Genomic DNA, 67,486 nt, shown 5'->3' with positions numbered 1-67,486 from the left:
GAAAGATTCAATTGTAATAAAAATATACAATTTGAGTGGTTTCAAATTGTATGGCTATTTCTTGCTTATTCGAAATTAAATTTTCTTCATATTAACCCTATGTGTTTTGATGGCAACAAATCAATTGACAATACTAACAATTTGAACACAAGTGTATAGTTATACCAAATGATTTCATTAGATAAACTAAAATGATAATAAGCTCATTTGAAGAATACTAATGATTTAAAATGAGTACTTATATCAAATGGTAGAACAAATACTCATTAAGAAAGAAAAGTGTTCTCATGAAAAGAAAAAGAATAAGACATCACGTTCTTACAACATTTTTTATTTCTCTGGGACTTGATGTAATTATTTGTAAGATGCATAACAATGGGTTTGACCTATTTTGGTATAACCAAAACCTTAGAGGCTAATGGTTAAATGCATAGGCCTTTCATAGACTTTAACTAAGTTTATCATAAAGTTCCTAAAGTTAGATATGGTCTAGTTTATTGCCCACAAGGTACTAAGTCAACTAGTTGTAATAGTCAAGACTGATATCACATAACTTTGTTTAATAGTTGACTAATGGAGTAAGGGTATTTGATTATGTTTATCAATCGAGAATATAACTTGTTAATTATTAGAGAATAAATATTCTCTCATACATGTACTAGTCACCTACTTGAAATTGACAGTAAACTACCTACCTTAACAGAGTTCAAATAATTGACTATCTACTCATGTTAGTTAATTACTTCATGAAGTATAAAAAAAATTTTTTACTATTTGAAAAATCAATGGGTTTTTCTTTTCATGTAAACATCTAACAATGTTGGAAACAAGTTTTAAACATTTATAATAATGGTTTAGTCCATTCCTAATGGATTTATAACAATCACAAGCTCTCTAAACATGATTTATGCTATATATGCATGAATTTGATATGAAAATCTTAAGAAAGTGAATTAAGCTTTATTGTGAAAAGTAAAAATAAAGCATTGGCAAGAATGCAACTTTGCTTAAAGAGATTATGAATTGAAAAATATTTTATCCTTGGAGAAAAAAAAAACTTGAAAAAGGCTAATTTGTACTTCATTAATCATCTTCAAGAATTACCAATATCTTCAAATGCGTTAGTCCATACTAATTACCCATTATTACATTCGAATAATTTTTTGTATCACATATTAACCTAGTGAGAGGCATTGATTATTATGTTTTTATTGTATATTTTATTGTAATTGATCACCTAGTGGTTTTCTAATCGATGGTTGTTGAAGTGTTCAAAGTTTGAATATTGTAGAGGATGGGATATCATTTGTAAGTTTATCGAATTAAAAGTCTTGTTGAACCTTGGAAATTCAAATGTTGTAAGAGTCTTATTAGCACCTATGAAGTCTAAGTGTTGTAAAGGTCTTGTTGGTAACTATAAAGTCCAACTATTGTAAAGGTCTTACTAGCATTCTAAGAGTTCAACTAATTTAATGGGAATTATTAGGTAGTATGCTTAGAGAGATGATGTATGTTTAGTTTGGTTGAACCTTTATAAATCTTATATGTACTTTTGGTTCTTTGTAGTGTTTGGACTTATGGCCTTAGTCAATAGAAGATGAATTGGGTATAGCTTAAAAACTTGGTCTGTTTCAAGCTTAAAACCATCTATAAATCTAAATTTAAACCTTCGTGAAAATTCAATACAAAATGCAGTAAAATAGAGGCTGAATCAAATAATAGCAGTTGTATAAAAGGCTAATCAATAGAATCAACTAACTACTATATGATAAGTTGTAGATAAAAACAAATGAACAGCGTATAACTACAATAGTTGCAAGTATTAGCAATTAAATAAAGATAAATATTAATCACAAGTAACTTTTTAGTTTGAAAATAATACAAATACAAATATATACAATGCAAATACATACAAAATACATGGTTTTGCACTCTATGTATTTGTATTTGTACTCATTCCAAACTGAGCCTAAATAGCAGTTGAAAGTAAATAAAATAATAAAGTAAATAAGTTTATATAACTGTAGATTAAAGAATAATGAAATAAATAATTTTAATTAACATAAAGATTAAACAATAAACTTAAATACCTATAGAAATGTAAAGACAACTAAAAATAAATGACAGTTGCATAAAATGTATATGCCAAGTTTTGTAACTGGAGATTAAGGACCAACTACAGGATAGTAGTTGAGAGAAAAACCAACTACTAGAAAGCAAACTTGAGATTCAAGTTGTTTGAATGATAAGCAAAATAAAAAAACTACTACCCGAATCTCAAGAACAATTTTACTATTAAAATTAAATAATGTAGTTGAATAATAAATAAAACAATAAATGTAAGCAATTATCATGTATATACTAAAAGCAAAATGGGTATGTATGGAGTGCACACTTTGCTTGAAATGGAATCCTAGCACAGGAATGTTATATGGGCTTGTGTGAAATATTTTGCTATTTTGGCACAAATGATTCGTGTGATGTTCATGAACATTTTCTAATTACAAGAATGCTATTATTTGTCTTATTGAATTTTCTACTAATTACAAGAATGTCATTATTTATAGTAATGAGTTTTTTTATTAATTACAAGAGTGCCATTGAAAGCAATTTGTCTATTTTTTAGTTGTGCATATGATATTAAATTTTCATATAATTATAAGAGTACCATCAACATGTAATTACAATATAGCCACAAAATTGTAGTTATTTTTCATTTATTACCCCTTTTTTCTCTAGGGTTGTCAATGGGTCGAGTTGGACTTAATGGACCCAAGCCGGTTAGGTCAATTCAATTCCAGTTCTTGATATATTGTCTCGATTGTCATCAGGTTGAAGCTGGTTCCACCAATCATGAACTGATTTGGTCCATAAACCCTATTAGGTTCGATTTGGTTTTGGGTCCTTAATAATTTTTATCGGGTTGGTTTTAGTTCTACTTGCATCTGACTCATTGACAACCCTCTCTCTCTCTCTCTCTTCACTCCTACTATAATACTATTTTTAATTTTTCATTTATCTTTATTTTCAAATTTTCATTTATCTTCAACTACTATCTCCATACACTTTTTATAGGATAACAAATGTTTTAATATATTTTTTTAATTTATCAAATTAATTAATTAAGTCTTCTAATTATGAACAAAAAACCTAGGCCCAAGCCTTGAATTTTGAGTTATGTGGGCTTAGGTTGGTTGGGCCCAAGCTTGACTTGGAAATTTGTAAGCCTAATGTGAGCTTAGGTTGGGATAAAGTATTAGGGCAAAGCTCGGGCAAAAAATTGTAGTGCTAAGTCCAAACTAAGTCTAAACACAAAACTTAGGACCAAGCCTAGAATTTTTGGGCCAAGTGGGGCCTTTTCATCTACATCTCTTTAATGTCTTAATCAAATTCCATGGAACAAAAACAAATTGATATTTTAAAACATTCTCTCTCCAATAATTCAACTACTCCTTCGCATTCCTCTCCCCAACCCCTTCCAACAATATACACTTATTGAAATGTCTCAATGCATATCATATGTTAATTTACTCAAATTTGCATAAATTTATTTTTAATATTTTATTAATTATTTTAAAGTTATTATTTATAATTATACAATTATTTTTTTTAATTTGAGTAATTAATTTACTATATATAATCAATTAAGTTAATTAATTTATCATATTAATTAAGTTAATTAATTTGCTTCATTTACCCAAGTAGCTAACTTTAAATCTCATTAGATGAATAAAATTGTCTATTTAATGTGTTTTTATATTCTGATTTGCCCATGCAACACAGGGGCGCTTCGCTAATAAGAATGTAAAAGAAAAACAGTTAAATGTTAGTATTTAGTAGTTAGTAAAAGTTAGTAAGCAATAAAATATACAAACCATTGAATATAAATGTTAATGCAGTTAGTAGGGTTAGTAGATAAGTAACCACACCAAGATATTTGTATATTGCAATTTGAAATAAAGATAAACAAAATAAAATGTAATAACATACAAGATCAATAGATATTCAAGTTTAAGTAATTAGATGATGGATTAATAAATAGTAATAGCACTACAACAACTTAAAAATAAAGAAAAGATAAAGTGATAAAAGCACAATGTAAACACACAAGATTTTTATAGAGGTTCATTAAAAACCCTTTCTTGTATCCTCTACCTTAGATACTTTTTAAGGATTTTTACTAACCTAACTAGTTGAACTTCCTAACCATAGGTTTTTCAACACTTTTAAAACCTTAAATATATTTTTGAGTGCTACCAAAACTTGATAGAACTTCACAATTGCATGCTAAACCTAACATAATAGAAATTTAAGATATCTATCAAACCCCAATTAACCTTTAAGTCCTAATCAAACTTTCAATAATGTTTAAACCTAGAACACCTCCTACACATAGAGATGTTACAAGTATACCACATTACAACAGGATACAAGGCCTCTCATTAAGCAAATACAATAATTTACAAGTCAAACTACTTAGTTGTAAGAGTATACACTCAAAATGCTCAATTCAATGAAGAAACACACAATAGATGGGTGAGACTGTACAAACTTTAGAGCTTCTCAATTTTTTTTTTACATCTAAAACTATTAAAGCTCATAAATCACTTCAAAGAAAATAAGGACTCTTACTAACTTGTTCTCTAAAAAACAATTAAAGACTATGTACAATAATAATACAAGTTTTTCTTGAATGCTTTGAGTCAAGCTAAATACCTTTATCTATAGAGATTTGGAGAGCAAGTGATGCTTTATAGCCGTTGGAAATATTTTACTAAATATAGTAATGATTTAAAGTATCTCTAATAAGGTAGAAGGCTTTCTAAAGATAATAATAACCGTTTAAGCCTCCAAATTGTCGAATTTCATCGAAATAGTCATCTACTAGATTAAGGTGCTGATATGTAAATTTTGGGCCCAATATGAAATAGAATTGAATAATAAAATTTGGGCCCAAAAAAGATTTGGATGGGACCCAATGTGAAGTAGAATTATAAAATGGCCCCCTAATGTATTCCCACAAAAAGAATTGAGTGGAGAGGTACCATTAAATTCAAACCCAAGAGTGTGTTGGATAGTACCCACTACAAGTCAATTTGAATAAGAGCAATGAATACCTTCCACGTAGAAGCTTGAATTTTGAGACAAAGCCCATCATTAATGGCAATTAGAAAGATTTTTTTAAACATATCTCAAGTCAACTAGAGAGATTTTCTCTAATCAATTTTAGTGGGGCCCAATTGATTGATAACCATTAACAATTTGGTTAAAAGGAAAATTTTATTGGCTTATCCAAGGAGGATTAGCTTAATTCAATTAATGGATTTCCTTCCTTATATGGGCCCTAATTTCTTGACAAGTGGCAAACATCTTCTAATCAACCTTATTTATACAAAGATCACCAATTTGATAATTGGAGATCTCAAACCAGCAAATTTTCCAAAATAATACAAATTATAATTAAGAGAATCCCAATTAAACGACAATCAAACTTAAATGAAAATCTATAGAAAAGTAAGATGGCTGACCATAAATATGATGAGGCTACACGTGGTGCATAATCACCCAATTACCATTCCAAATCTTAACCTTTAGGTGATAACAAAATGACAAATCAACCAAAAATATTTTCAAACTAATGTGGTGAGTTTGGATTAAATTAAAGGATTTTAAGTGACAAAATAAAAAAAGAAATGACAGTTGGTTAATTGATAACAGGTTGAGGTATTTCCTTTTATGTGGGCCTTCCACCGAATCATGAATATTGATCCTATGGCCTAACTCATGGGCATCAACTAGATCTTAGTAAGATGCCCCCATTAATAGATTGCCAATAATTGATTTGGAGTGAAAGAGGATCACATTAATAGTTGGGAGATCTAGTGGGGCCCATTTAATGGAGATTAATATGCAATAATGTCTAATTGACGATTGGGTAAGAGAAAATTAAGGTTGGCCAAGAACTCTATTAAAGATCATTCCCTTTTAGAACATGAATTTCAAAATTGAAATGGAGGTAGACTCTTCAAATGAATCCAATTCATTATAAAAGGGGGGATGGGATGAGAAGAACATACCCCTTGAAAAGAAGGCTCGTCTACAAAAAAGAGAAGATAAAAAAAAAAAGAGAAGGGAGAAGACAGAAGAATTTGGAAGAAGTCTATCTCATGAGCCGATGCTTAACTGTTGAAGTTTCAAATTAAATGTTGTTAGCCACGTCCATGTTGAGAGATTTTCAATTGAAATCATTCTCTCCCTACGCCTCCCGCCAGCAATCCCCAACCAGAAATTCGGCTTCTCAATTGTTGAAGCTTCAAAACTACTGCAGTCCCGTGTCACGCGAATCAAAGAATTTGGTCCATTAAGTTGTTGTACTCAATGAAAGCTCCCATCAAATTACTACAAACAATAAATCTTCTATTAAATTGTTGTAGTCAAGAAGATCTTCGTCGAATCATTACAAGGGACCTCCTAGGGTATTCTTCAAAGAAAAAGAGAGTTTGTATCCCATTTAAGTTTCTACACAAAAAAAAAAAATTTGTCCGCATTAATTTTTTGTGCTCCAAATTTAGCACGAAATTTGTGTTGACGGAAGGAAAAAATCTTTTTTTCTCCTTTGGTCGATTGAATCCTCCTATTTAGTTGATTGATGCATGTTTTAACTCAACACATTAGAATTAATTGATTATGTAGTTTTGAGTTGTTAACTACTCTATATGATCTAGGTATTTTCATGCCTTGGCTGTAATAAATAATCAATTATGCATTTTTGGGTAGTCAATTATATCATACAGTATGAATTTTTATGCCTTGGTTGTTATACGTAGTCGATTAACTATGACATTTTATGCTTCAACCCAACAAACCTTGGAAATATTTATCCAAGGGTTTGGGGGTTCTTCTTTTGGATTTCAACATTGATTTTCAAGATTCTAATATTTGTTTAGGTCAAAGAAAGCTTAGGAACCAAACCTATTATATCCGTTAGTGTCTAAGGTTAATTAAATTGAGTTAGATCTTGTTGAGTATCATAAAAAAGTACATCTTAAGAAACTGCTTACATCAAGAACTTAGATATATGACTCTTAAACCATGGCTTAATGTAGATTTCCTCATTGTTGAGTCGTTATATAGATCCTCTTGAATAAATCCAACGCATTTGAATTTTTTTGTATTTTTTACATGCTTGAATTTCCTTGAAGCATCCTCATTGAAAAGATTGGAAATGGTGTTGGAATGAACATCAAACAGTTGAATCAAGTAGTGCTTCCAATTCTTTTTCATTAGCATGTTTGCTTAGTACAATTATAGCTCAGAGAAGTTGAGTTATATTGGTTATAATCTTACCATACCCTTAATACTCTCAATGAATTTGTTATCATCAAAACAAGGTCAACATACAATTGTTTTTTAAATCTATTTGTATTCATTATACCCACTACTAATCTTTGTCACACAAGCACTTCACTTGTTAATTTCTATTATTTTTACATAGTTCCTTAGCTTGAAAAGGCTTTAGTTGGGAAAGAAATTTTTAGAACCCAATTCAGCCCTCCTCTATGTTTGGCTACCTGGGGTAGCACTTCAAACCAAGCAATTTAATGAAAATGATATGACATCAAAATCTTGTCCGATCACTTGGGTGTTTGCAAAATGAAAACGAAAGCATCAAACTTGTATTGGGTTCACTTTCTAGATGTTTTTTCTTTTTTTTTTGAAGCCTAAAAATGCACATTAAATTGATAAAATGCTCAAATTACAAACAAAATCAAAACAATAAACAACAACACATGACAATTGGTTATGAACATGACCTAAGAAACAAACCTAACATTAAGTAATGGACCAAACTTGTTGAAGAACAATGGAGTAATAATGAGCACAAGGAATGAGCAACACGTTACCTTTACAAGTGGTGCCAAAAGTTTGTAAATACCAAACACGAAGGAACAACATCCTCCAATAGAGATAAACTTATGAAACTAAAACTCTTGTAGCAAAGAATGTAACTCCAGAGCTTTGTCTATGCAAATTTTAAGAGTAGAAAATAATGTCAAGGAAAAACCAATCCATGGTATTAAGAACACAATTCAATTATGATGGGGGGGGGTATAGAGGAAGCCAAAGAAAGACCTCCTATCAACTAAACGTGATAAAATTATTTCCATAAAAAGTAGTAAACCAATCCAACACATTACAAGTAGATTTGAATAGAAACTTTAACGCATGATCCATGGAATCAACCCATTTTTCTGAAAATGCATCCATCAATAAACCATTAGAGAAGGAAATATGACAATATCCACTCCTCTTTCACTTGTCATAGTAACCCCATGGTGCAATTGAACTTCAAAAGACATAATGGTACCTAGGGCACCAAAAAACTTATAATCAGGCAGACGACCATTGGAAATACTATCATCAACATCAGTGGAAGCAATAGTTGCTACATTGTTGACTCCTTTTTTCAAAGTACAAAGAAAATATGTTCAATGCACTATATCCCATTTGGATTAAATAGATGCACAACACCATGAAACACGCCTCATAGCCAAGTTTTAAGAAGATAAGTAAAACATGAACCTATAAAACATGTTCATCAAAAAGTCATCTTCCTTTTTCCTAAATGTGTTTAAGACATGATCACATACCTCTTTTCCATTTGCAATGAATAAATGTTCCATGTCATGAAAACTTGTTACATAACCTTCAACATGGTTGTTTCTGATTAGATTACCAATTTAATGGCAAAGCCAACAATTGCATAAGTAAAGAAGTATCGTCGAAGTAGAACCATGGTTTCCTTCATTGAATACCATAAAACACTAGCACGACTTAGAAAAACCAGGAAGAATATATCCAAGCCAAACCATTAACTTTTGATCCTTTGTGACAAGCCCACACAAAAATAATGGGAAGGTCTTCCACCGCTTGTATTGGAAAAGAGTCATATAAAAACATTATCTTCCCTAAACAATAATGAGAAACCTATAATCCAATCTTTCCCTTGCACATCCCTAGCAAACCCCCAAAACAATAGAAAAAAAAGAAGATACGAACAAACTGTGATGTGAGAGAGATACTTGCATAAACAAGAGAGAAACTCTTAGAAGCAAGAGGGAACTATTTTGGATGTTATTTTTGTTTAATCGGAGACATAAAATCACTTTATAGATATTTCATTGTTCACATTCCAGGGTTGAAATTATCGCTATTAATGTTTTAACTTGAAGATTCATAATAGTTGCTAGTGGGAAAATGCAAGCAGATTCCAACTTCCATAAGACATTTTACAAATCAAAATCCCTCATAAAACTTTGTTGAAAATCTACATACATATGTAAATACATAAACACATAATAGCATATAAAACATAATATCTAAAGTTAGTATGCAAGGAGGAAGAAGTTAGACAATTTTAATTTAAAAATTGTTAATAAATTGTTGGGCACAAAATTCAAGCAAGGTTTGGCTGAACATGATGGTTGTTCAATAGGCTGTGGAACCAATGATAAGGTTCCATGCCAGTATTTAAATACATGGGCCCACACCTTTTACAATGGAGCCCATGAATTTATTATTGGCATGAAACCTCATCATTGATTCCACAGCTTGCTGAACGGCCATTGCGTTCAGCTAATCTGAATTCCCAAAATTCATTGTAAGTATGTGGATTAGATAAAGTGACCCCTCTTCCATGAGATCACTTTGTAGAAGTGTTCATAGGTTGGGTTAGGTCAGTTTTAGTCATTTTCTTCAACCGACCCAACCTAGTCGGTTTACTTATTGACTAAACCGAAACCGATCGACCTTGAAGCAAAACCAACACAAACATGAAGGTCAGTTTGGGTTGGTTTAATCGATTTTTATATATATTTTAAACTAAAATATCTATTTATATTTAAGTTTATTTCTTTTTAGTTTTTATGCAAAATCAAAATATATATTTAAATCAATTAATTTTTTTATGCAAAAATGATTTTTTTGTCAATATATATTTAAATTTATACAAAACTGAATTAAATATTATACCATTGTATTATATTTGTATTGGTTTTATGTTTTCAGTTTTTGTCATAAATAACCATTTTTTTCAAAGTTCAAACAAAGCACAAATAAAATAATTCAACATTTAACATATATGGTAGGGACTAATTAATAATTACTTAAACATGTAGAATCAGTTCAGTTCGATTTGGTACCAAACCGAGTTGTTGGTTTATTTTCTCATGCAAATTGAAACCGACCAATGGTTTTGAAAAATCGACCAACTCGGGTTGAGTCGGGCCGGTTTGGTCAGTTTGACATTTAATGTAAACACCCCTATCACTTTGCCTGTTTGGAAAAAAGGCCTAGGCTGTTTTGGGAGCCTTTACACATGACACCTTAGTTAATCGATGCCATTTAGTGTAGGCTTCTAAAACAACCTAGACTATTTTTTGCAAATAGCAAAAGTTTTTCCCTCTTTCATATGAAACTCATATAACTCTCTCTCTCTCTCTCTCTCTCTTGTTTTTGTAACTTTTTTTCTCAGCAATCAAACATTTAATTTGTAGGAAAATAGAAAAGGAAAAGGAAAATATTGAAAGCGAAAACAAAGGGGACCGTGATTGTAGAAAATGCATCTATTTGGCATCGATGCCGTCGCTCCGAAAAATGGCGACACATCAGCACCACATCAGAAAAAACAGTGCTCCAAGCCATGCATTGAAAATTAAGAAGGCGTGGCTTGGAGCAACACCGAATTTGGCATTTCCTAGAGCTGCAACTAATTGCTACCAATAGGGACATGAGGTGGCAGTGGATAATGGGTACCAATGCTGAAAAAGTTTCCTAGAGCATTAGTACCAAACAGAAAACGTTGTTGCTCCAGGAAACGTCATACCTGGCAGCAACGTTTCCAAACAAAAAAAAAAGACACCACTTTCTAAAAAAAGTGGTACTTCCAACCCACACATCAGTAGCACCATTTTCTAGAGGTGTAAATCAGGCCGTGCTACGGGCACAATGGCATGCGAGCTGTGCCAGGCCCAACACAATCATGTGGGTCGTGCTGGGCTTGGGGTTTTAGGTCCGTGGGCTGGGCCGATATGACATGACCATGTGGGCCATGCCGCCTGTGGCCCGTGTGCCGGCCCAACCCGACACATATGTATTATTTATATTATATATATAATATTTATATATTTTATATATTTATATATAATATAAATTATAATTATATAATAATATAGTATATAATATTTTAATAAAATAAATAATTGTTTTCAATTTTATTATACTAATTTATTTAATTATGGGTAAATTTCTTACTACCCTTATGATTTAGCTAATTGACTAACTGTATCCTTATTGTTTGAAAATTGATTGATGCTACCCCTACTATTTTTGACAATTAACTAACTTTACTCTTACCATTAATATCCGTTAATATTCTGTCAAAACCCATATACATGCGATATCACGTGAAGTTTAAAATTCTTTTAAAACCCAATATTACCCTTCCCTCGTCCCCTTCTTCCTTCCCGTAGCGGCAAACTGAACTGGGATAACCCCATCTACCTTCGGCCCCTTGTCGCGCTTGCAACTTTTGCTCGTTCTTTCACCTCTCCAACCTGGCCCAAAGCTTGGCCCACGGACCAGCCCGACCCGCGGCATGGCACTGCCCGTTTTTATTCGCAGCATCGATCAAACATATACAATATATCCCGTTGTCTTTCCTCTCGCTCTCGGGCAATAACAATGGCACTGCTGCCGTTAGCCCCACTGTCTCAGCCACTCTTACTCTCCCATTTCCTAAATCCTAATCCTCAGTCTCCTTTCCTCCACAATTCGACAACTCTGAGCCTATATAGGAGGAAATTAAGAATCTATCCGCTGGTTTTTGCCTTCTCCGGAGGCCGAAACCTAACGCCACCGTCGTCGCAGGGACCTTTTTCAGGGGTTTCTCTGTCATCCAAGGAAACCACAAAACTTTATCCTGGATTGTTTCACCTCGCTGCCTCTGCCATACTATTTATTGGCTTTGCTGCCCGGGCCTGCACGGCCGTCGCCGCCCCGGTTCCCGTCGTTCCCACTCCCATATCTCAGAAAATACTGGAGCAGAGGATCGAAGAAAGAGATGGGGGAGGTTACCCCTCGGTCGATCCGAATGCAGGTTCTGTTTCTTGTCATCCTTCTTTTATGTTCGCTAACCATTTTCCATTTTTAATTTCTGGGTTTAGGAGGGAAAGACAAACAGTTATAGCAATCTCTCTCTCTGGATTTATTGAAAAAGTTCTGATCTTCCGATCGGGCTTGTTTGGTAAACAGTAAACACAGGCAAATCTGATATTCTGGAAACCGTAGAAGATGAAGAGTTGAAAGCTGCACTAGAAAGCTGGAAGTCTAAAACATACGCTTTGACTGTACCTCTAAGAATTGTTTCTCTCCGTGGCTCATTACCGCCTTCTTGGATTAAGGTCCAGTACACATTTTGTTTGACACGCTTTCTTTCTCTTCTTAATTTTTGTAAACTCTTTCCCCTTATTTGCATATTCTTGCAATGGAATTTCCAAGTTATAAAACAGTGAGGTTCTTATGAAAGTGATTCATCTATCTTGTGGAAATTGTGTGGATTTACTATTCGTAAAGCTGAAACTATGGGATTTAAGTCTCAGATCCAGCATGTACCGGAAGATGCAATGGCCACTAGACCGTGTGTATTTGTTGCTAGTTTTTTTTTTTTTTTTTTTGATTATGGTATTAGTTTGCCCCATGCTCTTAGTCTTGGTCCCAACATGATGAAGGGTGAACTTTTCTCCTCTACAATGATGAACCTCTCTTGTTTTCTACCATCTAACCTTCTGGTGTCCAATTTGCATTTGGATTTTCAGTATTCTATTATTTTAAGAAAAAGAATGCCCACTTTGTGGGTTGAAAGTTATTTTATTTTCATTCTATAACAGAGCGAAGATTTTGAGAAAATGTACAAATATGAAAAGCTTTACATGGATAAGCATATTTCACTAGTAAGAATTCTTTATGAATGTAGGATTTCTCGAAGTTAACTGCTATAAGGTTAACATTTAACCCAAGGCAATAAGTTAATATTTGATACTGATCCCAGATTTTCCAATAACATTTGTTAATCTCCAAACTACCTGTAAGACAATAGATATTGCCATGGCATGGCACTAGAGCATTACGATTCCAGAGCACTCAGCTTCTAGGACTCACAATACTTGTCGAACTCCTGGAACAGCGAATCCTGCAGAGGGGTTTGTTGAAATCTAGCCTTGCGACACTCATGCCTAGGCAAAATAGCACTTTGCACGTGAAAGGCATAGAAGCTAAGATCATGCTACGTAATGCAGTGATTTAAAAGGCACGCCTAGGCACACAGACAAGGCGCATTTTAGGGTAGGCACCTCGCCCAGGTCCTAGGCGCAGCCCTTTCAAATGGCACACGCTTGGTGTGCCTGGTGTGCCTCAGCTCAGGCGTGCGCCTTTTGAAACTTTGATGCTTTTTTGCTTTTTTTTTGTGTCTAGCTGCTGGTAGACCTAACGTGGACTTGTTTGGGCTTGCCTCGAGGGGCGTGGTACAAAGGTGGCTTGTAGAATCAGGAATGTAATATGTTTTACATCACATTAGCTACTTGAAGTAATGCAATTGAGAAATAAGATATTGTGGGTTTTATATGCTTGAAAATGTTTTACATATTTGATTTTATTTTTAAATTTTCATTTGAATATGCTTTACATGTTATATTTATGTATTTTAATATTAGATAATAGGTTTTTTAAAATATTTATTTTAAAATCATAGTTTATATTTTTATTAATATTATGTTTAATAAATTTTTGATTTTTGCATTTTTTTGAATTTTTTGGCATTTTTTATTTTTTATTTTTGCACCTTGCTTAAAAAGGCGTGTGCCTCAGGCGCAAATTGAGCCATTGTGCCTTTTTTGCGCCTTGCACTTTCAAAACATTGACGTGATGGAATCATGGAGGGGGAAAACTACATAGGTTACTACCCGGTCCCCTCTGGACATGTGTCTTCACCTGAGGAGGCATAGGATCTGCAGTTGTAACTAATAGTCTCCTTAGAATATTCTGGAATGTCGAGAGGCCATGCATGTCTGCATGGCCAGCCTTCCCTATAAATAGGGAATTTGGTCCTCTTGGGAGGAACCTTTTCTAAAGACATTATTACTTGATATTCTGTAATTCTTTCCACCGACATATCTTCTTCGGCCTCTGTACCCAATTTTGAGAACCCACAGATCAACCTTACCCAATTGGCTTACGCTACTACAATGGCAGGAAATGTAGTTAGACCTACAACAATGTACGAGTCCCTTAACAACACATTAGGACTGACACATTTGGAATCAGATAAGGCTACAACCCATAGTTCATTGACTACTCATTATTTCTGGGTTAAAATCCCTCTATTTCTTTCTTCAGTAAAACCCTTTTTTATGCATTGTTTCCTCATCGTTTTCGTGAATATAGGATTTTATGCAAGTACAAGGAAGGAGATTGAAGTTACGTTCAGAGTTCCGTGGAAGTCTTGGGGACATATTCTCCGACCTAAATAAAGATTTTAGTAAAACCAGTCTGGATCCTAGATCTTCTATGGCAGCTGATATTGTTACTGTTGGTGACTCCTGGCTCAGTTTGGCCATTAAGAAGGGTATAATTGAACCAATGGAAGATGTAGAAAGCCAAGATTGGTTTAAAGGCTTAAGTGATAAATGGAAGGTCAGAATTCCTGTTCATGTCAAATACATTATACATTGCTTACTGAACATTCTCTCTCTCTCTCTCTCTCTCACACACACACACACACAAGAAAAGAAATAAAAAGGGAAAAAAGAATTCAGGATGTCGTTATTTGTAAAAAGTAATTAGATAAGGAACAAAGAGAAGAAAACAAGCAGAAGTAGAAAGAAGTGGAATATTACAATTTTACGTTCATTAAAACTGGTTCAGGCTTATTTATGCAGGAACAGTAATGGAGAGTTGGACTCTAATGGGAAAATTTGGGGTGCTCCTTATCGGTGGGGAAGCATTGTGATAGCATACAAGAAAAGCAAATTTCAAAAACATAACCTGTCTCCAATAGAGGTAATTGCCTCTAAATCTATCTTTTTTTCTTTTTCTTTTTGACTTAAAATTCAAGATAGGGAATGCCTTCCAATCTATTTAAGGTATGGACCATGTGGTAGCAAGTAGCAACTAATTATTTACTTACCAAAAGTGGACAAATTTCTGGTTTTTGATTTTTCTTCTTTGCCTTCTCTTTTACTTCCTTCCTATTTTTTTATAAATTATATTTTTCTTTGTTAGACATGTATATTTTCATTGAGAAGCTGTTACCTTACTACCCAATGAAGTGGACAAATAATATTAATCCCAGTTGCCTTGTTTAGAGAAAAAGAGATCAAGAGGTACTTATCATAGGGTCCACTAGAATACTTAGGTTTTCTTTTCTTTTTCTCATAAAAGTTTCTTGTAGAGAGGTTGCTTAGTTAGCAAGCTGGTGTTCCTCTCTAAAGAGATTGTATCTGTCTTTCTAAAGTAGTGAACAGAGAATATTTTTATTCGTTTTTACAATTTGGGTTCTTCTTGAGGAGCTATTCTTTTTACAGTTGAGGACTTTACTGTCCTTTTATCTTTAACTAGTTAAGTTTTAACCCCTGCCCTCTCTTTCTCTCCACTTTTTTTTTTCTTTCCATTTTAGTAAGGCTTCCAGTAAAGTTGTAACAATCACAACCAAATAGCTTGCCCAACACTATGCAGATTCAAGTTATAACTCTATTGTCCAAAAGGATTCCTAGAAGTGTCTCTTTGGATATCAGTAAATTCTGGGCACCCAAGAATCCAATCCAAGACCAGGTTTCAATGACAGAGCACGTACATTAATGGATCATTTGCACATTATCAAATATTCTGCTCTTCCTTTCCTTCGAAATGCACCAAAGTACTGTGAATGGGACACATCTCCACATTGTCCTGTCTTTCTTGCTCACCTGGATGCTTGGCTGCAAAGCAAATATCTCTTTTGGTTTTGAAGGATGCCACCTACTTATTCTAAATAGAGCAAAACAGAGGCACTGTCATTGAACCCCTTTCTTAGCTAAGTCATCTGCCATGCTGTTTGCAGATCTTATAACCCAATGTACTTGGATGTTTATTTCTTTGACAGCCACATAAATCTTCTAAAATCATTCCTCACTCACCTCCTCTCCTTTTTTCATCCCACAACTACTTTCGAATCCCCTTCAATAATCAATCTGTCAATTCCCAATTCTTTGGCCTTCTCTAGCCCATAAACTGCTACAAAAGATTCTGCTTTCACTGACTCACCATGCTTGATTAGGCCTGAAAATAAAGCACAAATAATGCCTCCCTCATCCCTAAGAATCCTTCTTTTTAATTGATCTGAAGTAAGCATGCTTCCCGTTTCAAGGTTTTCACCTTCTGTCAATACCATGGTTTAGCAATACATGACTTGGTTCACATTCTGAATTTTCTATCCCCATTTCACAATTTAGAAATGGATAATTGCAAATATAGGTTCTGTATAACCAAGATTAAGTTGTAAACTTGTCATGTTGTTTGTAGTATTCTGGGAATATATAAATCACAATTGCAGGACTGGGGGGATTTGTGGAGACCAGATCTTGCTGGGAAGATTTCAATGGTAGATTCTCCTAGAGAGGTTGTTGGTGCAGTTCTAAAGTACATGGGGGCTTCCTATAATACAAAGGATTTTGACTCAGAAGTTCCTGGTGGGAGGAATGCTGTCATGCAGAATCTGGCATTGCTTCAAAAACAGGTACGATAAACATGATTTTTAGATTGTTGCTTGTTATGGTCTTGGTGCAATGGTTGGGTTGGTCCATTGCGACCTGGGTGACCAGGGTTCAAATCTTGGAAACAGCCTTTCTGTATGTACAGGGGTAAGGCTGCATACATCTGTCCCTCCCCATACCCCGCATTGGTGGGATGCACTGGGGCTGCCCATTTTTGCTTGTTATGGTCAGATTATTAAGTGTGGAAATCGCATTAACAGGACAATATGGACCCAACATTTGACTATTATGCACAAAGTGGCTGCTCTCACACACCAAGCAATGACCCCTAAGGAGTAAGAATAGCAAAAGAAAACGAGAAAGGAATATAATTTCATATATAGAACAAGAGTAGGAAAAGTCTGCTTATGTCAGGATTTTCTGATTGGTTCTATATTGGACATGGCTTATCCAAGGAATGGCTTTATAATTGCATAAATATGCATGTAAACCCATTCTGTAGTATATTATCAACAGTTACCTTTATGTCTGCCAAATGCATCAGATTTGCATTTGTTAATATAAGGATAGCATGTTTACCGAGTTGTCCTTCTGCAGGTTCGTCTATTTGACAGTGTGCACTACTTAAAAGCATTTGGAGTGGGAGATGTCTGGGTTGCTGTTGGTTGGAGCAGTGATGTCCTCCCTGCTGCCAAGAGAATGTCAAATATTGCAATTGTTGTTCCCAAGTCAGGCGCTAGTTTGTGGGCAGATTTATGGGTATGTCCTGAACTCTTATTAATCATCTCTTAAGTTATTGATAAAAAATTTACTGATCCAAAAAAAGTTATTGATAAAAATTAATTATGTTTTAAGTTTTGACCCTTTTGGGTAGTTATATGTCCTTGAATCTTCCACCATATTCCCAATCCCCAGAAAGAGTGGGGGAAGAAAAGAAGTTCCTTAAGAAAGTCTGAATTATCTGTTAAATAGAAACGTTGGATATTCAAGCAAAAATCTATTGTATATCTTTACGTGCAGATGGGTGAGAGTCGTGAGACAAATTTCACTCAATCGGTTCATCTTGATAATCAACCCATTGCTGATTATGTAAAATGGTTAGGAAAATGTTGCACTGGAAACAGACCAAGGAGTTACAATCTGCTGATTTGGTAATCATCAAAAAAAAAAAAAACTGCTGATTTGGTCAGTTCTGGCACTGTAAGCAGTTGGGGGAATCCTGGAAAATCGGGGATTGGAGGTGTCTTTAGGGATGAGAATGGGCTTGTCTCTGCCTTGTTCTCCGGCCCATTTGGAGTGGGTGACTCTCTCAGGGCTGAAATACTTGCAGTTTTGGAAGGAGGTTCAAAGAGCCAAGGATGAATATAAGAAAACTCTTCATTGAAGGGGATTCAGAGGTGGTGGTAGGGTGGCTGAATAAAGAAAATAGCAGTTTATGGATGTACAGTAATGAGAGGAGGAAGTTTAGGTGGCTGGTTCAGGAGATGGAAGTTAAGGTCAGCTAACTCCTTTGTGGATGGATTAGCTAAGCAAGGAGTTGTGAGGGAATCAATGTTTTGGGCACAAGTGCAATTTTTCTTTTCGTTCTTGGGAGTGTTTTCTCCCTTCGGAAGATAAGAAAGTTTATCTTCCTCTGTAATTCTTTTGTGATTAAGTAATGAAATGTTGTTATTGATCAAAAAAAAAAAAAAAAAAAACTACTGCATGTGGGCAAATTTGTAGCCCAAATATGGTTCTGTTCCACTTAGCAATTACCAAAAAAATGAGCTTCTGTTCCATCATGTATTTATCATTAACAAAAGTGATGGTTCTGTTCCATTGTTATTGTGCCACTAACTAGTGATACACTAGGTTTTTTCCAATTGTTGAATTTGTTGCTGTGAGATTCTTTCATGCCCCACATGTAACAAGTTTCAGGTTTTCCTAGTGAGCTTTGTCTGATTCAAAATACAAAGTGCAGTTTGGGAGTGACCTATTAAAGCCAGAATCAAAATGTGTCTAGATGTTGGTACTTGGAACATCATTTCTCCCTTGACAGCGTCGTGCTCCATTGTCTAGTGAGTGAGGTTCTTACTAAAATAACCCAAACACCATAATTTTATACTCTTTGCAGGCAATTCCTTCCGCCTCTAGATTTTCTACAAGTCAAATTGGTGGGCGAATCAGAGGTCCATCTCCGCTAATTCACCAATGGATAGAGTTCTGTTTGCAAGTGGCAAGAGCATTGCCTTTCAAGCAGGAAGTCATCCCAGGGGCATCGCCATCTGCCCTTGAGGACCCTTTGATTGAAGAGTCTCAAGAGTTCACCAAGGGCAAGCCAAAGCTTGATTCAGACCTCGTTGCTGGAGTACCACCACCTGAAATCTTAGCCAGGTGTGAATTCCTGGAGCCATTATCTGATGCTATTTTGAGGGATTACCAATTGTTAATTGATGCTATGCAGAAACCTGGTTATGGCGTAATTAATTTCATGCAGCATTATATTTCAACAATAGCCAAGACTTTGGGGCTAAAACAACAGTGATGAGTAAAACTAAATTTGAATGCATGTCTGATACATGAGTATGTTGAAGTTCTGCCTGAACATGAACGAGTTTTTAGAGAATCTGGCAAATGTTGTGAAGAGGTTCTTGGCAATTTGAATATGATTCATGTTTAGAAATTGACCGAGATGTTTGGGTGTCCGTCATAAGATGTCATGTATAGAATTTAAAATTAATTCTATTAAACGTTATTTATCTTACTTGTGAAAGTCCTACCTTTTCTGTATTTTTAGAGAAATCTTTCAGGTCATTTTTTTATAGCCTGGCGTTTCTGAATGGTTTGAGAATAATCTTGAGAACTATTAGTTAACATGTTCCAGTAATTTGTAATTTAACAAATGCAGGCCGCCAGGCCCTAACCTCACGGCACAATGTTTGAAAATGTCATGTTGAATTTTCAGATCAAGGTTCAAAATATTGTTATCACAAAGTATATCAGTAGTTGGATATATATGAATATGGTGGTATATATATATATATATATATATATATATATATATATATATATATATATATGTATTTTTTTTTGTCTGGATGCGCTTTGATATATTAATAAAATTTTCATAAACATGGTTTTCAAAACTGGCTTGGATCGGGTGGTCGGACCAGAAAACTTGAAAACTGGTCAGGTAATCGGTTCTGTTTTACCCTAAAACTGCTTTTAGCCAAAAACTGTTTATTTGGTCAGTAACCCACTGATTTGGGCGGCTGGACCATTGAACTATTGCCCTGGACAATGGTTTTTGATTTTTTTTTTAATTTAGAATGAGCTGTCTGTTTGAACCGGATGGTCGGACTCCTGGGACCTGGGAACCGGTCCCCACGGTTTCTTGTCCAGTTCGATTTTAAAAATCTTGGAAATAACGACAACATGGTCCAAATATAATTATATCCTCCCAGTCAAATACGTGGCCTTCTCAAATGCCTTCCCGTTCAAAGGCATGGTCATACAAAATTGCGGCAAGCCATAGTCACTCCCTAGTACGACACTTGCAGCAACTCACGTATTTGAATTTCAGGAATGCAAAACCCCTCACATAATCAGTTACCCGGCCACTGAACGAAAATGTAGGAAGCGGAGATGTTATTGGGTTGGTAGGAAGAGGAGACATAAGGAATGCAAAACCCCATTTGGACTGCATCCACCACCCACTGTTTTCAAACTCTGCACCTCTGTTTTCAAACACCAGTAAAAGAAAAGTTTCAGCAAAACGGGATAAGAGATTGACTGCAAATCTAAAACGGGAGAAGAGTTCAATACAGGAGTTGCTTCAAACTGCATTTCATTCTCTGTTTAGTTTCCGATTAGATGTTTGTTTGTGTTTAGAATAGATCGCCGACCACCGGCGATCATTTTTTTCCTGGCCGCCAGTGTTCGTAGGTTCATATTATACTAGTCGCGAATTGCTACTCAAGAGCATTCATAGGTGGCTGTTATCACCACCTATTCTGTTTTTTTTTTTTCTTATTCCCTAATTTGGCCTCTCGAAGGCCCCTGCATCTATATTTTTCGTTTTTGGGTTTCTGTCGAGCGAAACTTTGTTTATATGCGGGTAAAGATGGTGATGGAATCTGGATCGGGTCGGGTCTGGTACGCCTAGATTAAATTGGTTTATATTGCTCCTGTTTTTTATTCGGTTTATATTGCTTTTGGTTCGGTTTTAATTGATTCATATTCCCAAGACACCCAAATATTATTATACCTAACAATAATTACTTATAATTAATGTTTGCTGATCCAAATATTATTAAAAAATTGTAAGTACCAAAATAGTAATGTTTACTGACCCAAATATTAATGTTTTTACCTACATTAATTAACAACGATAATTAATTACTGACAATAATTAATTACTGGTAATAATTAATTATTGATAACAATAGTAATGTAGCTAAAGGCTATGTCATCAATTACGTTTATTTCATGACAGTGGCTAAATGTACTTATGTATCTATGATTTTGTGGCTAAAAATATACACATACGTAGCTACAGTTTTATACTATCCGTAGCTAAAGTTGAATCTGAAATTTGAACCCATCGCTATGGTTCCTATAAAGCCGTGGCTAAATCCTGAATTTTGTCCCATATTGAATACAAACACACTTATTTCTTTCATAGTTATAAGCTGGAACATGAAATTTATAAGAAATGATTATATTATTAAAACAAAAAATTATATCTCATGTACTTTTGTATAAATCCATGTGTTCAAAATCTATTACAAATTCAAATAGCTTTAATTCATTAAATTCAATATAAAAACTTAATTGACAGGTAAAATTTGATAAAGTTTGTCTCCATTAGCACATGTAAATTATCTCCTTGAATGTTCAACACTTCAATAAAGAAAAGAACAAAATTACTTAATAATTATTACTTCATTAATTAAATAAAGTATTTAATTACAACAAATTAATTACTTAATAATAATATTATTATTATTATTATTACTCTTACTATTATGATTGTAATCTTATAATTATTTCTGATTTTATAATTAGTATAATATTAAAAATATTTTAATAATACTGATTATTATTAAAAAATTGTAAGCAGCAAAATTTAGTTACTTAAAATTAATTGCTGAAAATACTGATATCAGTAATAATAATGATATTATTATTATAGATTAATAATTATAATGATATTTACCTTATAAGTAGAAAAAAATTGATAAAAATAGGTAAATATCATTAATTGCTTTTAATAATATAATTTTGCTACTTATAATATAATGATAATAATTACTTATAATCAATTACCAATAATAGTTAAATATCCTTAATTAATAACGATTTTAATAATGATAATTATTGTTTCAGATATATCCATTTAATATTTATATTAATTCAAAATAATTATTACATAAATATATAAGTAATGTTAATTATTAATATTATTATTATCAATAATTATAATTAATAATATTATTATTTTCCATTAATTATTTGATGTAGTGATAGTTAATTTATTAAACTTTTAATTATTCAACATTGTTAACTTAATTAATTATAAATGAAATTATTATTTCTTTATTTAAAAAAATAATATTTATAATAAATTTATTACTTATAAATATTGACACTAAATTTCTATTATAAATAATTAAAAAATTTGAAATAATTCAGATTAAATCAAATGATTACTTGCTGAAAATTACTAAATTAAGTAAATAATAATAACAATCGGTTATTTATAAAAATAGTTAATAATAATAATAATAATAATAATAATAATAATAATAATAATAATAATAATAATAATAATAATAATAATAATAATAATAATAATAATAATAATAATAATAATAATAATAATAATAATAATAAATGGTTAAATTAAAGTAATAAATGGTTCAAGTTGAATTTAATGACCCGTATAATTTTATGGGTTTGACATATAAGAGTCAATTTATGTGGACCTGAGTGTCTTAAAAATGGCAATTTATAAACAGTAATAAAAATGGTAAAAAAAATCATTAATATTTATTCATATATATTATATTATATTATATTATATATATATATATATATATAGGGGATTATGGCAGTGGGGATGGCTCCCCCTCCCCTCCCCCATTGTCGGTAGAAGACCTGAACTCAGAGAGAGCTGACTGTCATGATGAAATACTTTGCAATCAACATGTTGGAACAATTTGGTATCATACGATAGCTTTACCAATAATGCATCAACAACCAACCAATGGTATAAGGCATATCATATAGGCTATAGCTTTTTACAAGTTACTACATGTACAAAACCATTAATATATTATTTATTTAACTTAAATTATTAATAATTTTAGAAATATATAATTGATCTAAAAATACACTAGATCCATGAGAACGTAGAAGATCCAGAAATCCAATAGTTCAAGACATAAACCATGTGCAATTATTATATTTTAATTATTAAATTAGTTAGTTTATGTATTATTATTTTTACTTCTATATATTACCAAATTAAAAAAAATAAGTCAAATTAATCTTAAATTTTTAATATGATAGCAAATGGCTACATAACTTCTTAAAGCCTTATTAATGTCAATTAAGTTAATATTTGTAAATATTAACTGTATTTTTGTAAATAATAAATATGTTTTTATTTATTTGAAAATAAAACTATTAATCATATTTTACGGAAATATATACTCTAAGTTTAAAAACTATATTAGATCCACACCCACTAGAATTTCTAAAATGCATATCATATCACATGCATGTCATAAATTGAAAAAAAAAAAATATTTGCAATAAATTGCTCATAAATTAATGGAAAAATTCATGGATTTACTAACACAAGAAAAGACATCATAGATCCAATAATAAATCAATATATTCTTGTACGGTTGTATTTCAAACATTTAAACATGTAGATATATTGAAAGATTAAGGATCCATTTCGTTTGCTATCGGAATCAAAATCCCCTAGAATCAAAATTGCCTATTCCCCACCAGTTTGATTTATATGGGAATTAGAATCAAATTTCCAATTGATTGTTTGGTTCATTTGGAAGTCAAAATCAGAATCAACCAAGATTTCCCATGTTGCCCTTGAACTGTAGTGGTTTACCTCACCGCACCGGTAGTAGAAGAGAAGGTCTTTCATTGAAAATGGGCTCAAGGTCACTTATATCAACCAAAAAAGTTAGAAATGAAAAAAGAGAATAACTGACAACAAAAACAGTGGTTTCAAATGTTGTGATGATATACGGTTTTTGGGGGTTTTAATTACTTGTCTTTTTTATTTTTTTATTTTTGCCTGGCTGGAATGAGATTCTCATTACAGGGGAAGGCCAAAATGGGAATTGGAATCCAATTCCACTTAACCAAATGGCTGAATCCGATTCCAATTCTAGATCTGTATATCCTACAAACCAAAACCCTGAATGAAAAAAAAAATGTATTCTTCTTGATTCGGATGAATTTTCTTCCCTTTTAATGTGAAATCTCAAGTATTTTTACAGATAGAAACTGTCCCACAAGCAACAAAGATGAAGATGGCAAGCTTGAAAGTAAGAAAACATTCATTCAGTCAGTATCTCACCACTGCAACACATCATCATGCCTTGTTTACATAGCACGAGTTTAAATTTTTGAAGTTCTCAAGCTACCTTTGTTGATCTTTAAAGTTGAAGAGAAATTTTGAAGGAGTAATAGTAAACGAGGTACTTAAACTCCTTACATTCCCCTAACAAGTTCAGACCCATGAAAAGACATCCAAGGAGTCTGCGTTTATGGTCAACAGCTTCGGCTGTCAATAGGGATCTCCCTGCATGGCACGTTAGCTCACCGAGCTGTGCATCCTACTGTTCGAAGAAGTCTGCGTGAACAAACGTATCCTAAGGCTGTCGACCATAGGGGCAGGGATCTGCTACCAGCACTGGCCTCGGCAGCCAAACATTGGGAAAGGGAATATCACCCATGTCATTCATGGGGAGATGTTCCTAATATGCATGTTTGAAACGTTTTATTGGTGGTAGATCTGAACTCCGACTATAGATAGTTGAACTTTCCCTGTATATGTATTTAAGGTTCAAAAAATCGTTATATATATATTTTTTTGATAAATAACAGTTTTATTAAAAGATAAAAGAAATCATTTTATATTAGTCCGTATCGACCGACACATATCGTATCGGGTCAGGGCCTGGTTCAGAAGATAGCCGGGACTTAAACCAGCCCCTCTGAACCAAATAAAAAAAAAAGTAAAAGTTATAAAAAAAGGACTGATACTGGCTGGGCCAGTATTGATACTTTGAACCTTGTGTGTATTGTTACTTTATGAGTGAACAAAAAGAGGGAGAAACAGATCCCAACAGGCCACTCCAGCCACATTGAGAACATCTCCCTTGTCATTCGTAGGGAGATAGATGTTCCCAGAATTTGGATCTATTCCTCACAGAGCGCGTCTCATACGAACCTTACAGTATGTATCAACCGTTCATCTAGAACATCTCCCCATGAATTAAGAATTTATAAATACAAAATGTTCCAGGTGCAGGTTGATACATGCTGTGAAATCGGTGTGAAGCACACTGTGAGAAGCAGATCCGAATTCATGATCCCAATAGACTGTCATGGCAAGTTGGGACAGTGTTGTGAGCATTTTGATGGTAGAAGATCGTAACTCAGAAAGAGCTGTAATTGCCAGTTGGGACAATGTTGTGAGTGTTTTGACGTTTTGCTGGTAATGCAACATATCTGAACTCAAAAGAGCTGATCCCGAGGGCTGTTTAAATCCTCTGAAAGAACCGGAGGATGCTGGTTTAATCATGATAAAAACCCATTTAGAGAACTGATGTGGTGAAGGTGTGTATCATGATTGGCCCACTAGTACCGAGTAAAATCGTATCGTAGACTCTGCGATTTTACCTTTCCAAAGGAAACTCCAGCTAATGAGGTCGAAGTTTGAAAAAAATCAAATTAACGTTGTAAAGTGTGAGAGTTTGTCTCATGCAGACTTAACCTTGGTTTAGCCATAGAGGTCAATTTTGGCTAAGATATCTTCAAAATTTATAGCAGAAACTATGGGGGACCAGCTCTGCTAGGCCAAAGAAATTTTCAAGGCCGACAAGTTCCGGTAGATAACGCCAACCGAGAGAAGTCCAGTAACTCGTGTATGCATGCAAAAATCATCTAAAAAATCAGGTTGCACATCAGCAGATAGGCTTCAAGTGCTGCCTTCTAACTTATCCTGTTTATCCCAAGGAAGAGTTGCTCAGAGATTTTACAATGGCAAATCAAAAAGGAACATTCACTGGAGTGGTGGTACACGATCACTATTTCTATCATCCATGTACACATTTAAGTGAATAAATAACAAAGAAATAAGAAAGAAAAGAGAAAAGTTAATAAAGAAGAAATTAAAAGGTGCAAATCTCTCACATGGAAGAACCATGCGTTCATACCTATGTGGGAATGAGGATATGGTATGTAGATGCTACACCCTTGATCTTCCTGCAAAGAAGCTTAGATTCACCCGAGGACAAATGATCTAAGATGATGCATACACTTTGCGATTTTTATAAATCTGCCGAAAAGAATGAATGAATGAAGAACAAAAATCAAGCCACTATTTTGACCACATTTGCAGCTCTCATTGCTCTTCTTCATTCTTGTGAGAAAGCGCAGTTAAGTGGAATAGAAAACAAGCTCACTTTGTTGTTTTCCGAGGTTCAATCTGAGTTGGAATCATAGAAGTCACTTGGGCATGGTGTCATGACCTCGGATTCTAGTATCTGAACCACCCTATGCATGGTTGGACGGTCCTCCGCACTGGATGATACACACTGTATTGCAATTGAGAGCAGAGCATCAAGGCTTTCCACTTGCACCCCCTCACATTGCGGATCGACAATCTCCCTTTGCCTATTCTCCACAACCAGGAAATTCAACTGCAAAGCAATAAAAGTACTGGATTAGAACAAGGATTGAATCAAAGAAAACCAATAAACTTGAAGTAACAATGAATCCATGGGCTTAGGAACTGCAACCTCAAAGGTCTGTCTAGCAGATTTCCTAGACTTTTGGCAATAACCCATGGCACTCTTTTGGGATGCTAAGTGGCACATCTACCACTAAGTTTTTAAGAGTCCTATGGTCAAGATCACCTAATAATCACCTAGAACATCTGCCAGATGCAACCCACAAAGTGGTGGGTAATAAATCATGTTCATGTGTACTACGTGTCAACATTTCCCAAGTAGAATTAATTGTATACAAGAATGAAAGACCAATATTTGAAGTTCATCGTCTTTAGCAAGTCATCCAAGGGCCAAGCTTTTGTTTACAAGTTTTTGTGCTTTTGCTACCTAAAGCACTAGTAGCAAAAATGCACTTCGAAAGCATTCTAGAAAAACAACAATAACAGCAATAGCACAGAAGTATCTTTTTTTCCCCGAAAAGCAACATCTTATTCTTTACAGGACTTGGAAAGAAAATCTCTTATGTTTCTAAATATGCTTTCCACATGGTGTCTTAACAAATGGAAGTTTTTTATCATCTATAGAACAAACACAGTGTAATATCTCTAACAATTGTGCTTTAAATAAATGTCATACATATCCTTTTATCTAGTAGGCCTAAACATAATTATGTTAACATATAGACGTAGGGTACAATTGTACAAAGTATGAATATCAAGGCTGGAACCATTATGGGGAAGACTTATATTAAGATTATCATCATTTTATTTTATTTTTGGTAGAGCTCATGTTCTGATTGATCAAGTGGCAGAACAATTAAGACCTGGGAGGCTGAGACTTGGAATGAAACATTTTACCAATTTACCCTGATAACATTTTCATATCTGATGATACCTGGATATTTATATTTGCTTAGCTTACCTTAGTATTTCCACTTTAATGGTCTGATCCATTCAATCTGGACAGTTGAACCAGTGACCATCACCTGGAAAGAAAACTGGGTCGATCTCCAGTTCGGTTTTTAAAACATTGCTTCCCCCAGTTTTCCTACCAAACTAAAACTTTAAACAATATTTATCTGTACGCCTTCCAACTAAAAACAGCCTTACCAACCAACAAACCCTAACCAATTGAAAATGACAACACACATTCCACCTCCCAAATGCAGCACTACCTTCAACCATTGTCCTTAAAAGCAAAATCACACATCCACATGTAATTTTGATTAAAAGCAACTGATAATTTGAATATAAAATGTCCTAGATAACCTGCCTATTTGGGTGCCCTTGGAATTTGTAATGTAGGGTCCTTTTTAATACAAATTACTGTTAAAAAAGGTGCCAGTGAAGTCAGGAAACATAAAAATACAGAAGGTAATTAATAAAATTACAAAAATGGGCAAGGGCATCCTTGTGGTTTTTGTTTCTCAAAAAGCATGACAGTTCACAAACTTGCTTTTCTGGGATTCCACACAACTCAAGGTTCTTTTAGCATTCAACATAGCACCTCTCGGGTTAATGGAAATAGCAAGCTTGGAGCCCAAAGTAATCCAATTTTTTTATTTACTAAGGTGAATCATGAATGTAATTTTTCAGTAGAGATTTCTAAATCATGGTTAATATGGATTCATCTGGGAATCGATGGCACTAGTAAATAAAAATAAATAACAAATTATGTATATAAGATCAATATAATAGCTTATGAAAAATGAGATAAGCAAGTTTCCATGCTACTTTCCTGATTTTTGCTTAGGCTCTGTTTGTTTGCACTGCAAATCCAAACTTGGTGTACCCAGTTTGGATTTGAAGGCATTTGTTTGTAACAAGGATTTACACTCCTATCTAGGGTAAAATTTTGCAAATTTGGCCTTATATGAACTCATTGGCAGTGCAAATTTTGCATCCCAACATTTACCACCTTCCACATTCATTCTTACCAATAAAAATGGGGACCACATCATTTTACTTCTCTCAAAAAAAGCAAACAAAGCAAAAGTAAACCAGAATTTTCTCTTCTAGGCATTTAAAGTGAACAAGTGGAGCCTTAAGTGCAGTTGTAGCATTCCACCAAGGGAAGCAGATACTGATTAAGTTGCTGATAGGGAATGAAAAGTAATTAAAAAAAGGACATTTGAAGGGTAAATTGCCAAAAAGCATCACTTAAATAAGCATAGGCAAGGGACATACCCATCCCACAATATTAAGGCCTTTCTCAATGAATGATGCATCAGTTGGGCGCTTTCCACTCAATACTTCTAACACCAGAACCCCGAAACTATATACATCAGTTTTTTCTGTTGCTCTACCACTTTGCATGTACTCTGCAGATTGGTCAATGCATTGAAGCTCAGAATAGAAGAATTTTCAACAACAAAGAGAACCATTTGGTCAGTGCATCCACATGTCCAAAATCAACCTCCCTCTTGAGCATGACATGCACATGTTGCTCCTATGTAAGATCCAAGGGATGTCTCAAGATGATACACATGCAGTATTTCCTTTTCCTTTCTATTATTTTTAAAGTACTTTTCAACATATTATTTGGACATCTCCAAAGTCAACCGACAATTAGGAGCATGACCATTATATGAAGTGATTTTTTTTTGTTATATCATAAAATTCAACTTATCAAGAGGTAAGTCCCTTATTCACTGGATGTATGACAACTTCATGGGAGGTAGATCAGCAATGTGAATAAATGACCAAATTGTTTCTCAAAACAAACCTACATTACTGGCTGCATTTCATATAGCATACCTGGAGCCAGATAACCAAATGTCCCAGCAACAATAGTGGTGATATGGGATTCTTCATCCTCCAATAGTTTGGCAAGTCCAAAATCAGATACACGTGCCTCTAAATTGCCATCAAGCAAAATGTTGCTTGCCTTTATATCACGGTGTATAATCCGAGGGGAGCAATCATGATGCAAGTAAGCCAGTCCTTTTGCAGCTCCCATGATAATATTCAGACGTGTATCCCAATCTAGCGGCTCAGATCTTTCTGTAGAATATATTGCACATTATTTACATAAATAAAAGGCTCTAACTAAAAACATTTCTAAATGCATCTTCCTAGAATGCTACACAGGTCTAAGTTAATTAAAAATTATGCTGATAAAGTGAAATCTATTGGAAATCACTAAATACCAATTTGTGCAACTTAAATCAGACTGCAGATCAAATTGCAAACTGTTAGATATCTTCATTGTTCAAATTCCATTAGAAAAACTATCAACAATTTGTTCAATGAATGAAATGGAGAGAATGAATAAGAAATGTCTGGTCTAGTGCTACAGGACATGTAGTTGTGGCCTCCAGCACTCATAACATGCATATGATATTTAGTTAGACAAACAGGATAAGTCTGTGCCTAAACCAAAATTCAGCATGGCACGAAGCACTGTGTTCAAACCTAAGAGTCACAATAGCATTTTCTACCATCATTACATATCTGCAATCATGTTTCGAGCTGGGTTTTGTCCAAGTTGATCTTTGTTGTGGGACCACAATCAATTGTGAGACTCCACCCCATGTGGGTTGTATGTCAAATAATGGGTCTTGGACAATTTACCAGTCATGTAACCAGACCCAAGCTATAATTGGTGAATCATCTATCTAACGACCACATATACAAGTACCAACAAATGAATTCATGGATCATTGTTATGAAAAGTTGATCTAGCCTTACTGATAAGAAAAGTCGGTCTAGACAAGACCACTTGGTAATGGCAGAATAATAGCAGTAAAATGCAAAACAATAGCATTCATGTAACAAACCCCAGATACTTAAGATCACACTTCAATGAACTTTTTTAATAACATAAAAACAGAAAGAACAACAATAATAATAAACATCACTTTAACATGAAAAACAGTAGTAAAATAATATGTTCAGGCAAAGAAATGCCAAACATACAAGGCACAATTAATTAGAAGAGAAGTTTCCATTAGGAAGGTAAAAGAAAAAGAAACAAAGAAACTGAATTAATTTCTAAGTCTATGACTAATCGACTAATGATATCATAAATTGGTACTTAAGATCACACTTCAATGAACTTTTTTAATAACATAAAAACAGAAAGAACAACAATAATAATAAACATCATTTTAACATGAAAAACAGTAGTAAAATAATATGTTCAGGCAAAGAAATGCCAAACATACAAGGCACAATTAATTAGAAGAGAAGTTTCCATTAGGAAGGTAAAAGAAAAAGAAAGAAAGAAACTGAATTAATTTCTAAGTCTATGAGTAATCGACTAATGATATCATAAATTGGTACTCATTCCATTGTTTGGATTTTAACAACATAACGCCCAATTGTTAACTCAACCAAGCAGAGGCTTATCTCAAACTAAATGGAATCAATTATGGATCCTGTTTTACCATTCCACTCTATCAAAAATCTATAAATTGAGATCTTCTAACAACATATCATAAAAATCAGATAGTGCACAATAGAAATATTATTAGTAATACAACTATATATTTAACTTGAAATGATTATTAGAAACATGGATTTTTGTTTTTGGCATTTTCAATCCATCCATCATCATCATCATCCATGCCTTATCCCAACTATATGGGGTCAGCTACATGAATCCTGTTTCACCAATCTGTTCTATTTAAAGCCACACTCACTGTTAAATTAATAGTGCTTAAATCATTTCTTACTACTTCTAGACATGTCCTTTTCGGTCTACCCCAGGCTCTTCTAACCACTTCATTTTCAACCCATCCATCCAAAGACATTCTGGGGTTGTCAATAGCAACCATCTCATCATCCTTGTCTAAATTTCTGACAAAAAGAAAAGAGGCACATATTTCTTGGTGCCTCAGCAGTAAAATAAAAATGAAAACCCTCAATTCAGCCAAGGAAGATGTCATAAACATAGAACAAGAGTCATAAAAGAATTCAGTTCCTAGAATTGTAACATTTTAAGCTCCAAAATTTTCCAAGTAGCAGAACTTGAAAATTCTAATAATGTTTTTTTAGAAAAAAGGTAAAGTATAATTGTATTAATCAACCGGTCCTTTCTACAATGAGAAGCTGTACAAAAACTGCAACAAAAAGGACCTCAAAAAAAGCCACCCTCAAAAAAGTACAATCAGTTGTATCCTCTTTAAAACCTGTGTCAGTTGTATCCTCTTAAAGCCTGTGTATAGACAACCAGCTCCTGAGAAGCTCTATAGCCCTGTTAATGACCTCAGCTTCAAAGGAGGCTTTCTGATCAAAAGTCCTACTGTTCCTTTCAGCACACTGCCCACAAAATAGCCAAAAGAAATGAGGACCAGCATGATTTCTCTTTCTTTGTCATCCCAGATATGTGCCAAGCCTCCAAGCATGTTCTAACTGAGGCAGGCATACTCCATCTTACCTTTAAGCTCTTTAGAAAATAGTTCCAAATCACTATTACAAACTTGCAATGTAGAAACAGATGGTTAACTGATTCCATCTCCACACTGCAAAAACTGCAGCTCAAGTCAATGCACACAAAACCTTTCTTGAGCAGCATCTCTTTTGTGAGGCATTTCTCTAAAGCTGCCACCCAAACAAAAAAATTGATTTTAGAGGGTGCCACTGTTCCCCAAATGGCCCGGCTAGGAAAAGGAACTTGATTTACTTCTACAAAAGAACTGTAGAAGGATTTAACTGAGAACTCTCCTGATTTATTCCACTTTCACACTCTTGAATCCTGACTTGAATTTGTTTGATATTTCAAAGTATCAAAATTCTAATTATGTTTGATATTTCATTAATCACTTGTATTTATTTGCTCAAGTATTTTATTCAAAGTATCTTTGCATGAGATGTGGAACAAGGTACCATAAAGGTTGGTCTAAACCCGGAAAGGCACAGATCAAAATTGTATCATAAAATAAAATGCATTGGTTCTCATCATCAATAATAACAATGCTACTATATAGAGACTACTGATTCTCTTTTCTAAATAAAGGGATACTTTTCCCCTTGTATTTGAGATTCTCTGCATGCTTAATACAAATTCCTTGTAACTGATTGCAACACATAAAAGCAAGCTAAAAATTAAGATGCTTACCTTAATGCATTCAAATTTGGAAAAACCATATAATAGATTAAAGTAACACCTAATGTGCTAATACATTTATAATTTCCATGATCCTCACTAACAATGACTATAAAGGAAAAATAAGTAATAAGGATAAATAGATAAAATATTTGACTCAATTCCCACAAAGAAAGGGAAGGTTCTGTGGAGCTTGGGGATAGCAATATTAAGTCAGTAGGGAGGAGATAAATGCAATGATATTTTCTCACAAACAGGAGAGGAGAATTAGTGATTGTCCTTATTACAATTAAAATTGCATATTGGGTAAGCACCTTGGAGTTTGTTAACAACTGTTATTTTTTCCTATGTATAGTACCGCAGGGGTACTATTGTACTTTTACTCTTTTATTTTAGTTGCTGTCACCCTAGTATATATATTAAAAAAATCTGCGCCACCAGCAGTATCTTTTGCTCAGTTCTCTCTTCTCTCTTATTCTTCTCTCTCTTTTTCTCTCTTCTTCCATTCTTCTCTCCTGCATAACATGGTATCAGAGTGAAACTATCAGATCTGAAAGGAGAAGTCGAGTGAACAGTTTTTTTTCTTCTTTGCACCAGATTTCCAGATCTGCCACCCTCAACTGCTGTTCGGCTGATTGAAGATCTCACACACTGAAGTAACTTTTCTCTCTCTCTCTCTCTCTTACCTTTTTTTTTGGTCGTGTGCCAGGGCAGAACCTGTACTAGGTCTGCCGATTGGATGTGAGGTGATCAGCACCTCTTTCTTTCCTTTTCTGTGGGGTCGACTGATCCCTGTGAAACTGTAGGTCGTGAGGACCTTTTGTGTGCTGCAACAGCAGCTTTTATGGTGAACGGAGGGTCAGAAAGTGACCAGTACCTCTTGTGTGCTGCAACAACAGCTTTTATGGTGAACTGAAGGTCAGAAAGTGACCAGTACTTGCTGTAACAGCAGTCCTGTTGATGCGTAGGTCAAGAGATGACCTGTATGCACTGTGGCAACACTTGTGTTGAGCTTGTAAGTCAAGGGATGACCTGTTAGTGCTGTAACAGCACCTGTGTTTTTACAAAAGGAGGTGTGTTTCTGAAGAATTTTTTTTTTCGTTCTCCCTCAGTGTTGAATTTCTTTAAGGCTGTGTACCCCATTTAAGAGTTGTTTTTGAATCTGAAACCATGAGTGGTGAAGATTCTGCTACATCCGGTGTTTCCTCAATGCTGAATGGAATGAGTGGGGGTGCGAATCTATCCTTTCCCATGGCTACTATTCCTCTTGATGGTTTAAATTATTTAGAGTGGTCAAGAGGGATCAAGCTGTACATCACTGCAAGGGGAAAGATAGGTTATATTAATGGGAGAATCAAAGAACCACATTCTGGGAGTGCTGAATATGACAGATGGAACTAGGAAAACAGCATGATCATGTCTTGGCTTTAGTTTCTATGCAACCTCAAATAAGAAGGAATTTCATGTGGGCTGAAACGACAAATGAGATCTGGGAACAAGCAAAATCAACATATTCGGAACTGCGACGCTATGCAAAAATCTACCAGCTATAGGCAGAATCGTCTACTTGTAAACAGGGGAAGAGGTGTCTATCTGTGTACTACTCAGACTTGACCTCTATTTGGAAGGAGTTAGATCATTATCAGAGTGTGGATTGGAAGTGTGATGAAGATGCAAAACTGTACAAAAAACTTGTCTCCCAACAGAGAGTGTTTGCTTTCTTACATGGTTTGAACCCTACATATGAATTTATCAGAGTCTAGACCCTAGGTAGCAAGGATCTTCCATCAGTTCAGGAAGTTTATGCTCTTGTACAACCAGAAGAAAGGAGAAGGAATTTGATGAACAGTTTTGCAGGAGATGCAGTTGTGTTGGCAACGAAAGGGAGTGTTACTACCGGTGGGGGAAATACTTCTAAGAAGGGGGATCTTCAGAAAAAGATGGATGACAGGAACAAATTGTGGTGTACTCATTGCTAGAAACCCCGACACACCTGAGACACATGCTGAGATCTTCATGGGAAGCCGGAATGGGCTCAAGATCTGAATAAGAAGCAAGGTTCAGATATGAATAAAAAGTCAGGACAACAAGGTAACTCTGCCACAACTTTGACTCAGACACTCCTCCCTCAACTTCATTTGCGTCTACATCAGGTAACTCTGCCACAACTTTCCATGCTGCTTCTCATAACCCTGACACTCCCTGATTCATTGATTTTGGAGCGTCAAAACACATGACTGGTACGTCCTCTTACTTTCAAACCTATCACCTTCTTTCTGGAAGAGACAAGGTGAGACTAGCTGATGGATCATACACTATCATAGCTGGTCAAGGAACCATTTCTCTCCCTCTCGACCTTACCCTCTCTGATGTTTTACATGTTCCAAAATTTCCCATTAATTTGTTCTCTGTTAGTAATATTACTAATTCCTTAAACTGCTCAGTGACCTTTTTCCCTTCTTACTGTGTGATCCAGGATCTGGCCTTGGGGAGGATGATTGGTAGAGGATGTATGGTTGGTGGACTTTACATGTTGGTAGAGGATGTATGGTTGGTGGACTTCAAGTCACAGAGTCTAAGAGTCAGTCCTGTAAGAGTCAAGTTTATTTATGGCATTGCCGTCTTGGTCATTTATCTTTTGAGTTTTTGAAAGTGGTGTTTCAGAATTGTTTAAGTCAATGTCCGTTTCAGATTTCTCTTGTCAAACTTGTCAATTGAGCAAGTAGTGTAGAACTCATTTTCTTTCAAAAAATAATAAATCTGAATATCCGTTTCACATTGTTCATTATGATGTGTGGGGCCCTGTTACTTTACCATTTGAGAGTGGCTACAAGTATTTTATTACCATTATCGATGATTATTCTAGATATACATGGGTATATCCCACGTGGACTAGGGATGAGGTACCAAAAATTATCCAAGATTTTCAGCGGATGGTCTTCACCCAATTTCAAACTGAAATCCAAATTTTTCAGTCAGATAATGCCGAAGAATATTTTCATAGTGATCTCACGGAATTTTTTGCTTCACGTGGTTCACTTCACCGTAGCTCTTGTGCCCAAACACCACAACAAAATGGTGTTGCTGAAAGAAAGAATCGACACCTCCTTGAAATGGCCCAGGGTTTACTACTCTATATGAATGTCCCAAAACGCTTTTGGCTTGAGGCTGTCCTTTGTGCTACTTACCACATCAACCGTATGCCCTCTCGTTGGTTAGAGTGCAAAGCCCCACATCAGCTTCTCTTTCCTAAGGCCCCCCTTCTTCCCATTCCTCTTCGTGTGTTTGGTTGTCATTGCTTTGTCCAAAATATGTCACCCACTCATGGAAAATTGGATCCTCGTGCTATTCCTTGCATATTCTTGGGGTACTCCTTCACTCAGAAGGGTTACTGTTGTTTTGATCCTGTTTCTCGAAAATTCTATGTTTCCATGGATGTCTCTTTCTTTGAGAGTGAGCCTTTTTTCCCTGTTTCTCCTTAGGGGAAGAGTAGGAATGAGGAGAAACTGGTTCAGCTCCCTCCTCTTCCTGATCCTCCTCCTTTTCGTGTCTTCTTCCATCGTCACAAAGGCCAACCAAATTCAAGAGCTTTAGAGAATCCAGAAGCTGTACCTCCAATGCCATTAAACTCTTCGGGGGCGGATCATACTCACTCAGGTATCTTGGTTCCCATTGATGTCCCTGACCCCATTGCAATTGATACCTTTGTTGCTAATGACCTTGACCTTCCTATTGCTCACAGGAAAGGTGTTAGATCGTGCACCACTGAACACCCCATTTCCCACTTTGTTTCCTATGAAAACATTTCACCCTCTTTTTGAGCCTTTCTCACATCCATTGAAAATGTCCCTATCCCTAAGAATGTGGCAGAAACTCTTTTAGTACCTGAATGGACAGATGCTATGAAGGAAGAAATTAATGCTCTTCATAAAAATGGCACATGGGAACTTGTAGATCTTCCTAAGGGAAATGATCCAGTTGGATGTAAATGGGTGTTCACAGTCAAACATAGGGCTAATGGCACAGTGAAGAGGTATAAAGCTCATTTAATGGCAAAGGGGTTTACACAAGTGTACGGAGTTGATTATGCAAAGACTTTTGCATCCGTTGCCAAGATGAACTCCATTAGAGTTCTATTTCTCTCTTGCTGCTAATCTTGACTGGGATCTACATCAGCTTGAAGAGGAAGAGTATTCCTATTTAAAAGTGATTATATCCCATTCCTGAAAGCATCAATTGGATTTGAGGAATCATGGAGGTGAAATCCTTCCTGTTTATTCGAACTCTCACTAGATTGAGTGGGGAGAACCATCAGAGATGAGCTGTTCTCTTTAATACAATGACTCAGATTAGCAAGGTCTCTTGGATTTTAGAGGTTAAAGTTGAAGGAGATCCGCAGGTCACAGTGGAATGGATGAATGGGTAGAAGGCAGGCCCTTGGACATATTGGCAAAATTAAAGGAAGCTAGGTCATTGGTAACCATGGATAACTCCTCCAATGGGTTAGAAAATCAGCTGATGTCCTAGCAAATTTGTAGCTAGGAATGGACTCCAATGAGAGGTGATGAATTTAGGTTTACTTTCCCAGAATACTATTAATGGGTGTAATGGGGGACTATAGTATGCAGTCCAAGGTTCTTGAGTTTTTGTTTTCTGCCATACATCTCCTGTATAAATTTACATTACTACATGAATAAATGACATTATGTTATCAATAAAAAAGAAATACAAAAAAAATAGAAATAAATAGATAAAATAAATTAGCTAACAATAGAAATAAAGAGGATGAGAGTTCTTACCATGAAGAGCCTCATCTAGGCTACCACCAGGCAAGAAGTCATAAATTAACAACTTTGATGAAGGAGAGTTGCAATACCCACGTAAGTTCACTAAGTATCGGTGTTTTATGCTACCAAGAATTTCAAGCTCCCTTTCAAAAAACCGATCAAATCCATCATTAGTCTTTATAATTCTTTTCAAAGCAAAGACATTGCCGTCATCCATTGCAAGCTTGTACACTGTTCCAAAGCCCCCAGACCCTATAATATGTTCTTCATTCAAAGTTTCTAACTTCTTAATGATATCTTTTGAAGAGTAGGGCAAGTCTCCATGGAACATTACAATTGATGCACCTGAACAATAATATATCATAAAATTATTGCAGCTGTCTTCACAGAACTTGCTATGGCTGAGATATATACAAGAAACTAAAAGTAATTCTACCAACAAACTCTAATAACAATAAATCCTGCAAGTTCTAAAAGTATCATACCTCCACTGACATCCATTACAAGACCTTTGCTATCGTTTTTACCAAACTTCTTATAAAGAAAGCATCCCCAGAAGCACATAAGTGCCACAAGAAGTAAAGCACCAACTGTTGCCAATGCACTTATAAGGAGCCTAGTAGAGTACCGTCCAGATTTCTTCTTTCCATTTTGGTTTTCTTCTATAGAATTAAAAAAAAAAGGAGAAAAAGAAAGTGAGAGAATATACAAAATATGGCAGTGAAAGAGTGATCATAATATTTTAAGTTAATAGAGTTCCAATTGTGAACCATGAAAGCTCAAAGAGAACTTGGCTGCTTTTCTAATTTCTAAATTACTAATCATACAACCATAGAATAAACTTTAGCTTCTAAACCACTGCTGGGGAACACAGTAGAAAGGATTTACAACATGCCATTCAAAGATACTGGTAAAGGATCAGAATAATTTATAGTATTAATTCTGGGCAAGAAATAAATAATCTTATCCATCTCATTGCATTGAAGCCTACCTGAAATGGGAGGTTGAGGTTTTGTTGAAGGTTCTCCAGTCTCATCTTTGCACGTGACACTGATTTGTTTCCCGCATAAACCACGGTTTCCGACAAAACTGCAGAAATAAGTCCATCTCAGTAAATCAATAGCTGGACGACATAACAATTTTCACAGGTTCATAAAATTTTCTTCTTTTAGTGGTAATGCAGGACAACAGAGGCCTAGGAGACGGTATCTTAGAATAAAAATTTAGAATATTTACTTTCACCAGAATTCCCAATGATATAAAATGTTATCTTCTTGGAGATTAATCATTTTTTTCATTGGTAACTGTATCATGAAAATATGGAAATGTAAAGCACCCCTCAAAATGTCACCCCGTCAGCTTATATATAGGTTTCCCTACCCTTCCCTTCCTTTCCCTACCTTTTCTTTCCCCAAAACAACCTGTTTCTTTCTTTTGGTAATAAATAAAGAACAAATAATTATTAAGGAAAGATACGAAAAGAGATGCAACAAAGTGATAAGTTATCACCCATACAAACTAATGCCAAAGCACACTCCACTAAACCCTCCAGGCCCTCTTTGTACATACAGAAATTCCCCAAACCTACACATGAACCAAAATGCAAATTGACAACCCAAGATACTACAAAGCCCAACCATCCCCCACCCCCCTAATCACTCACAGTCCTGATAAATTCAACAAACAGATCTCCCCTTTGAAGTTAATCTTCATTCAGCAGGTATCTCTTTTCCAAGTACTGGAATATTTTTCTTGCATATTTTTCTCCTCCTACAACAACTTGTTTCTTGTTACCCCTTGTTTGGCCAATATCCGCCAAACAGTTTACAGATCTGTGAGTCCATCGAACTTGAGCTCTAAGTTCCCTTGCTACTTGCCTCACTTCCCCTACGATATATCTAAGCTGCCACACACCTTGCCTATTGCTTCTTAGCCAACCCACCACAACATGGGAGTCACCTCCTACTACTTTATCTTTGAAGCATCATCAATTTTAGTGATAGGTGTAAGGATGGTAATTCTGCCCTTGTGGAATCACCTTGTCCTACAGGTCCAGAAAAAAGTTCTAGAGAATGTTGTTCTTCCTGAAAAAAGTTCTAGAGTCAACCCAATGCTGTTCTAAATTACACCTCCAATGCCTGAGGGTCACTAGTTCCCCACACTGCACCGGTACAGGTTCGAGGCTTAACCGAGCATAGTCTGGGCTTTAGGAGAAGGAGGGTGAATAGAGATCATTGGCTCTGATAACAAAATAGAGATGAACAGTAGAGGTGATGCAGAGTGGTATGGAGAATCAATATAGAGGTGATGCAAAGTGGTATGGAGAATCAATATGCTATGCAGATATAATATTGAAGATAAAAAATGATAGAAACAATATTAAAAACGAAATATAATTCACTTCTAGAAAGAGGATGAAAATACTTGGAATACAACACTCTTAAAACACTTGAGAACAGAAAAACACTCAAACAATAAGACTACTGGACTTGTCTTTGGTACTCGAAGTTGTTGCATATGAAAATATTGCACACTTGAGAACTGGGAGAAGGGTTCCTTTTATAGAGGCTGCCGAGGATTCTAGAGAAAGGCAGAAAGGAACCGTTTTATTCGAGCTTATCCTCAAGGCCTCTATGATTAAGATTCCTTTTGGACTTTTCCTTCAAGCATCTAAATGATTGAGATGCTTTCTTATCTTTTCTTTTGTCCTATGAGGACCAGATGGAGATGCCTTCTCATTAGTGGGTTACTTTTTACTATTGATGATATGAAAGAATCTCTCAATAGTACTTTCTTCAACAATTGACCATAGTGTGGGCTCAGAGACCAGATTCTTTTTGTTTCCACATCCTTCGAGATTTCCCTACTTTTTTTCTTTCATCTTTTCCGCGAAACGAAGAGATATCTCTTCCAGATCAAGTGGGTCCAGGTCTGGGAATTTGCTATGAAGTTTATCCATATGAGACTCAGAGAGCTTGGAAGACTTTGTCTTCTTCTGTAGATGGCTTCAAGGTTGCTGAGCCACAATTTGATCTCAATAATTCTGTCAATCGCTGGAGGCATTCATGAAACATCCAAATGATTAACTCAATTTCAGGATCCATGGGAGCCGAAAAGTTTTGAAGAATTCAAACTGTTTAATATGGTTGAATTCTAGATAAGATCTTCCTTTCCCAAAAGTTCTATACTTGTCTATAAGCTCTTGCTGGGGAAGCATCCAAATGTAATAGTGCTGGCGGCGCCAACCTTTATTATAATATATATAGGGCGGCAGAAATAACAAGGGAAAAGACCCTTGTGCCCCTGAGTACAATAACAGACATAATAGAAGTGAAAAACGAAATAAAAAAACACTTTAACTAGCCAAACAGACCCTAACACCAACAACTAAATTATTTTAACAGCCAGCAGAAGACCAAGTCTTCCGATAAGTCCTAATTCAAGGCAATCCAGACAGACTAATGAGTCCAATCCAAGATCTTATCAGATCGGATCAAGTTCTAGGACTAATCAGTCCCCCTCTATTTCTCCCTTAATAAGGGATCCTTCTCCGGCATTCGACGAGGCTAATTCAAGCCAGTACATCACCAACTCCACCGGTTTTGTGGTAACAGTTTCCCGAGAGGAAGCATCCTCAGTCTCCTCTCATGCCAACCTAGAAGGGGCCCTACAACATCTGGCCCTCACTATTCTCGACAACCATCATTTCACAGTCTATAGTCTAAATAAAGACCAGAAATATTATGAAGAAATCCTTTTGCATACGGGATCTACAAGAATTCAGCACTACTACCGAGAACCCAATAAGATAGAACTAGATTATTCAAAGCTGGTGATAGTAAAATTTTTGACAAAAGCAGCCTGGGGTGATTCAATAAACCCAGATTTATCACCAAGCCCATTGACAAAAGAACCAATATGTTCAATTATTGGGATTACCAAGATGCTTGGTATAAGGTTTTCTTAAACTCTGTTTTTAGACACTCTTGGTTCATCAGGTTTTCTGAAGATTTTCAAGGTCCATATCCAGATTGGGCCTATGTTTGGTGGACTTCTTGGGGAGCATCAAACGACATCTTTCCCCAGCAAGAGCTTATAAGTGTAGAACTTTTGGGAAAGGAAGATCTTATCTAGAATTTGACCATATTAAACAGTTCGAATTCTTCAAAACTTTTCGGCTCCCATGGATCCTAAAATTGAGTTATCATTTGTATGTTTCATGGATGCCTCCAGCGATTGACAGAACTATTGAGATCAAATGGTGGGACAAATTTGATCTCTCGGCAACCTTGAAGCCATCTATAGAAGAAGACAGTCTTCCAAGCTTCTCTTTGAGTCTCATCGATAAACTTCGTAGCAAATTCCCAAACCTGGACCTCACTTGATCTGGAAGAGATATCTCTTCATTTTGTGGAAAAGATGAAAGAAAAAAGTAGGGAAATCGCGAAGGATGTGGAAACAGAAAACATACAGTCTCTGAGCCCGTACTAAGGTCAATTATTGAAGAAAGTACTATTGAGAGATTCTTTCCTATCATCAATAGTAAAAAGTAACCCACTAATGAGAATGCATCTCTATCTGGTCCTCATAGGACAAAAGAAAAGATAAGAAAGCATCTCAATTATTTAGATGCTCGAAAGACAAGTCCAAAATGAATCTTAATCATAAAGGTCTTCAGGATAAAGTGGTTCCCTTCTGCCTTTCTCTAGAATCCTTGGCAGCCTCTATAAAAGGAACCCTTCTCCCAATTCTCAAATGTGCAATATTTTCATATGCACCAACTTCAAGTACCAGTAGTCTTATTGTTTGAGTGTTTTTCTGAGTGTTTGTAAGATTTGTAATTTTCCTTCTGAGTGTTTTAAGAGTGCTATATTCAAAGTATTTTCATCCTCTTTCTGTAAGTGAATTATATTTCGTTTTTAATATTGTCTATCATTTTTTATCTTCAATATTGTACCTGCATAGCATATTGATTCTCCATACCACTCTGCATCACCTCTACTGTTCATTTACTATTCATCTCTATTTTGGTATCAGAGCCAATGATCTCTATTCACCCTCCTCCTCCTAAAGCCCAGACTATGCTTGGTCAAGGATAAGAATGTAGCTCTTATTCAGATATCTTCTTAACTTGATACTTCCTAGAACCCTTGGCTAGAACCCAAGAATGTAGCTCTTCGGAGATATCACTTGGCTATCACCCAAGTTGGACAGCCTAGACACCTACCAATTTCACCAAGGCTAGAACCCTTGAGCCATAGGTCGTTAAAGGTCGTTAAAGTTAACTGACCGCTATTCAGTAAAGTGAAAGGATAAGATGAAGAAGCTATTTAGGACAACCTCCAGTATAGAAGAGAACCCTCACGAGAGTAGTATCAATTCTTCCCTCACCAAGACAATGTTAATAAAAAATATGGAAGAAGTAAATTATAGCAATATGGAAAAATCTTTGCAAAACTGGACTATACCTAAAATTGCACCCTCTGAAATCTATAAGAAAGGAGTCTTTAGCCTAAAAACATACCTTAATGTAAGGACTACAGAAAGGACGGTCGCTATAGGTGATGACTCAGAAAGCTTCCCTCTTATAGATAAAAGAGTAATAGAAACCTACAAGAAAAAAGCTGACTGACATTTTATACATTTTGGCCTAATACAAGTAGCCATAAAACCCTTAACCAGGTTAGGTCTTCAAACAACTGCTTTAGCTTGTTTAACGGATTCGAGACATAATAAGTTTAGCGATTCCTTATTAGGAGTCATAGAAGGAAGTCTCCATCAAGGACCTATTTATTTTAATACTTTCCTTAATTTTTTGGTGTCACTAACGGACCCTAGGGTACATGAAGCCTTAACCCTTAGGTTGCAAACCCAAGGTTTCGATATGAAACCAGGATCAGAGAATGTAGCGTTAGTCTACAAGGTCTATTTCAAGACCATGAATATCATCTGTCCTAATACCAAGATAACAGGAACAAGGGGAATGACCACTTTGTTCTAGACCTGCAAGGGTGGCTGACAAGTTGGAAAAGTTGATGAGAGATTTCTTATGGGAGCCTGGGGAGGAGAAAAAGGATCATAGGGTTAAGGTGGGAGGTGGTGTGTAGAAGTAAGCAGAAAGGAGGCTTAGGGATTGAGAATATTAGGAAGAGGAACTTGGCTCTACTAGGGAAATGGCTGTGGAGATTCTCATTGGAAAAGGAAAAGTTGTGGGCTAAGATAATTGACAGTATTCACGGGCTTGCGGAGAATGGATGGGACTCTGAGATTATGGCTATGGCAACAAGAGCATCACCATGGAAATCAATCCATGCTATTTTGCCTCTATTCTCTCCTTGGATCAGGTATGATTTGCACTCGGGTAACTCAATTAAGTTTTGGGAACATGTGTGGATTGGGGATCATCCATTGAAAGACCAATTTCCGGCCCTTTTTGCAAACTCCACCTTCAAAAATGAACCAATTATCACTTTCCTTGTTCCCTCAAATTCAAATTCTGGGTTTGGGTGGAACTTGGGATTGAGAAGAGCCCTCAGGGACACAACTGAATTGTACCTCTAATCTCCTGTCCATTCTTGATGGGGTTTTCTTGGAGCCGACAAAAACAGATAGTAGGATCTAGACCTTGTCTCCTTCTGGATCCTTTACTTGTGCCTCCTTCTTTAAAGCTCTATTGCATCTAGAAAGTCCTATTGGCTTGTCATTCCCTGTCAAGGATGTGTGGTGTCGACCTATACCTCCAAGGGTTGGGAGTTTTTGTTGGGAAGCTTTTCTGGAAAAAATTAACACAGGTGACTTACTTCAAAGAAAAAAACCCAATAGTTGTTTATCTCCACACTGGTGTATTCTCTGTAGAGCTGCTGGTGAGTTCGGTTACCACTTACTAATATCCTGTGCTTTGGTAAAAAATATTTGGGAATGGTTTGTTTCTTTGTTTGGGTGTAGGTGGACTCCCCCAACGAATGTGCAAAGCTTGTTTACCTCTTCCTTTGTTAACTGCCCAACAGAAAGATCAAGGATCATGTGGAGGTGTGTGAGAGTTGCTGTTTGCTGGACAATATGGGAAGAAAGGAATTCAAGGATTTTCTCAGAAAAGGAGAGAGGGTTGGAAAATATGTTGGAAGTGATCCATATAAGAGTAATACACTAGTTGAAGACAGCGGATGAGTTCATAGATTTTTCAACAGATGATATGTTAAGGAAATGGAAAGAAATTGCAAGTTCAGTCTTGGCTAAGAAGACCCTGAATACTACATGGAATCCTCCACCTCCTATATTTATCAAATTAAATTTTGATGGTAGTAGCATGGGGAATCCAGGGCCCTCGAGTATTAGGGGGGTTTTACGAGATGAGAATGGTAATATAACAGCTATGTTCTCTAGCTCAATTGGTGTGGGGGATTCATTGAGGGTTGAGGTGTTAGCAGCCTTGGAAGGGGTACAAAGGGCTAAAGAACTAAAGGTCAAGAAGTTGATTGTAGAGGGAGATTCTGTGGTGGAAGTGAACTGGTTGAAAGAAGACAATTCTAAGCTCTGGAGTTACAGTAATGAGAAGAGGAAATTCAAATGGTTGTCCAAGAATATGGAAGTTCAGTGTAATTGGGTTAAGAGAAGTGCAAACTCGTTTGTTGATGGTCTGGCTAGGCAAGGAGTGAATAGGAGTTCTGGGTTCTAGGCTCAGTTGTAATTGTTTTGTTCTATTTCAACTTGGGATTTATCCTTTCCCTAGGGAGTTAAAATTCTTTAGCTCCCCTGTCTTTTGTAACCTTATTATTATTTAATGAAATCTGTTGTTATTGATAAAAAAAAAAAAACGCTAGGAATAATGTCACTATTCCTAGGCAAATCACATGGAAAGATGTGAAGTCGGATAGTTGGTCATTAGCTAAAGTCGAACCTCCTAGATCCATGGAGTCCACTGAATTGACTTCTATAATTAGTGAACAGGATTGATCTATTGAGCTAAGGTTCAGGCGAGCCTCAATTTCCTCCAGGCCCTCATATGCTGAACCGGTCGAGGTAAGATCTTATTCGAGAAGGTTTGTTGATCCGTCAAAATCACTACGTCCCCCTCCTAGCATCATATATGCCACATATGAAACACTAGTAATCGATACTCCATCTTTGGACTACCATACAACTCCGAAAGGTAATCAATTGGTAAAACCTTATGAGCCTACAGAGGCAGATTTTGAAATTAATTCAGGGAGAATTCCAAATAGATAAAGAACTTATTAGATTATATTTCAATTCACAACCGATAAAGAGAAAATGGTTCTTTGAAAATTTCTCTAAAAATGAGAGATCGTACCGGAGAGTTATGGTACAATGATATGAGGAAATTAAGTGAAACTATTCCTTTTTGGGATTGGTTCTCAAAATAGAAACAATTTAAAAATATAAAACCCCCTACAAAAGAATTAGATCTCTGTGTAACAGAAGAACTCTATAGAAAATGGAGAACTGCTTCTTTTGAAAAAACAGTAAAATCAGTTCATCCACCCCTAGAAGCCATTAAAATTGGTAAAGAGGAGCTAGTAGCTAGTCCAATCAAGAATTCAGTAATAATAAAAGAAGCGGAAAAGGTCATCCCAGAGCATTGCTCTAAGGTTATAGTGCAGAACAATTATACAAATGTAATGCCTTAATGTTTTAGGTAAACAAACTAATAGGATAGAATCGTTATTAAGTTCCTTAGAAATCTCTAAATTAGGAACAACAATCAAGGAAGAAAATCCGTTGGCCAAAATGCCTAACCTTCCATCAAGCATGATGATGCAAAAAAACTCTTAGACTTATTGAAAGTAAGCTACCAGGAGTTATCTGCAAAATTAATTTCCTCCTCAAAACGGGAAGAGGGAGAAACATCTAAACCTCCTAAAATTGAGAAGGCCTCAGATTCTTACTCAGTAAACTTACTAAGTGAAGAATCAAATGAAGGCACTGAGTTAATAAAAGACTTAGAAAATTCTTTAGTAGACCTAAATAAGCTCTCTTATCAAAGAAAAAAGCCTTATTATTCTAGGCATACACCAGTGGACCTATTATTTGAGGAGCCAGTTAAGCCTCAAGTTGGCTATAACTGGAATACTTTCTATGAGTGGAATTTGGATGGGAAATCTGAATGCCAAATCCATGAGATGATACACCACATGACAATGTACGCCAGCGCCAACAAATTGGCTAGAAATGATGAAAAGGTAATTGCCACAGTCATCACCAAGTCTTTTACGAGACAATTGATGGGGTGGTGGAGTCACTACTTGACAGAGGCAGAAAAGGATTTCATCTTAAACGCAGTCAAGAGAGACGAAGATGGAGAGGTGGTCTTAAGTCAAGGCCAACCCATTCAGGATGCGGTCATGACAGTAATCATAAATATTCTTAGTCATTTCATAGGAGAGTCAGATAATATGGTTGAAAGGTTGAGTGAACAACTGATAAACCTTAGATGTAAAACCCTATCTGATTTTAGATGGTACAAAGACGTTTTCCTGTCTAAAGTTCATAGACTGACTGACTCTAGACAAAATTATTGGAAGGAACAATTTATTTCTAGCCTTCCTCCAGTATTTGCTGAAAAGGTTAGAAATCACCTTCGAAACATAGGAGGTGGTAGAATGCTATACCCTCATTATACATACGGATATTTGGTCCAAATAATCAAATAAGTTGGACTAGATTTGTGTAATGATTTATGCCTTAAAAGGCAAATTAAGAAAGAGAAAGCTGACTCTAAAAGAGAGTTGGTAGATTTCTGCTACCGGTTTGAAATGGCTCCTAAGCCAACTCGTTCCAAACCAGTATACAGAAAGAAAAAATCAAAATTTTACAAAAAGAAAGAGGAAAAGAGAAATAAGAAACCAACGTTCTCCAAAAGAAGAGAGCAAAAGCCCCACTTGTTTTAAGTGTGGTAAAAAAGGACACTACGCTAATAAGTGTTTCAAAAACACAAAAAAGGTAAATGAATTAGGGGAAACAGAAGAGGAAGAAATCTCAGAAAGAGAATCTTCAACCTCTTCAGAGGAATGCTGTGCTAATAGAGTATGTACTTGTAAATACGAAACAAGTACAGAAGAAGAAGAATCAGGGGAAATTAAAGTATTGACCCTAGATGAAGAACACCTCTTGGAAATTTTGGATGAAATTCCTAATGAGGAATCAAAGAAAAAGCATTTGCTTTTGGCCATCCAAAATAAAGAAAAGGAAAATAAAGAGAAAGCTAAAAGGCCATTTGAAGCAAAAAATATAATTTCATATAGTGAAATTATGAAAAAAGCTCAAGCTAGAACCTCTAGACCACCCACTTTGAATGACCTCAGACAAGAGGTTAACGAGCTCAAAAAGGAAATTAAAACCCTAAGAACCAGGGTTGATCAACTAGAATCTGATAAATTTTAGCTAGAACAATCTGAAAAATCATCAGAAATAGAACCCGCTGAATTCATTGGAGAAGATGAAGAGTTCATCTATTTGATTGAAGAAGTCAAGTACCAAAAATGGTACTCAAAGGTTACAATTAGAACTAAAGATTTCAAATTTTCAGTAATTGCCTTAATTGACTCCGGTGCAGACATTAACTGCATTAGAGAAGGAATTGTACCTTCTAAATATTTCGAAAAAACATCTCAGCAGGTAAATGCTGCTGACGGAAGAAGACTAGGAATAAAATACAAATTTCCTATGGCCCACATCTGTAATCAGGGCACTTGCCTAAATTCTACTTTCCTTATGATAAAGGATTTAAAGCAAGAAGTGATTTTGGGAACACCTTTCTTATTATCAATCCTTGCCAAATAGATTCTACAGGGATTACTACTACTATAGGTGAGATATCAGTCACCTATAAATTTTGTCAAAAACCAAAAATAACTACAATAAATACTCTGAAAGAGAGTTTAAAAGGAAAAGTAAAATTTATTTCTGAATTACAGACAGAAATAAAAGAAAAGCAACTAATAAAGTTGCTAAACAATTCAAAGATTCAACTGGACATTGAAAATTTCCAAACAAAAATTGGAAAAGAAATCTGTGCTGAAACCCCTAGCGCATTCTGGCACAGGAAAAGGCATATGGTAGATCTTCCATATGAAGAGGGATTTAGTGAGAATAAAATCCCAACAAAAGCCAGACCAATCCAGATGAATAGAAGATTATTAGAAATCTGCAAGAAAGAAATCCAAGAATTATTAGAAAAAGGTCTAATTAGGCCAAGTAAGTCTCTCTGGAGTTGTCCAACATTCTATGTTGAGAATGCCGCAGAGATCAAGAGAGGAGTCCCTAGGCTTGTAATAAATTAGGTCTCTACATCTTCCCCTACATCAAAACCAAAACAACCCTTTCACCAAACACCCAACACTTGGGTCTCTACATCAAAGCTTTCCACACTCAAGGGAAACCTTTTCCAATTCCCAGAAAGTTTTTCTCACAAATTCTTCCCCTCCTAAAAATGATAAACCCAATAACTTGCTTACTTCGTCTTCAGTTTCCACCATCTTCTCCAAATACACATTTGTTTGGTTGTTTCTATTTTCCCACTCTATCAACAATTGCCTCCTCATCTTCAGTTTCCACCTTTTCTTTGCAGAGCATCACCGTTTTGAGCTTCAATAGGACATTCCAAATCCTTCTTCTCCACCTTATTCTTCAACTAATTTGGAATGATGCTACTTGTGTCATAGCTCTGACTTCTAAGTCTAGCCCTCACCCCCTTGCTTTTATGAATCCTCTTGAACTTATTGCAAGGACCATCCCCAACAAGACCTTTCAATTGATGAAAAAATTTGGTGACAAGAACCAAGTGTCCATTATTTGATCCTTTAGGCCTTTTGGATTAGCCAAAGCAACAAGTCAACAACACTCTTACTGTTCTCTGCAATCATACTCACATCTCTTTTCCTCCCTATACCCAACCACAGTTTTCCTATTAGCACTTCTTGTGAGTTTTCAAAAATGTTGGACATCTTAGGGGCTTCTTTTTTCTAAAGTTGTCTTGGTACCATCAATTGCCAGAATTGGCGCTTCAGTCCCCAACACTGAATCTGTCACAAAGTCTTCTGGGAAACATGAACCTTAGGTCCAACCTCCCTTCCCCTGGAATTGTCAGCAAAGAAATCTGGCATTTCAAGCTCTGAAAAACAGTTTAACATATGAGGTTTTTACTGCAAACTCCTGATCACCTTTTGAAACCACACTCACATCCTTAGCTTCAAGAAAAAGATATTCTGAAATGACATTTTCATCCCCTTCCACACACCTTTTGATAGAGAGATCCTTCCCCTTTGAGAAAGATTCACCTGGAGCTTTGAAAGATATCCCATCTGAATATGAACCATTTGATTTTGTGTCACAACTCAGGGACTTCGAACCCTCTTCACTTGAAAACCTGGTGACCACACACTCCAACACTTCCTTCGTACTTTTGTCTGAGCTTATTTTTTCTTTAATGAATGCTTTTTAATAATTGACCCCCCCCTAAAGTCTTAGCTAGCCACCTTTTTTGTTTATACCAACCTATGATTGATCTCTTCTTCTGCAGAGAATCAACTCTTTTAATCCTCCAAGAGGTAGGCAATGATGGATCAAAGGTTTGGTCTACCATCGCCTGATTAAAATCTCCCGTCACATGCTTCAATAAAACTTCACATGAATTCTTTAAAGGCCTTGCATTAGAAGTCCCAAGCCAAACAAGCCCAAAAAGTCTTGAATTAGGCCCACCTCCTTGCCCTCCCATGTGATCACTTAAATCTCCAACTCTTGGCTCAGTATCTCCCGGTTCAGAAGTCTCAACCCAGGTTGAACCCAATTCTCCCCCTCAACTTTTTGTCTTCCCTTCAATGTTCTTAGCCTCCAGCACACCAGTCAAAGTTTTTTCCTCATGCTTCCATCTGCTTCTACATAAAACTTCGAGTTGTCAATACCTAACACTACCTGTGCAGATGATTTCACCATATTTCTTGGATTGGGAATCAAAAGTTACCATTTAAGAGGAAAGACCCAGAACCTTTTAGTCTACCCTTGGTCTTTCTCTTATTTGTGAAATGATTCAGATAATTTGAATTTTCAAATCCTATGTTGCCACATAGGACACAGCCTTCCACATCCAACTAAAATGACAAGCCAAACACTGTATTCCAACTTTGATTTTCCTTGGAATTCCATTGTATTTTTCTCCCACCACCTTAATCACTGTTGAGTGCAAATCACCCAAAACATATCAACGAGGAACCCTCCATATAGAGATGCAATCAGCTTCATATTACTCTCCGAACATAAATAGAATGGCAACCCTAAGATTCTTATTACCACTCCCACTTCTACTGAGATGGGTTTCACATTCACCAATAGACACCACTTTGAAATTATCACCTAGCCTTCTTCAGTCTCCGAGGTTGTAGCATGAATCTCCACCAACTCCTCAGGTAGGTCCAACAAGGCTCTATCCTTGTCAAACGGAGTTAGCACTAAGACACCTCTCACCTTCAGGTTCCTTCTTATTGCCTCTCCTATTTTACCCCAACCCCCCACCTCTTTTTTAGTTACTAGACATTGTTCCCAATCACCTTTATGAACCAATAACTCTGACATTGATGTGTAACCAATCATCTTCAACTAATCCTCTTCCCTCTCTGACACCCTACTCTTTACCAACTCTTCCTCATAACTTCCAAGTGTTGTGCCCAACTGCTGATCCCCTACTCCTTTCAAACTCTTTATCTCCACCAGAAAAACCAAGTACTTCTGAAGCATTTCCAATAATCCCAGCTACCTTTCAGTATTCCAACCTTCAAGAATACAAATGAGCTGTTCTGACCCCTGTCCAAAAAACTCAGACAAAGTGAGGTGTGGTGTGACAAACCAACCTTTGTCATTTCCTTTCCTTTCTGCAAAATATCTCCTTCCTTCTGTTTCCAAAATTTTCTTCCAATCCAAACTTCTAGTAGAAGTTGCACCATCCACCAATCTGTGGACTCTAAACCACCTTATCACTTCTCTAACTAAAAGGATTGTCACTATTCGCAACTCCCTGATGCCTCTCACCAAAGTATCCTCGAGTACAAAAGTTTTGGCTTCAATTTTGATTGTTCTTCTTCAACCTGTCCCATGAATAAAATTTCCTCCTAGCTTCATGACTGCTGATCTGTAGTTTCTAGTTTTGACTTCACAACTCATTTAGTAAAAATATCAACAAACTAAATCTCAGAAGTAACAAAAAGAAAACAAACTTCTAGTTCTTGTAGTCCTGGATTGTCTCTAAGCCCAAGGCTCCAAGCTTAGAGAGAACAAGGCAGTAGGGATCCCAATCAAGCTTAATATACTTTGTGGTAGCCAATCTAAGAAAAGGCTTATTGAGTTTTGTGGATAAACAGTGAAACTTGACTGATCAAAACAATCTGTATACAGGAGTAAAAGTAAACAGAAGTAAAACCAAACCAATCATTTTGAGTGAACTAGTTATCATTGAATTCTACATGGAGAGATCCCTTTTTTGTATTTTGAGCTCCTTTTGTATACAGGTGTTGCCTTAATAACATTCTTTTTCTACATCTATTTTTCATTAATAAAAATTTTTATTTATGGCAAGAAAAACAATATGAAAAAGTGAAGTGGTTTAATGTGTTTTCTTTTTTTGATTAATGAAGTGGTTTAATGTGTTGTCAGTGTGTAAATTCTGCTTGAGAGATTATTTAGGCAATTAAATGTGTTATGCACATTGGCAGATATTGGATATCAAAGTTAATACAAGATTCAACTCAACTCAACTAAGCCTTGTCCCAACCATATGGGGTTGGCTACATGAATCCTGTTGCACCATTCTGCACTGTTACAGCGCTAGAAATTAATACAGACTATTTTCTGAAATCCAGGTCAAATGAAAATGACACCAACCATAAATTTCCATTAATTAAACAACAAAAGGCATAATTAAATGTCTAGGTTACACTTGGTAAAACTCCTTTTGCTTTAATTAAACAACAAAAGAAACACTCCATAGGAACATTGGCCAACGCTACCTCATTAACTGGTAGAACGGTAACAAACTCAAAGAATCATATCCTAGAGGTATACACACATAAAACCACAAGTCATATAGTACTTACGAATCTTTAGTGAATTTGTCAAGTGCACCCTGAGATGGTATAGGTCCAGTCAAGAAGTTGGTTGAGACATTGCTTCAATAAATTAGAAAGTACTTCAGTAATTTTTCCATAGCAATCCTATCAGAAACTGATCTGAAATGATCAAACTATGGTACTCACAAGATAGAAAGCTTGGACAGATTCCCAAGTGATGAAGGAATTGATCCACTAAGAGAGTTACTTGAGATATCCCTGAGAATAATCAGAAGGTACATTTAAGATGTGTTTGATCACATATAACACCAAAATGCATTAAACTTTTTTTTCGATATCTAGAAAAATGCATTAAACTGGATAGATAACTTCCTTAGCGTTCCAGCCTGACACAATCAAACTAGCTAGTTCAATCAAAGCATAATAAATTTGTGATAAGAATCTTTCAACAAATTGAAGAAAAATTGGAGAAATGGACAATTAAACAAAATTTAGCATTTTATGGCTGTGGTAACTTATAATTAGTACTATATAGGGAAAATGCACTCTTAAAAATATCACTAATGAGGTCAATAACAAACTAAGTAGTAGCTCTGGCTTTCTCCAATAAAAATTTCACAAGGAATTTAACAATATAATTTTTTATCAATATTGAATAATATAAATTTGGAAAATTGAAAAAAAATAAAAAATAGAATCTCCAATGACAAACTAAAAGTAGTCTCTGATTCCGTTCAATAATTATACCAGAAAATCAAAAAAGGGTGTATCAACATATTTGCAATGGCAATTTTGAAATGCTTAGTAGCATAGTTTCCAAAAATAAAACACAATTGATTTTATCAATAATAACTAAAAACAGAATCTCTTGTCTGTGTTCATATTATATAAGACCAAAATTTGAGAAAGGAGTGGCAACACAGCATTTTTCAAATACAAGTTTAACATTGTTAGAAAAATACATTATAGAAAAAAATTCTTTTGTTAGCATAAGTGTGACCTGAGATTGGATAGCAGTGACTCAACTGCGCCAAATTTTCAACATCAAATGTGTCACCAACTAGAAACTCAAAATGATGAAAGCTTGAAATAAGAATTAATTTGAGGTTTAATTAAAAAAAAAAAAAAAACTCACAGGGATTCCAGATCCAAAAGGCCACCATATTCAGCAGGAATCAGTCCACTTAAGTAGTTACCCTGCAAATATCTGCAAAAAAAAAAAAAAAAAACAAAAGAACGATAAATCTTAGAAACATATTTTTCTGCTATATTTCTGGAATCAAAATAGGACAGAGCAAGTCAATCCACATTCCACAATAGATTTACAAAAAGGGAAAAGGTTAGCCTTGAATCCTTTTGCTCACACAGCCTCAATTTTTCTTCATACATTGTATCAAATCAACCAGTTCAACTTTTTTTTTTATCAGTAACAAACCCGTTCAACTTTCTCTCAAGTTCCACCTCCATTCTAGAATTGTTTTCTTGACAGTTCCATACAAACCATAAACCAGCTCCTAAACCCTCTGCACAAGCTATTTTTCCCAATTATTAGTAAGTTTGAAACCCTTCCAAATGGTTAGTCATCAGTTTAGTGTCAAAGTTTTCACATACTTCATCAATTTGATATCAGAATTTACATACAATGAGGAGAGAAGTTTTCCATTGTTATATTAGATACTCTAATGTATCTTAAGCTATCTTGATTCTGCTTTGGACTATCCAATCTTAGAGAGAGTCTGCTTTTTCTTTTTTCAGCATTCAGCAGAGAATCTGCTTGTTTGCAGGCTTTGACAATCATTTTGAGTTTTTCAGGTCCCTAGTGTCCCTAGATATACATCTTGTGCACTTATTCCTTTCCCTTTTTTTGTCATTCTATACTGTTCCTCATCATTAGCAATCAAAAAGGAATAAACTAAAGAAAATGTTAAACTAGTTTCAGATGTTTAATTGCTCTTTACTTAACCTACTTCCCAACTCCTGTGCCAAATTGCCAATATTCTCAAAATATATAACAAAAGTCTCTAATAAATGCTTTATAGTTTCATCAGTCACAGGGCTACTTATGGACTCTGGCTTAAGTTGGACTACAATTTAATCCAGCACCTGAGCATGGATAAGAACCAAAACCTATTTTAGAGCATTAGATTGGGCCTTGTAGAGAACATTGATGTGGGCCCCACAGCTGTGGTCCCACATATCTAGTCACAGCTGTGGTCAATTTGTTATTCTGTTATTCCTAGTTGCTATTTATTTTTCAGTTTTATATTGTTTGTTATGTGTTGGCAGTTATGATGTAAACACCAAGGGCAGATATGTCCTTTCATGTAACTAGCATAACATATATATATTAAATTAAAGTGGCGGCGGCAGAATATTGACATTCTGTTCTTCTCAAAATCTGTGTTCTACTGCTCTCTCACCACTCTTTCTTCTACTTCTTATTCACTTTCTCTTCTCATCGAATCTGAAACTTCTTAGTGATCAAGACTGTAGCAGTCTTGAACACCTACATGGTATCAGAGCCAAGTTAGGGTTTCTCATGTGAGCCTAATACCAGCCGACCACATGAGAATCTCCTAGGACTGGAAACTGAAAAGGAGGAGTTCGCAGACTGATTCTTGGAGATCGCCAGAGGTGCTAGCAGCTATTGGAAACTTGCTAGGGTTGCAGAGTGGTGGTGGTCAGGAAGGATCAGAGAAGACTAGGGTTCGGGTAACCCTAGAAGGCAGCGAACAATTTTTCCTTGTAAGTTGTTTACTTTCTAAGAGAAGTTCTATCAAAGAAGATAGGTTGGACCTATCTGGAGGGGAAGGCCGAACCATTCTAGGTTTTTCTCTCTTCGATTCACTAGGGTTTTATAGCAAACCCTGGACCGAACTGTCTCAACTGTGTTTCTCTCTACTCTAGGGTTTGAAAGTGATCTTGCGGCAAGCCCTAGTGTTTGACTTAACCCTACTGCAAGCCTATCTATACAGTTCTGTTTGGGTTGTGCAACTGAATTGCTTACTTAAGGACTGATAAAACCCTACTGCAAGCATATCACATTTTTTTTTAAGCTGTTCTCAGAGTCCTAAGGGGTTAGAGCTCTACGAACAGCTACTGCTGTGTTGGCTAGTTGGTTTCAGATCAGAATTATCTCAGTTTTGTGCACATACACTGAGAATACAGATCGGGCCTATACTGTTTTGATTGAGATTGGTAGTTCAAGTGCTGATTTGAGACTTGACAGAAATGGAGTTTAAAAATCAGGCAGAAGGCAGCCTTGGAAACATCAGTTATGGTAGTGTTTCTGAGATGGGTGGTCAAATTACGACCGTAAAGTTTGATGGATCAAACTATTTGGAATGGGCCCAATCAGCCATGATGGCTATTGGTGGAAGAGGTAAATTAGGGTACCTCTTCGGAGACATGAAAGAACCTCCCAAGGGAGACCCGACATATACCAAGTGGATGCAAGAAAACTACTTGGTTATGATGCTGTGTAATTCTATGCAGCCTCATTATAGCCGGAATTATTTGTGGGCAAAGACAGCTAAGGAGATATGAGATGTAATGAAAGAAACTTATTCCCAACCCCTTAATGTTGCCAGAGCATATGAATTGAAATGTGAAGTGAAAAATCTTAGATAAGGAGAGAGACCGGTTTCAGTATATTTCTCTACCTTGCAGTCCCTGTGGCGTGAGATTGATCACTTAGAGACTCTTGAGTGGGAGAGTCCCAGAGATGCACAGATATATAGAAAGCAGGTTGAGACAAACCGGGTATTTGAGTTTCTGGCAGGCTTAAATTCAGATTATGATATTGTCCGGCAACAGATTTTGTCTAGAGACAGTGTGACTCTCTCTTAGGCATACTCATTTGTACACAGTAAAGAGACCAGAAGGAAGGTTATGATGCAACCTCAGCCACCCACACCAGCCTTTGTAGCGGTTACACCCAAATCAGGGGGTGATTCAGAGAATGACAGGAGGAAGGAAGACAAGAAGGATGTGGTATGTGAACATTGTAAGAAGCCCAAACATACAAAAGAGACATGTTGGAAACTGCATCCTCACTTGGTTCCTGCGAAGTTGAGAAACAAGAAGGGCACTGCTCATGTAGCCGTGAACACTGATTCAGCATCCTCATCTGGCACAAAAGGAACATCTTTGGAGACCTTAGCTGCAATTCGGGCTGCCCTAATACAACTAGAAAAGGAAGTTGGAAATTCAGCTCAGCCACCGCAGCCTCCATCAGCCCCTACCACATCTGCCTTCGCCCATTCAGGTACTCGAGCTTCAGCCTATTATGCCTCAGCTCCAGGTACTACTAAACCTTGTTGGGTAATAGACTCAGGTGCATCTGATCACATGACTAGCTTGCCTTCATTGTTTACTACTTACCATTTGTCTTCTGGTAGGGATAAGGTATCTATTGTTGATGGCTCCCTGGTTCCTATTTCTGGGAAGGGTGACATCAAGCTTTCAGATACTATCTCCCTGTCATCTGTCTTGCATGCTCCTAAGCTTGATACTAACCTTCTTTCAGTCAGTAGTATTACCAAGCATATGAACTGCTTAGTAACCTTCTTCCCTAACCGATGTGTTTTTCAAGACTTGGAGACGCAGAAGGTGATTGGGACTAGCCGTGAGGCGAATGGGATCTATCTGCTCGGGGAGCGGTTCTGTTAGGGAGAATCAGTTGAGAAGATGCCTTTTGTTTCTCAGAGTGTGAGTCCGGTTATGCTTTGGCATAACCGATTAGGTCATTTGTCTTTTCGATCTTTACAGAGTCTGTTTCCTGCTTTATTTGAGTCTATTGAGTTGTCTCAGTTACAGTGTGAAAGTTGTGAGTTTGCTAAGCATTGTACAAAGCCTTATTTATTGAGTAATAAAAGGAGTGATAATTCTTTTGATATTGTGCATACTGACGTTTGGGGGCCTTATCATATCCCTTCCATGGGTGGGTACAGATATTTTTTGTTATTTGTTGATGACCATACCCGTTTTTCTTGGGTTTATCTCATGCGTTCACGAAATGAGGTACCTTCCCTGACCCAAAATTTTCACCAAATGATCCTAACCCAGTTTGATGCCAAGATCAAAGTTCTCAGATCTGATAACGCAAAGGAATACTTGGCTAAATCATTGACATCTTATCTTCTTCATCATGGGGTTATCCAACAGAGCTCTTGCCCTCATACACCTCAGCAGAATGGAGTTGCTGAAAGGAAGAATAGACACATTTTGGAAGTGGCTAGAAGCCTCATGTTTACTTCCAATGTTCCTATTCGCTTCTGGGGTGATGCTATCCTCACGGCGGTATACCTTATTAATCGAGTTCCTTCCAGGGTCCTTGATATGCGATTTCCTTTTTCCCTCCTACACCCATGTGAGGACTTGTTTTCTATTCCTCTTAAGACATTCGGTTGTACTTGCTTTGTTCAGCTTCTCGGACCCCATCACTCCAAGTTCGAACCCAAAGCCTCCAAATGCATCTTCCTTGGTTATGCACAAACTCAAAAGGGTTATTGCTGCTATGATCCTGTCTCCGGGAGGAAGTTTGTCTCCATGGATGTCACTTTCTTTGAGGGGACACCCTATTATCCTCGGGTTTCCCCTCAGGGGGAGAGCAATGAGAGTGGGGGTTTGAGTTCTTGTCTTCAGGGGGAGAGCAATGAGAGTGGGGCAGTTCCTTTACCTATTCCATTGGGTGATGAGAGCTGCAATGGTGAGGGTAGTCAAAGGGATCAGGAGTTGAGGGAGAGCTGCAATGGTGAGGGTGGTCAAAGGGATCAGGAGTTGCGGGTTTATCACAGGCGGTGCAGGCAGGTTGATCATGATCATCAGCAGTCCAGGCCAGCTCCAATATCATCTGCAGCTCCAGGTCCAAATACTACAGTCCCAGAGCCCACAGGGACTTCCCCTACAGATGATCTTGACCTTCCGATTGCAGTCCGTAAAGGGAAACGACATTGTGCCACATCCACAGCCCACTGTATTTCCCATTTTTTATCCTATGATCGCCTATCTCCTACCTACAGGTCCTACCTTAGTTCCATTTCCAATGTCCCTATTCCAAGAATAGTGCAAGAAGCCCTATCCGTCCCTGAATGGAAAGATGCAATGCAAGTTGAGATGGATGCCCTGTTGAAAAACAACACCTGGGAGGTAGTTGATTTGCCCAAAGGAAAGAAACCAGTTGGATGCAGATGGGTATTTACGATGAAGCATAATGCAGATGGATCTATTGAGAGGTATAAAGCTTGGTTAGTTGCAAGAGGGTTTACACAGACTTATGGCATAGATTACTTAGAGACCTTTGCACCGGTAGCCAAGATGACTACTATTCGAGTCCTATTGTCCCTTGCAGCAAGTCACACTTGGCCTTTATAACAAATGAACGTGAAAAATGCCTTTCTGAATGAAGATCTGCAGGAAGAAGTTTACATGCGTTTGCCTCCTGGATTCTATGATGCAGAAATAGGTAAGAAGGTCTACCGGCTCAACAAGGCTTCGTATGGTTTGAAACAGTCACCTAGGGCTTGGTTCGATAGATTCAGACTAGCTCTTGTGAAGTTTGGTTATGTACAGGCCCAGTTAGATCATACCCTATTCATCAAGAGGGTGGAGTTCTCTTTGACAGTACTGGCAGTATATGTTGATGATATTGTGGTCACAGGGAATGATAGCCATGAGATTGAGTCTCTTAAACAGCTTCTTCATCAAGAATTTGATGTGAAGGACCTTGGTGTACTCCGGTATTTTTTGGGTATTGAGGTTGCTAGACCCAAACAGGGGATCTTTATTTCTCAGAGGAAATATGTCCTAGACCTGTTGGCAGAAACTAGAAAATTAGGTGTCAAGCCTGCAGATACACCAATTGAACAGAACCACAGGATTAGTGTCGAGAGTGGGGAGCTTCTTAAAGACAAAGTTATATTCCAGCAATTGGTAGGAAAGCTCCTATATCTCTGCCTCACTCGGCCAGATATTACTTATGCTGTTAGTGTTGTCAGTCAGTACATGCATTCTCCTAGAGCCACACATCTTCTTGCGGCAGAAAGAATCTTAGCCTACTTGAAGAGATGCCCAGGTAGGGTTATACTATTCAAGAACAACAATCACATGAAAGTGATTGAGCTGGGAGTGTTGATGACAGAAGGTCTACATCAGGATATTGTGCCATTGTGGGAGGAAATCTTGTCTCCTGGAGAAGTAAGAAACAAAGTGTTGTCTCCCGGTCAAGTGCTGAAGCAGAATACAGGTCCATGGCCAACGGAGTGGCTAAAATCCTATGGCTAAGATCTCTACTTGAGGAGTTGGGTATTGAGTATGAGAACCCCCTGATGCTGTACTGTGATAATCAAGCCGCCATTAATATAGCACATAATCCAGTATAGCATGACAGAACCAAACACATTGAAGTTGACCACCACTTTGTACGAGAGAGGGTCTCATCTCAAGAAGTATGCCTCCCTTACATCACATCCAGTATGCAACTAGCAAACATCCTCACTAAAGCCGTATCAAGAAAGAAGCTAGAAGCAGATCTATCCAAGTTGGGAATGATGAACATATACTCCCAACTTGAGGGGGAGTGTAGAGAACATTGATGTGGGCCCCACAGCTGTGGTCCCACTCTGTCCGTAGGGTAGAATGTATCTAGTCACAGCTGTGGTCAATTTGTTATTCTGTTATTCCTAGTTGCTATTTATTTTTCAGTTTTATATTGTTTGTTATGTGTTAGCAGTTATGATGTAAACACCAAGGGCAGATATGTCCTTTCATGTAACTAGCATAACATATATATATTAAATTAAAGTGGCGGCGGCAGAATATTGACATTCTGTTCTTCTCCTTAAAATCTGTGTTCTACTGCTCTCACCACTCTTTCTTCTACTTCTTCTTCACTTTCTCTTCTCATCGAATCTGAAACTTCTTAGTGATCAAGACTGATAGCAGTCTTGAACACCTACAGGCCTGAATAAATTATGGGCTTTTGCTTAATTTCAAACCATTTGTAGACCTAGTTAAAGATCCAACCAGTGGTACATCTTAGGGATTGGGTTGGGCTGTGGATAGGACCTTTCACTGCTAGTGTCAGAGTGCACAATAGGTCCATGAGAAAAATCACTTCAGAACCTGATGAATTGTTCAGACCACCTTTTTTTGATAAGTAAAGAGTCATATTCCATTAATTCAAAGATCGGTCACATGAAAATCCCCTTAGAGAGGTATGAGGTGCTGCCTCTCCATACAGAAAACACAAAAATTACATCAAAAAGTGCATCACTGTTAAAAAGACACAAATTACAGTTGCACCCAGGATAATGTTTCCCTGTTTGTCCCTTGTTTTGTCAAATCAGCAAATGCATTAGCTGATCTCCCAACCCACTGTACTGTTACAGACCACCTTAATTCCATGACTTTTGGAAAATGTCGTAATAAATAAATATCAGTTTTATTCAATAGTGAAGCAAGAAATATAGCATTATGGATATAATAAGAAATCTAGTGGTAGTACTTACATTGCTCGCAACTCTGTGCAATTGCTCAACTCCGAAGGGATTGTTCCATATAAATTATTGTTGTGAAGAGCTCTACAAGATGTATTATATGGCATAAAAAATCAGCAGCAGCACACTCTCTAATAAACAAACCATGCATCAGATATGTACGAAAATAATATTTGAAACAACTGGGAAATACATACAGGAGCTTCAAGTGATTAAGCTTCCCAATGTCGGGTGATATAGAACCACTCAATTTGTGATACGGAAGACTCCTGAAAAACAGATGTTCATGAAACACATTTAGCATTATGATATGGAAAGAAGCTGTTTTTTATTATCTGAAAATGGTTCAATACACCAACAGATCTACAGGTAATCTGGGCTGCACTTACCCAGTTCTTGAGAAAAGAACTTGTATTTGCAATTTAGTCAATTCTAATCCATGTTTTCATTGATAAGTATAAAAATAAGAATTACAAATAATGAATAAAGAGAACTTCCCTTTCAAACAAGGACATCCATAGAGAAAAATACAACTTGCCACTCTTTCTTCTTAGAACTTACCAAAGTCGGTTCTAATCCATGTTTTCATTGATAATAACATCATTTCCTAATCTACCATAAGTGAACTAATTTACTAAAAAATCCAGAAAGAAAAACAACCAAGCCCTCAAAGATCCTGTCTATTGCTTTTTCCTGTACTTAGAAGACTATGAAGGGAACGGCCTTCCATGGGATTTACACAAAATTCAATGAGGATAACATATTATGGGTCAACTCATGGGGGACAAGATGGAATCCTCTAGTTCGCCTAAGATAAATAAGGAACCTCCTTTCGCCATACTATTTAGTAAGATTAGGTGCTTGTGATTTGGAGCCAAGGTCTAAGACAAGAAAAGGCCAAAAAACATACTTTTTAAGTACAAATAGGCCTCATTGTAGCTCTCACAATGTGCCAGCAATTGGGTTTTCACAAATCCATGCAAACCGAGTCCAATTTCATGGGCCTAGAAAGTTGCACTAGCAAGCCTTAGCCTCATAAGTTGTTGAATTGGAATATTCTAGAATGTTGAATTCTATTCTCCCAATCAAATCATTGGTCGGATTCTCAATATATGCTGAATAATGGCTACATCCACAAGATTTATTCCATATCCTGAAGATATTTTCAATAGGTTCTTAGTTGCAAGTGTTTCTCTCAATATTGTAAGTCAGACCAGACTATACATGGTTTACTTGGTCAACCCAGTGGTCAGACCACCTGACCCATGACCTAGTAACCCTAACCAAGGTTCAAAGTATCGATACAATATGCCCCATATTGGGTGTGTCTTATCGTTTTCTTGAACCTGCTGATACTCAAAATACACATATATGGAAGTTTAACCATTTTTAGTGTGTTTTAATGATCATGCTAAGGCTAATTTCAAACAGTCAAAACAAAACATTTAGATGGGGTGAGTATCGAGGCTTGGAAATGCACAATACACAAAGTTTTTATATTGTGCATCTCAATATTTTGAACTTTGGTCCTAACAGATTTGTGAATGGCCCAAGTTAGGCAACAATGGTTTATCTATAAATACTCCATGTATTTGCTCATTCAAACCATTGTATGAATGACTGAGTTAAGAGTCTTCTTCCTATTCTCTCTTCTACTCCTCTATCTTCTTATTTCTTTACCATCTTCCTAGTTCACCTATCTATTCTCCACTTCTTTATTCTTTAATCTTTCATCCGAACTCTATTAGTTTTATTTTTTACATTTTCTTCTTTATTCTTTAATCTTTCATTTGAACTCTATTAGTTTTATTTTTTACATTTTATTTTTTATTCTTTAATCTTTCATTCAAACTCTATTAGTTTTATTTTTTACATTTTCTGTTTTAATAATTTTTTTCCTTTACTATAAAAAAGAAAAAAAGATTTTCTTCTTGTAACATACAAAACCAGGATGAAACCCAATTCTATTAGAGTTTAAAATCATGTAGGAGCACAAGCAATTTCCACTAATATATCTTAGATTAGCAGGGCTTACAAATAAATCACTCTCTTGGTTTTAGCATCGCACTGCACTCCTTTCCAACCACAGGGATCTGGATCTTCTTGCCTCCATTGAAGAAGGACACCATCTGAATTAACAATTGCTGTCTTAAAGCTTAAAAGTGCCTCACCTACAGTCACAAAGATAAAATAAAATTAAAGGGAAATGAATAAAAGGAAGCTTTTTGATTTATTTAGAAAATGGATTTAACCACCTAAGTTGTCTGTATTATAGTTAACAGGAGGTTGGAGCCGACTATTTGATGTTCTCCATAGAGGAGATCACATATAAAAGGCTGGTCCTATAATTGGAACCATCCATAATTCGTTGTCTCATCCTTTCAGACTTCAAGTTATGCCATAGGATCCAAAGAAATTAAAAAAAAAAATGCAAATAAAGCTCACTGCTCAATGAATGTTGACCTCCAAAATAGCACAATTCTAAATGGTGCTCACTGTTCAATAAATGTTGAAATATAAACCATCTTAATATGTGGGATATAGAACTACCTATGATGAAGTTCCCACCTAAAAATTACCAAGATTTCCGATTAAAATAAAAAAAGGAAAGAAAAAAAAAAACTAGGAGTTCCAAATCCTAAAACTTAACTTGATTTTCACTAAGTTAAAATGACAAAAGAAATGGCAGATACTAGCTTATAAGATCAACATAGTTAACTGACCCCCAGCACACACAAACACAAAAAGGGGGGGGGGGGGGGGGGGGGGGGGGGGGGGGGGGGGGGGGGAACAAATGAACACTTGATGATATATCACCATACCATCAGGACTGATAGCAGCGCTTCTTTTCACTGAGAAGTAAAGCATAAGAACAAAAAGAAGCATCAGTCCTTCGCATTTCATCCAAAGGATGGGCATTCTGGAGTTGGCCAAGCATAATAAAATCATATGACACACCAGACTCCAGAAATATTTTGCTCAAGCATATCATCATCCAGTGAGAGAAGCCATCCAACAGCAGCAAGAGAAAAGTAACTAGTTGCCTGAAAGGGGAGAAACATTATCAGTTCATTAAAAATTGCAATTCAAGTGAATTGCTAAAGTTCCGTCAAAGCTGCAATCTTTTAAACTTCAGTCAAGATGTTCAGGTAATAGCACTTAAAATATATCCTGCAATGTACAATCATCTCTTATGGTTATACCAAACCTATATTTGCAATGAAAGAATTACTGGGAATAACTCCTTTTTTTTCTGCTACCATCAACTGTAAAGAATGTATTAATAAAGAAGAGAAGAAATGACTGACAAGAAACCCTTCTATACTTTTCTTTTTTTTTCATTTTTTTATTTTTTCCGAGAAAGTAAATGGTCTAAACATGATGTTAAACATATCAAGCCTCTTTTTTTCAGTCGAATTACTAACATAAAATTTAGGCCAAAACAGGCAAGACGCTGCAAGGATATCCAAACCGTTTGGTAAGACCCATCCCTCTGATGAAACTATGCAGCTGTATGGTCCTTGATACAGATTAGAGAAGTCTTCTTCTCAAGGTATAATGTTACAACAAAGTATAAAACATGTGAATCAGTTTCATGACCACTATCTACCCAGAGGTGCTTATTTTTTGACTTCCATAAAGAGGCTAGAAGGGGGTTGGAGATTCGGGATCCCTGCGTTCCCGTAATAGATGGCAAGAAGCGTAGACATGTATACCTAAAATAAATTATAAATTTAAACTCCCACCTTCTCGTTTACCCTTTCTCTACTCGCAGTAACCCCGTGAGAACACCGGCCACATTTCCTTCAAAGTGTTCTAAATGGTACTTGTATGGCGTCATTCAGCTTTCCAAATTCACTAAGCATAAGTGTACTACGAGCTCAATTCGATTTTTTGCGTGTGTGTTTGGGTGCACAATTCAGAGTTCGACTTATGCGTACAGTCCCAGCTTATCGACCAAAATTCCAGCTACCACTTGATAATTTCCAACAAATTGCTCTTAGACACTGCAACTAAACTCAAGCAGATACTCGAAACCGAGCAATTATCAACAATTTCAGACTTTTGTCCCAAAAAGAATCAGAAGAAGTCCACAGTCTTCATTTCTGGAGCTTCAGAAATATCAAATTTCATGCACTTTCAAACAATAATCAGCAATGTGTGATCGAATCGAAGCTACAAACCAAATTCAGCTAAACCAGAAAAAAAAAAAAACAGAAAAAGTCGAGAACTTTAGGATATTCCTGAAATTACGCTAATTTTGCACTGAGAAAAAACGCAATAACAAACAAAAGTAGATTCAGTAGAGAAACGCACCCACCTCGATTCGATCTACGTGATTACTTGCACTGAAATGCCGATTGCAGAAAAAAAGGAGATAATTTCAAAGAAAAAACCCTAAATTTACGAGATTTAAGAGAGTCTGTAGACAGTGAGTGTGATGATTTGGCGAGCAGTGAGAGAGAGGATAGAGAGAGAGAAGTGAGAGAAGAGTTCGAATTTAAGGGGCATGAAAACAACCAATGAGAAGCCAGGTTTCCACACGCGAGACGCGACCCTCCACACGTGTTACCGACGCGTTGCTTCCAGAGTAGGTACTTCACTTTGGCTTCAACCTCTGATGCAGCCTCATGCTACATCCCCTAATCAAAATAGGCCTTTCTCTCTCTCTCTCTCTGCCTTCTTCTTCAGGTACAGAGAGGCGCAGATCCGTCTGTGGACGACAACGTCTCCTTATTTACAATGACGAAAATACCCCTACTATTATGTCCAAATTTCAAAAATTCTGCGAACGATTCCCTTCGCCAGTTCGCCTGGTGCCATGCCGCAGTGGGGCCGTGCTATGACCTCTCTGAATTTTTATTTTGACTTTCACAGTTGCTGAAATGACTTCACTGTCCTCGTTCTCATGGACGTGGATCGCGCATGAAAGGGATAAACCGGTCATATTAAATTCAACGGCTCTATGACACATCCGTGATGATGATATAGAGTGGAAACTTCCACCTGATAATGATGTACCCTCAACAAATCACCACCGTATAATCGTTGATCAAACACAGAATCTCCTGACGTTGGTTAGCTAACGATGCTGGACCATTGCTATGACCTAAGGGATGTTTGGAAGCGTGGCCATTTTTCTGAAAAATGGTGTCACATTGGATCTATATCGGCGTTTCAACAAACGCTCATATAAAAACGCTTAAACCACGGGTGTGCCTTGTAAATTGAGACCTCACCGATACCGATACATGAAACATTAAATTTGGCGGTGAATTATTGCCTCCAACGATTTATTAATAATGTGAATACGTGGTAAAAAAGCACCTTACCAACTATGTACATATATGAAAAATGATGATAAAAATCAACTTAGCAAATAGCATAATGTTGTTCATTACTTATGTGACAAAAACACTCAAATGTATCAAAACGTTTTTTCGTAAAAAACGGGTTTCAAGTATGAGCGTTTTTTTTTCAAAAAACGCTTACGCTTCCAAACACCATCCTATTTATTCTTATAGACCGTTTTTATGGTGTACTGAAAAGGGAACCCCGAGCCGAACTTCAAACAAGTCATTATCTGGTATAATATTCCTTAATTAATCGGGTTGCTTTCCTTGTGTGGGTGCCCGTTGTTGTACGTTTCTTGGGGGAATCGATGGACAGATCTGTTGATATGTGGTACGATACAACTAAGACGATAGCGATGGGAATTGGGAGATATAAGACGATGCCTCTGGGAACGACTCAAGAATCAAAATCTCTTTTTTCGGGTTCGGGTCATTGGATGCTCCGTTGGTTGGTGTGGTTATTGCCCACACACCACACGCAATTCGCAAAGCCTTTGCCTTCTTAAGTTCTTATTTCAATTTGAAGTTCGACTTCAATCAGGGCAAAGCCCATTGGGGCAGCTTTTACTGCCTTGCATTGAGAATATCTTCCTTGTATATATGAATTGAAATTTTGAGAGCCTAAATGGGTGGGTATCCGGGATGAGGTAGGACCCGGTATACCCAACATGATGCCAACGTGGCATTAAAAGTGTTTATTTTAGATTTTTTATTTTTTGTATTTAAAATATTGTTATAATTAGGATTTTTCACTTTTTAATGTGCCACATCATCAACCCTCTAGCCATGGAAATGTAAATGGTTAGCAACAGATATAATTCCCCCTTTTGCGAGTGATTATTTCTTAAATAAGGCTGTGTTTGGCGGGATTTTTTGTCTCTAAACTGGGTTTTGTAGAAGCACTTTTTTCTATAAGTGCTTCTAAAAAACCGCTTAAAATCTGCGTGGT

The 67,486-nt window shown here is 36.3% G+C and overlaps 2 protein-coding genes across 9 annotated transcripts; one reads left to right on the top strand and one right to left on the bottom strand.

Annotated features, from left to right (window-relative positions):
- The first annotated feature begins 11,657 nt into the window (after positions 1-11,657).
- Positions 11,658-19,548, top strand: LOC104611539 (putrescine-binding periplasmic protein-like protein). Of its 3 annotated transcripts, XM_010278627.3 has the most exons (8): positions 11,694-12,157; positions 12,313-12,461; positions 14,500-14,748; positions 14,980-15,114; positions 16,646-16,828; positions 17,403-17,564; positions 18,919-19,178; positions 19,249-19,548. In XM_010278627.3, the coding sequence occupies exons 1-8, from the start codon at positions 11,743-11,745 to the stop codon at positions 19,265-19,267; spliced, it is 1,572 nt and encodes a 523-aa protein (XP_010276929.1). In that variant the 5' UTR covers positions 11,694-11,742; the 3' UTR covers positions 19,268-19,548. The 3 variants fall into 3 exon arrangements, with proteins under 3 accessions (XP_010276928.1, XP_010276931.1, XP_010276929.1); XM_010278626.3 differs by having other exon boundaries at positions 11,658-12,157; positions 18,919-19,548; XM_010278629.3 differs by lacking the exons at positions 18,919-19,178; positions 19,249-19,548 and adding an exon at positions 17,826-18,562 and having other exon boundaries at positions 11,692-12,157.
- A 6,529-nt stretch (positions 19,549-26,077) lies between these two features.
- LOC104611537 (LRR receptor-like serine/threonine-protein kinase FEI 1) lies at positions 26,078-65,653 on the bottom strand. 6 transcript variants are annotated; one of them, XM_010278621.3, is made up of 16 exons: positions 65,505-65,653; positions 64,930-65,376; positions 64,142-64,227; positions 64,006-64,035; positions 63,219-63,354; positions 61,381-61,452; positions 61,196-61,267; positions 53,821-53,892; positions 52,872-52,943; positions 52,713-52,784; positions 38,603-38,700; positions 38,097-38,273; positions 37,624-37,956; positions 29,533-29,778; positions 28,963-29,096; positions 26,078-26,746 (listed from the first exon to the last, which is right to left on the bottom strand). In XM_010278621.3, the coding sequence occupies exons 3-16, from the start codon at positions 64,176-64,178 to the stop codon at positions 26,528-26,530; spliced, it is 1,770 nt and encodes a 589-aa protein (XP_010276923.1). In that variant the 5' UTR covers positions 64,179-64,227; positions 64,930-65,376; positions 65,505-65,653; the 3' UTR covers positions 26,078-26,527. The 6 variants fall into 6 exon arrangements, with proteins under 6 accessions (XP_010276923.1, XP_088750380.1, XP_010276926.1 ...); XM_088894254.1 differs by having other exon boundaries at positions 65,501-65,640; XM_010278624.3 differs by lacking the exon at positions 64,930-65,376 and having other exon boundaries at positions 65,505-65,643.
- Between the last annotated feature and the right edge of the window lie 1,833 nt (positions 65,654-67,486).

Source organism: Nelumbo nucifera, chromosome 1, assembly GCF_055504915.1.
Source record: "Nelumbo nucifera cultivar China Antique chromosome 1, China Antique-T2T, whole genome shotgun sequence".
NCBI lineage: Eukaryota > Viridiplantae > Streptophyta > Magnoliopsida > Proteales > Nelumbonaceae > Nelumbo > Nelumbo nucifera.
This window is presented reverse-complemented; position numbering and strand designations above follow the sequence as displayed.

Bases quoted from the DNA above. Each gene is read 5' to 3' on its own strand.
- LOC104611539 (XM_010278626.3), top strand. From the start codon at position 11,743: ATGGCACTGCTGCCGTTAGCCCCACTGTCTCAGCCACTCTTACTCTCC. The intron at 16,829-17,402 runs GTACGATAAACA...GTCCTTCTGCAG, and splicing joins TGGCATTGCTTCAAAAACAG to GTTCGTCTATTTGACAGTGT. The intron at 17,565-18,918 runs GTATGTCCTGAA...TACTCTTTGCAG, and splicing joins GTTTGTGGGCAGATTTATGG to GCAATTCCTTCCGCCTCTAG.
- LOC104611537 (XM_088894253.1), bottom strand. From the start codon at position 64,132: ATGATTTTATTATGCTTGGCCAACTCCAGAATGCCCATCCTTTGGATG. The intron at 52,785-52,871 runs GTGAGTACCATA...AATTTATTGAAG, and splicing joins CTGTCCAAGCTTTCTATCTT to CAATGTCTCAACCAACTTCT. The intron at 26,747-28,962 runs GTATGTCCCTTG...ATTGCTTTGCAG, and splicing joins GCCTTAATATTGTGGGATGG to TTGAATTTCCTGGTTGTGGA.